The sequence below is a fragment of the Ixodes scapularis genome, unplaced genomic scaffold (assembly GCF_016920785.2).
Source record: "Ixodes scapularis isolate PalLabHiFi unplaced genomic scaffold, ASM1692078v2 PGA_scaffold2__306_contigs__length_199485367, whole genome shotgun sequence".
Classification (NCBI taxonomy): domain Eukaryota; kingdom Metazoa; phylum Arthropoda; class Arachnida; order Ixodida; family Ixodidae; genus Ixodes; species Ixodes scapularis.
The window spans coordinates 123,574,662-123,636,584 of record NW_024609857.1 but is presented as its reverse complement, the minus strand read 5'-3'; the positions used below and the strand labels follow the sequence as shown (position 1 = coordinate 123,636,584).

Here is a 61,923-nt window from a genome sequence, read left to right as displayed (position 1 = left end):
TGTTCATCGAGCTCCATGGTTTAAAGGGAGCGAATCAGTTTATTTTACTATGCTTTTTAAGCCTGTTGCCATGCCGCACATGGCCACAACATGGTTTTTCCTGCATGTGCATTGCATTCATAAGATAAAATTAACAAGCTATATATATATATAAAAGACACCAGATCTATAAAGAAAACAAACACTATAAACTGGAAATTTACTTTAGTTACAATAAATAAAATAATGTGTTTTCCTCACACATGTCCCCTTGAAACATAATTCCAATTATATTCATTACATGGCCAGGTTGCTAGCAAGATACAAAGATACAAAAACATAGGAGCAGCAGTGCCATAACATGAGTGGCTTTACAGCAATAGTAAGCTGCAAGGTGAACCTCAATGTTTTGGTGTAGTTTTCCCTTCATGCTTGGAATGTACAGGAGCACGAATAACTTGTGCCCTGGCATCAAAGTTTCCTGGAGGTGCAATAGTGGGACTGACCCGTGCACACATCTCGCACACAATGTTAGAAATGCAGTAAAGGCAGGTCCAAAGGATACAGAAATGCATCAAGGTTTGGTTCCCTTCGCAGCACTGGTGAGACCCCCGAAAGAGGTTGGGACACTTCGCAACTTGACTCAGTTCGTTGTGTGGTTGCATGGATAAAAGAAAGCTCGACCGGAAGTCTAAAAAGTACCAGTTCTTGTACAAATAAAAAAAGTTCTCTAGAATTGCGTGCCAAGACTTTCTGACATACGCTCATAGCTAATTCTGGCTGCCAAGTTCAGGGAACTTTTTTCACGCAGTCGTAAACATACAGGCGTACAAATTTTGACAACTTCATGCCGAGGCAGTGCTGTGACAGGCCCAAGTTGAATCTTCGGAATGCAGAGCAGATACAGTTGTCTATCCACGAGTGCTGAGAAGCACTCTGTGGTCAAAGCATTATATATGGATACAAAAATATATAAAATTCCCTAAGGGTGCGCGAATAGCGGTTCGAATCAAATAGCGCAGTGCCATCCCCAGCTTCAGCACTGTTAGCAGAACCGGTTGTCGTAGCATTACGCTGCATTGCGAAGGCTATAAACGATGCAGCACTACTTGATTTGAACCACAATTTACACACCCCTGAAATTCCCCCTTTAGTTTAAAAACATGACTAAGGCTCAGGGCCGTACCCAGGGGAAGGGTTTCGAGGTTCGAACCCCCCCCCCCCCCCCCCCCCCCCCCCCCCCAAAATATATTCGAGCCCCCCCTTTTCATTGTCGGCTGGGGAAGGGAGGAGCGATGGGGCGCATTTCGAAAGAGGCCCGGGGTGGCCTCGATTTCGCTAAAGTCACTGGATCGGGAAACACGGTGGGGGACCCGCTGAAGTTCCAGCGATGCTGTTAGGGGTGCACGTGTGCCTGTATATACAACACAGCACTCCTTATTATTACTGCTAACCAGAGGCACGTGAATTCCAGCGCGTCTTCGCCGCACCCCGAAAACCACAACGCACCCGGCCACGACCGGTCTTTTCGGAGCCACTCCGATATCGCCCTCCTGTTTTCCCCCTCTCATCCAAGTGCCTGGGTGCCATCCCCCTCGGCAGAAGATCCCCGGGCGCCTCGCTTCCCCATCCTCATACCACGCTCCGTTCCACCACACAGTGGACCATAGCGAATGCTAGAGATTGTCTTCGCCAATCGAGGGCCGAGAGAATCACATGACCTTGAGCTTCGCATAGCACACCACAGAGGGTAAGGTGACACTCTGAGCTGGATTGGCTGGGATGGCTCGTAGCGCCCCCTTCAGTCCATTATAAAGGTGACACAGAGGAAATGTTCGCTCGAGCAATAAACACATACGTTTGAGGGAAGCTCGTATCGGTTCTCTGTTCGTTAGTCCAACTTCTCAGAACAACGTGAGCCTGCGACGCCTCAGGGGCTTTGGGGGGCCTGCCGGGGGTATGGCCCGTATCGGGTGTTTTGCGCGGTGAAAAGAGGATGGAAAGAGAATGACAAAAATTTGTTCCGAGCTGTGTCTGTAGTCGTAGGGGTTCCGAGTGTCACCGGACCCTGCGGAGGATGCGCGGGGCTGCGGTTACGGAGCTGGGTCAAGTATGGCTGTATATATTTTTCTTTTCTCTTGCCCCCAGTTTCCTCTCACCCAAGTCATGCTTACTGAGTGGAGTTTGGGCCAATAAATAAATTTCGTCGTAAGCTGGAAGTAAGCTTTGAAACAATTCACTCCCGCTGTGATGGTGCATGTGAAACATTTCGTTGCTCGCCATTGTTAATTATAGGTCGATTACATGCTCGTTTTTAAAAAAGTTAATACAAAAACAGCCATTCAAGATGGCCACCGTGTTCCAGAAAAACCCCCCCCAAAGAAATTTTCTGCGTACGGCCCTGCTAAGGCTGTAAAAATCAATGAAAGGCTCAAACAATCCATAGTGATTATTTCTACACTTCACTCACTAAAAAAAAAAAAAAAAAATTAACATGCTGCAAACTCCCTTCCCCCACTTCTAGTGACCGAATTATAACACAGATTTGATGAGCCAAACGTGAAATAAAAAGTTGATTAAAATCTAAAATCACGTGCACCCAAAATATGTCCCCCCCCCCCCCCCCCCCCAATCGTCAAAAGGGTGTCGACGTCGTCGATTAGAGGTCGGCCTGGGCGAGGCTCTCCTCGTGCCTCTCGAAGGAGAGCAGGGAGTACTGGTCGCGCAGCCATTGGTCCCGCAGCCACTGGTGCATCAGGGGGTCTCGCACAGGCCCCGCCTCCTTTGTCGGCGACCTCTCGGGAGCCACGCTGCTCAGGGAGAAGTCGGCCCCGATGAGCGTCGGCTGCTCCACATTGACGAGCTGAGTCTCCTGCGGGTTTTCCACATTGACGGCCTGAATCTCAGAACCCTATGAACAGCACAATTGCTCAAAATAAGTTGCATCGTGGAGTAAGTTGCACCTCTTTGTATGGTCGGCGCAATGAAACTGCATTGATAAGCCCGCATATGCGGGCTTATCAATGAAGCTTAGTGTACGAAAAACATTTTTCTGCTTGTACTCTCACGGTATGCACAGGATAAAGAAATTGTTTGTCCGAGCGTTTACATTCTGGCCAAATATTTCAAAAACCATTGAAAGGCAATAATAGAATATAGACCAATATTGTGGAGCGTCTGGTGCACGCGTGAAGCCGCTATAACTTTAGTTCACAAAAGGCAGGGGCCCGAGTAATCTTGTGCTCTGCACGCGCAGAGCTTCAGCGAGCTTGTCGCACATCCAGAAAGACTAAAATTCCCTCGATGTATCATTGCGGCAATGCAGTTGAACTGGCTGGCGAGATCGGTCTATTAAAGGCACCGTATAACTGCGTGTATGGGCTGTAGTCGTGCAAGGGTTGGAATTGCCCATATTTAAACCAAAATATAATTAAACAATATTTTACAAATTATTTGTTCATCAGTTGTAACCCCAATTCTTTTGAGTGTCGACTGCTTCTGCAGCGTGGCGCGTGCCCCGTGTCTCCGCCGGAGCAATATATAGGGGAAGAGTCTGGACATCTATTGTCCTCCGTGACCTCTCGCCGTACTTTCGCTCCTCCCACAGAACCGACACCAGTCCTAGCAACCACTTAGCAAACCAAACGCCGGGGCAACGGCACGGTCCTGTCAACCATTACCGATCCCGGCACTTCCTGACCTACGCTTGTAGCTAATTAGACCATGTGTCCCTGCATGTGCATGCAGGGACGCATTGTATCCCGTGTACAGACCTTTATTTCAAGGTTTTCTGGTGAGAAAATTGGTGTTTGTTGTGTGACTGAAAGTTTCAAACACAGTCGTCACAGTATTAATTTTTTCTTATAATTCTAAAAGGAAAAAAAAAGAAAGAAATGTCGCCAAATGTAGTTGAATAACATCAAGTGCAACAATTGTGGACGCTCACAGAAGGCTCCAGTCCTTGTGAGGTAAGAATGCTTGTTTCGTCTTGAAACTTAGTTTTCATTTGACGAAAACTAGCGAACTAGTTGCAACACAAAGCTCGCATGCAATGTCGTAAAGTGATAATTGGAGCAAGAAACAGGGACGTTCCACCTGTGAAGCGTTTTTCCCTGCCTTCTTCAAACCGCGAAATTATTATTTGATGTCTTTTAATAAATGTTATTTCTTGTATGAAAAAGCTAGTTTTTTTTCCATCTTCCATTAATTTTAATGTAATGACACAATTATAGATGCTGGGAACTCAGCGCCGTTAGAAATGGCTAATCAATCGAGTTAAATCTATTAAAACGAGCAAGCTTACCATTTGCAAAGAGCCACCTGATGCCGAGTAGCTTTGTTTATTTCGTAGCCTTCCGTTATGAAATAGATGACTCCAACATTACCACAAACGCTAGGGCTGGCACCGCTTTTAATTACAGCAAACTAGCACAACCTTCATTTATTTTCTTTCTTTCTTTCTAACCTTCCGGCTTCCTAGATGTTCGGAGAATATGATCGCTGTTTCTTTGCCGAGATAGTTCAGTGGAGGCACGCAGTAAGCATGCACGGCGTGGTCATCCCACATCAGGAGTAGCAATCGCTTCAATCCAGCCATTTCGTTTGACGCATAGTCAAGCTTGTTGCATAGTCAAGAGGAAATGCAGTTAGGAAGAAACGAAACTTTGGGGAACTCTCGGACGAAAGGCTTTAGCTCACTTTCAAATCTAACAAATATTTTTTTTCGAAAACATGGGCAACGATGGCATTCTCGTATACGTTCGCTTATCAGAACACTGTACGGAAAGCCCCTCAGCTGCAAATTAGGAGCTGTTATCGTAGCGCATTGTTATAATAACAAGAGGAGTTAACTAGAACTGAAAATTGCAAAATTTACGCGAGTGTAATTTGCATGATGCACAGACCGTCCGGGTAGAGTATGAACGGGCTGGTGACACGGCGTTTGGAGGGAGTATAGATGAGGTAACCTGGAACTAACTTAAAGGACCCATGAAATGATTTTCGGACTTCCGGCCAAATAAGATGGCGTTTGGAGATGCCCCTCAACTCATACTATGTTTCCCGGGTCATGTGCGCATGATGCGCTGCGGGGTACGCGGCTACCGGTCTTGTCCTCTCCTTAGCGCTGTGGACGTTGCTACAGCGAGAACAGACTCTCCCCTCTCTCCCCATTAATAGGCTGCTAAGACCGGCCATTTTGACGGTGTGGAATGCACGTTGCAAAAGAACCCTGGAAGCTAGCCATCAGCACGCGCTCAGCAGTCGCGCGCACAGCTATGGCCGCCAGTGAATACTTCCTATGCTCTGTTTCACCTTGTGCTGTACCGCAGGAAAAGCTACAAGTGTGAGCTCCTTGCTTTAGGGCACGTCTCGGCGGCACAAGCTCTCGTGCACCAAGGGCAGCTCCCAACGCTACGAGTTCGCGCTTCTAGCCTTCGCTGCGGTACAACATAAGCTGAAACGAAGTATAGTTGCAGGCAGGCGAACCAGGCGCACGAGAAAGAAACCGAACCAAGCAAGCTGCCGAAACGTGGTTTTTATATCGCGTTGATCACACCGCTCGTCTGGTAGCAGCCAGCCAACATTGCTAGGCAGCGGGGAGGGGATGCTTTGACGTACTCCGGATAGATGGCGCTGCGAAAACTTCGTGTACTGAACAGAAATATAAAACTTTCGATTCACTTGTTTATGACGGAACGAAATCGTTTCTTAACGCTACCATTAAGCTGAGAATATACTTGTTGAGAAGCGATCTCAATAACCGCACCCGCCGTGATGTCACAAAGTTAGTTCCTTTGGCCGCCGTACGTGAAGTCAAGTCAAGAAATAGTTCCTTTTTGTTTTTGCGGTTTCGCAGCGCATTTGCGACATTTCAAGAGAAGTGGTCGTGTTTTATGGTCCTTGTGCTGAAGTTAACAAAAAAAGGGTAATCAGGTGCACATTCTATTGATGTTAAAATCGTTTCATGGGCCCTTTAATATGGCTCCTGAATAAACACGACAAAGCCCAAATACTGCTAGCGGATGACTTAAAACACACTAAACCGTTGTTTGTTGGAGGAAACCGAGCCAAGCATCATGCATAGGTCCCCAGCGTCAATTGGGAAGACGGTGAAACGGGCGTGGCCAGTGCATTCGCGTGGCGTGGCAGTGACGTAGTTAACGAGCTGTCAACGAGGCCATGCCAGCTGGTCAAACACTCCCCTGTATGTAGCTCTGACCTCTGCCACAGCCTACATTGTAAAGAGGGTTCAACTCAAACCGTTGGGAGAGTTTACGGATTATTGGCAAATGTCTTCTGCAGATCCTGATCACAAGTGTGCATGCGATGTGTCGTGGGCTGGTGGTGCGAGGCACCAGACTAAACACACCGGATGTTGTGAAAGGGAGACACTAAGCTTGCTAGCCTGTTCGGCTAAGCAGCCAAGCCAATTCAGTAGTAAGGGGCGGGGCCACTGATCAGTGTTTGGGGTGGGCCGTGAACTCCACATAAATTGCGTGTAACAAAGTAAATATTGCGCAAATATATATACTTTTTTTGTAGAAAAATTGAAAAAAAAGTGTTTGATTTATGTTTTCTAAAATTTTGTTTTCCATTATAGTGTTTTTTAAAAGAAACACTGACACTGCCAAAATTTCTCTTTAAATATTTTTAGGAGATTTAATATGGTGTCAGAAGACTACCGAATGAATATTTTGCTACAGAGGCGTGCACATCTGTAATAAAGCCAAAATAATCAATTGCTCCAAACCAAAGCTTGAGCACAGAAGCTTATGGCCGCGACATGCAGGTGACGTGTGTCGAGGAGGAGGGAGAAATGTAGAGGAGGAGAGAGTTGGCCGGAAGTCACGTAACGACACCCGGCGGTGTTTTTTTTCTTCACTTCTCACAGGCGGTCTCCGCAGACAACGACGAAGTTGCATGCACCATTTGTCATGCTACTCTATGCCACTTGTATCCCTTCTGCACAATGTTCCACACTTAAAGGGACCATGAAATGACTTTACTTTTTCCAGATAACTTTTACATTAAACCGTCAATGTTCACTGAATGCCGAACAGGCATCCGTTTTCGTCTCGGTTTATTAACTTCTACACAAAAAATTAATGAAATATCGACTTTTTCTTGACCGCAAAACAAGCCGTGACGTACGCTGCTTCCGGAACCGGAAGTTCTCTCGGCAGTTGGAGATGGGAGCATTAGCGGCGACGAGTTGGGGTGTGCCGGTAGGTTTTACTGCGCCGATGTCACCAACGTATTTTCTGAATCGGCGCCTCTCATCGCCGCATCACAGCTGAGCGAAATTCAATGAGATACGTTGCGCTACAGCGACAGCATGGGACTAGTCCCATACGCCGTTATGCCTGTTGGGAAGTGCAGCGAGTCTTCCGGTGAAGACTCCAGAAGTTAACCCAACTGTCATTGTTGGTAAAAGGCGGCCAGTGTCAGTCGTTTGCAAAGCGACGTAGATGGAAACAAATTGCCGCGGCGTTTTTCGCGGTCTCGGAGATGCAGGAGCGAGCCGACGTTAAAAAAGATACGTTTGAACTACGAGTGTCAGCAAGAGTCACGTAAATACCTGTTCACACTCGGAGCGGACGCGCGCGTTTGATGGAAGTGCTGTATTCGCGCTGTTGGTAAGCGCTTCGGGACCGATCTTTTACGATGGCAACTCGATACTGACGCGACACTCGGCAAAGAAAGGTTGGACCGGTATTGCGCGTATACCTCCCACGAACTGTTACAGCTCGACAGTGACGTGCAGTCTGTCAGAATAAAAATGGCATACCAATAACAAAGTGTACATACCGTGTTACGAAGGTAATCCATACAGCGTTTATTTCAGCTCTATATCACACAAAACAAGAAGAGAGAATTGACGAGGGTCCCTTTTCGACGAGTGTTCGTCAACCCTGCCTCGGAAAACAAGGGGAAGAGATTGACCTCACCTCTTAACCTAAAATTGAGGTCAGCGATCAAACTATAATACGGGAAGGGTCCACAAGGGTAGCGCGGGCATATTCCATTCAGCACGCCAGCCGGTCGTAGGCAGACAGACGGTCTTGCGACGAAGCAACGCTGCGCCGAGTCGGAGTGCCTGCTAGGCCTATATCCTGAGAGCTTCGTAGGAGCGGGATTCGCGGCTGTTGTCGCTCTTCTCGGGTGTTTGTGGATCCAGCGTTCTTGTTCGTCGTGGTCTGTTTTAAGTACATTTTTTTCTTGCTGCTTGAAGTCGGCACGCGCGAGATGAAGACGTAGAAAAATAAACGTTCAGTCAGTCAGAGTTCTGAGAGGAAGGAAACCAAAGGAAATAACTGTTCTGAACTCGGCCCTGCCCTACTGCGCACGCGCAGTGGTTGCTTCGTTTACCACACGATAGATGGCGCTGGGCTCTCAGCATTATCAAATTTGGCAATTTTCGCCACACATCTCTAATTATGCTACAAAATGTGGATCTGAATATTATTTAACAAAACTTTTAGGAAACATTCGCCGGCTATTTATTGTTTACGATCGCGGTGCTGGTGAGGTAGGCTCTTACCCAATAGGCGACCTGGATTTGGCTGACGTGCTCCATTTCCGCGGATGCATCGTAGTGAACAGGCGAAGGAAGGAAGGCGCAAAAGAGTCCAGTTTTCTTTTAAAAGTTCTATAGCAAATAATTTTTTTTTGGCTCCCTAGTTTTGTGTTTTTGTTTCTTTTCACACCTTTTACGACGTGCGGTGGATGAAATTCGATTTTAAAATCATTTCATGGTCCCTTTAAAGGTCCATTGGCCAGTACCATGAGCGATTGCAACGAGTTACCAAAGATGGCCAGCAGATGAGGAGGCACAGGTAACGTTTACATGCAAAACAGCAAGCTTCAGTTTTACCTGGAATACGCTCGCATTGGTGCTCGTCAATGTGGGTTTATTAAGATTGGGTTTTAGACCTACATACTTTTATTCTTTCCCCTTAAACTCGTATCCTTGGAAACCCATCCTCGCATCACGTTCAGGATTGCTCTATATAGTTATGAAATTCTCCAAAATGAAGTACAGCTGCAACGGAAAATGATTAGCAGAAGTCACCAATGACCAAAACAGCAAAGTCCCGACTCGCGGCGCCATCGTTCCCAAACACACCGATAGCGATAGGGCCAGGTACTCTACCTTGCAAAGTGCGGTGGCCAACAGAAAGCAGCCCATCCTAAAGCCCGCATTTAGAAAAAATCTTACAACTCACTTTTCAGGAGAGCAACGTGACAATGTGTTTACGCACGTAAACCAATTTATATTATTTTTTTTTTTTTTTGCGCAGGTGTTGTGAGCGGCAGTACTTCCTTTGTCACTGTTTTCCCCAAACCGACAACAGACCCCTTTCGAAAGACTACCTTCTGTTGGCAGCTGTGGAACCCCTGCACAATGAAGGATCAAAACTGCAATGCCACGGTACATTCATGCGTTTGGGTGGATTAGAAGGCAAAAACACACACACACGAAGGTGATGAACGCAGTGACGTTGCACTTTCGTTGTCGTTCGATTGGCTCGTCGGCTCCTAATCGCCCAAAACGCCTGCATTAAAAAACAAAAAAATAATAACGGGCTCACGTGTGCAACGACGTTGGCACATCGCTCGGCCGAAAAGTGAGAGATCAGATAGCTTTCGAAATGCGGGCTTTAGGATGGGCTGCTTTCTGCCGGCCACCCCCGCTTTGAAACATGGGACGTACATGGCACTCGCTATCTATGCGGTCGGGAACAATAGCGTCGTGTGTCCCGATTTTGCCGCTTTGGTCCTCGGTCACTTGTGCTGATCGTTTTCCGTTGCAGCTGTACCTCAGCCATCCCAAAATGTAGGCCCCACACGAATCAATTCATTGTCAAACCCCAGGGACGCCTCACAGAGGGAATGAACGCTGCAGCCAGAGGTTCCCCAAAAATGAGGACCGTGTCGTGACACCATTCTTAAGAGGCGAAAACTGCCGTAGGTGTGCTTCGAGCCATCCTATTAGAAAGACTGATAAAAAACTGCCCCTACTCACCTCAAAAGTCGCCTCAGATTGCCTGCAATAAAAGAGACATAAATGATATTGTAACAAAAGCGTGACCAAAACATTGCGATATGGGGAACGTCACAATTTCTGGAACAGGAAGAAAAAGGAGGCCTTTACCACTGCTTTCGCAGAACAGAAAGCACGGCAAGCTTATTTCTACCCAACATCCAGAAAAACTTTTCTTGGTGCAACATTCTGATAAATTTGCTCACAAGATTTAGAAGTGAAGAATTCTGACCTCAACGGTGCTAAAACTGCAATTAATGTTGCACTATGCTGCACTGTGGATCAGTTTTATGGGTACCATAAAAGTATAAAATTTATTTCGTTTCACCTTATACGAGGTTAGGGATATCATTATTCTGGCTACTGGAGTAAGTTTACGTAAAGCCAGTTTATTTCAAATCGAGCCGATTGAATGATGAACAGTGGCTGGCAAAAAAACATTTCCTACAATAAAAAAAAAATAAAAATATTTGGGTAGGTTTTATGTTTTTTTTTTTTCTCTACCAGAGATGGAAGAGGCATTAAACTTCTAACAGGCAAATAGTTATTTTGGAGCAGACGCAAATATATATGTTAGCAGGTCATCGCTAAGCAGTAAGTTTGTCTTTTGATATTAAAGCATATTACTCATTATCTTTTGTAATAGAGTACATAGAAATGGTCACAGAAAGTACAAAATGGATGAGCAAGTTTATTTTTAGAAATAAGGCATACGTCCCAGTAGGTTCCGTTTCAAATATTGAGCAAGAAAAAAAAACAAAAATGGTTAAAAACTGAATTATAGCAACATTTCAGCCAAGATAAAGAGTCTCTCCCACTGCCCCTTTTATGCTCATAATTTAAATAGCCTGCGAATGGCTATATAAGTGGCTACGCAGGCTACGTAATTCATGTAGCCCGTCAATGGCCACAAGTGTCTGCCATGTCCATCTCCCCCTCAGCTGCATTGCCACCGCCCAAACTGCGACAGGCAATGGTGTGACACTTCTGGGACGCCACCGATCAGAAATCAAGAGACCACATTTGGGGACACTGTAAACGCACTAGTCGAAGAAATGCTTCAGGCACAATAGGCGAAACGGAGTACAGTGGTATGGCGAAACACCACTTGATCAAACTCTAGTTAAACAAACTTCCGCAAAAGGCCTGCCCCGCCCATTCGCACGCCGCCGTCTCCCCTCCCGCCCGGCAACCTTTCATTGTATCCAATCGATTCGATTGAGCGAATGTTTACCTATTTATTCAAACTTTTTCTTTAGGTCCTTGGAAGAACGTCCAAGCGATATTTCGCTAAGTTTCTTTTTGAGCCGGGTCATTTCACACTCGCCGAGAGGGCCACCAACACCACCGGAATGCGGCGACGCCAGAACTCACAGCTGTTGACGGGGAGAGTCGCAGGCAGGCTTGGGCAGGGACCGGAGTCCCGACTGGAGCTTGTCCAGCTGATGTTCCACAGTGCTGAAGAGGTGCTCCATGCCGCCGCTGGCCTGGCCCGGGCGAGGCACTGGCACGCAAGCAGCTGCCCTTCCCTGGGACGAAACAAGGTTTTTGGGGCGAGATTACGTCTTGAGCCAACAGAGGGCATTGGATGCCTCCAGAGCAACCGAATAAGGTATGCTTCATCCATGTCGCTTAAAATCATTGCCAGTTACTGTAAACGATTGAAATTTTCGCAAAGACCTAGCTTTTGCAAATTTTGCGAACTGAAAAATATTGCGAACAATTCATCTCGCAAGTACTTCGTCACTTCATCGTAATGGATGCATAGCACGTCGTTCCATATAAAGAAATTTTGTGTCCGCAAAACACTTCTGAAAAGTATGCTTTGCGAAATTCGCGAAACATTGAGCCTGCAAAGACGAGTGGTTCACCGAAATTCGAAATTGCAGTCAACACTTTTCCATCCACAGCAAATGATGTAACATTTCCGGGCTTAGACTTTTTGTCGCAGGCAATGAAAGAGCAATACAGTATAGATCACTTACAACGTAACCGCTTATAGTGCAGGACCGGGTATAACGCAGTTTTTTTAAATCACCGGTTCGCCTCCCATAGAACTCCATGTAATTACCTACCACTTACAAGTGCAGGCGCGCGAAGGGAAATACCGGTTATAGTGCAGTTTCTGGAACAGCCCGCCGACCGCGCCGACAACCGGACCAGCGAGCACGCTTCCCTGTGCGACACAAGATAACGGTGCTGACGGCGCTAGCCGCAAGCGGCACTCGCGGGGCAAGGAGGTTGCTCGAAGAAGCAGGGGGAAGCGAAGAGAGAGGCTTCAGTTACCATAGCGACAAAGGGACGCATGCACGTGTCGTTCATATGCGTGCGTCCCTCCGCTGCGTTGGAAAACAACCGCAACGACAGACCAATTGCAGGTCGAGGAGAAGTGTTCGCGCGCGTTGCATGCCGGTTGCGGGCCGGCTTCTTCTATCCGCGAACATGGCGTCGGTTGTGATCGTCGTCGTAGACGGCGTGGTGGAAGCTCATCGTTCCGCGTAAAAGCGCTATCCTTGACTATGAATTTTCGTCGTGTGTCACTATGTTAACCCAGCACGTACTAGAAGGGAAGATCCACCTACTCGTGCGGCGATGTCGTGGCGGCAGAAACGCCCGTGTCGCTCTCAAGACGGCAGAAACGCCCGTGTCGTCGTGTTTGTTTACTTCGACTACAGTGGTGCTTTCTAAGCATTTGTGTCCTCGAACATCGCCCGGCAGCTTTTACGGCAACACTTGATCTGGGTTTTCTGCTGCCTTTTATTTTTATAGTTGGCGATGGTGTCAGCATGATGAGACAGATTGTCTTTTTGACAAGACAGGCATAAATGAGACATTTGTGAAAAGGGAAATGTTAACAGCAAAGGTAAGGTGATTGATTGAAACACCACAGTTGGGCCATAGCTTAGTTTAAAAAAAATTTAGATCTTTAAGTCGTAAAAAAAAAAGCACACAGACAGATTTATGTTTTGCATGCCACACCGACTGGACATCCAAATTTTTTTTTTCTTGGCTAAAAAGACAAAACTGCCCCTTAACAGTCAAGAAAAAACTTTTTAAAAGAATAAAGACATTATTTATTCATAAAATGATGATGTACTTTTCACAATCAAAGCCAAAAACAAACAAACAAACAAAACGTCGCAATGCTGTTTTTTTTTTTTTTTTCGGTACCCTCGAGTGGAAATAGGCAAAGCCAATGCATTCCAAGGAGTTTTTCTGCTACCAGAGACTGCAAGCTCACCAGGGGCGCTGCGATCAGTTTTTGCCCGCACGCCGCGAGAGTTCCCAGTAATGGTTGTTGAGGTGTCTGGCTAAAGCTATTTATTGCTCGAGCAACAGGTGGGAGACTGGCAGTGCAAAAATGTGGACGATAACCTCTTCATCTGCTTTTTCGCACCGGAACATGATCACACTGGAGCATGGTCACGTCTCCATTGGATCGAACCCTGGCACCTCGGCCAGGATTCGAACCTGCCACTCCGGGATCCGTAGGCCGGCGCTCCGCCTCAAAGCTACTGAGGCAACCAGCACCCCTTAAATTTGCCAAAGTAAGAAAAAAAAAGGCATTTTCTATTAGGATATGCCTAGCTTGCGTGAAAACATTGGATGACGCAAAGGGCTGCTGTGGCATTTATTCTTCATAATGAATAGGATCAAAAGAGAGTCAACTTTATTTTATTTTCCTTCTCTGTCGTAATACGTGCCACAATGCTCCATAACGCTAATTCTTTCATAATAATTTTTTTTCTCGACTCGGGCAAACTCTTATTTCAAATAATAAATTACCGACCTAGGGGAGCTTTACAATCGATTACACAACTGATTCATGTGGTACTTTCAAAGAGCTGTAGTGTCATCAAGTGTTAAATGGGACATTTCCAGACTATAATGTTCATTAGTTAAATTTTGGGCGGCACAGAATAACAGGTACTTGCCGTTTGAAGAGTGTTCATTATGACGAGACTTCATTAATTTTTTTTAACGACGGTTATGTTAGTGATGATTTCTTAATGATGCAATCTACTCTGTGCACAAACAAAGTGGGCATTTTCGAAGGTGCGCCACGCCATAAGGATTTTACGCGCAGACTACGTGGCGGGTGCGGACTCTACACCAGTAGAAAATACCACAATTAGGAAACCGAGACTTCAACGCTGTACCCACCGATTCTGCAGAGCTGCTGGTGCCCGTGGATGAAGACAGGTCCGGGGTCTCCATCTCGGCGATGGTGCTGAGCATGCGTGGCACCAGCACCTCTTGATTGGCCAGCAGGCGAGGGGGAGGGCAGGGGCGTGGCCTCTTCTCCCATTGCTCTTCCACCCACCCGTCGTCCTCCCCCTCCGAGGAGGGAGAGCCCTGCCAACGCTCCGAGGGCTCAGAGTCGCGGCTCGCCGGAGAATCCTCCACCGGACTGCTTCGGATGCCTGCCGATTCCGACGAAAGTGTGCGGGATGCAGTGCGCGGCCGAGTGGAGAGTGCACCGCAGCCTGGCAGCGTGTGCAATAAAAGCCTATAGCCCAGTAAGACAGGCTAATTTAGTGCAGTTCAACCGAGTGCAATGCAGCTCACCGAACGTCACTAGAAATGTTTCACTGCCGCACGGAAAAATTAGAGTCACTTGCAAATGATGGCAATGACGATGGATAGAGTACAATTAGACACGTAAATTGTTACAGTTACCGGAATAACCGAGACATTAATGTCTCGGCCCTACCGATATTTTGTCTATTTAATAAAGACACATTAAAAACAATGTTACATTCATGAATGATCTTTATGCAAATTGGATGATTCTGATCGATCATTGCAAGATAAAGAAGCATTCCGCTTCGTTCCACAGAGGCCTACAACAAGGCCCCAACACTGCCTTATTAGGTTGATTATTGTGTTACCTCGTACAGCTTCATGCTAAAACAAGTGCAGGTTCTATCCTCCCCTGCTAAGCAAGGTATCACTGAAATGACGGACTTTGTCATCGTCTTCTATCGATTCACCGCGGCATTAACCTTAGAACCGATCAGCCTAAACTGTAAGGCTAAGTTCACCCCACAATTCGTTTTGCAATGACACTCTGTCCTTTCTTTTACAAATTTCTAATTCTCTTTAGAACAGAATTTACTCCATATTTTTGCATTCTGTGTTATGTTTTACAGTTGAACAACTGTTATCGAGGCCACACACTCGATCGAGTGAAGAGAGTTCATCAAACTCATTTGGAGCCAAGTGTGTTCTTCAGGAAGAAGTAGTGTGGCACACTACAGAATTGACACTAAAGGCAAAGTGCAGGTGGTTGAAGTGCACTAAATTAGCCTGTTTGACTGGAGTATTAAAGGGGCACAGAAATGCTTTTTGTAGAAGCTTGTTTTTTATGACATTGTTGGACTTTAGACAATAAAAATGAACAGTTCTAGATTGCAAGACAACCTAATAAACACACAAGAATAGATATACACTGGCAATATTTTCTCTCTTGTGGGAATGGGTTGGTAGGGGGGGGGGGGGGGCACCCTTGTGTCCCCACCACCTCTATAAAATTTGACCAATAAAAATAGTTCATTGAGTGGAGATTCTGAACCTTACTTTTATGGCTCTTTCTATGCGTGTTGTGCATTCACCAATTCTTTATGTCTGTGCCTGCTTATAAATAGGTCTGTGTGGATAAAAGTATATGTAGCTATATTCCTATAGCAAATTGCAACTTTGCCTCATCATATATAGATGAATTTCTTATAATCCAAACTTCCGATATTTTAAGCTAAAGTCTGTGGCTTCCTGGAGTTTGAATTAATGAGAGTCGACCACCACAATCTGCAAGCTTAGCCACTAGATCTAGATTCCCTGTGCTCCCTCCTCCTGTCTTACACGTGGTTCCAGGGGAAGCGAGAGGCGATGGAGCAGTCCCTCCCCTCGCCTGCACGATGCTCCGAGTCGCCGCGAACCAAGGAGGAGACGCCCCCCGGATATCGGCACGAAACGGGGTGCCGGCGGCGGCCGCGTCGCACGAACTCGGGTTCTCTGGTTGGCAAACAGAAGATGCAAAGCAATACAGTAAGACCTCCGAGACATCTCTCATGGCTCGATCCCCTCTTTCTCTTAACCCCAAAATGAGGAAAAGGTGGTGAGGTTTCTGTTCTTATCCACACATTCATCAATGGGAGCCAGATGACATGGGCACTAAACCGAGCTGTCGGTACTCGAGGAAGGTACCTTGGACTGCACACTTCTGCCTTAGGCTATCGAGAAGGACTCATCCCCCTTCCCTCTATTACAACTGCAGGAAGGTGACTTACGTCTGGCTTAAACTCGAGCGAGAATCTGTACCGGTGAACCTTTACCACATGGTTTTCTATGCACGGAGACATATCTTACAGCTTGCTTGATTTCTTTCGTAATCGGAGACACGAAGGAACATCAGCTGGTAGTACTCAGTTTTCGTGTGCACCACCAGCTACTGGATGTTAGGACGAGGCAATCCACATGCATGCCTCCAGGCTGCTATGGGAAGTATATAGGTAAATAAGCAAATAAATAAATAAATAAATCTTACAGTCTCGATCATGCTGATAAATGCTGATAAGCACAGAAGGTGCGATAGGCCTTCCAGGAAAGAAGAGAAGGGCATCTGAACGGCCTACCGAAGATTTGCTTTCATTTCTGACACGCCGCGAGATGGTGCTACAAGCCTAAAAAGACAGCAAAACATGCGAGCTCATTTACGTGTGAGCTCATTTACACGCTGCACGAATTGGCTCTTTTGCATGGTCCTTACCGCTGACCCTGGATAGCTGTCAGCAAAGCACTGACTCACAGCCTCGAGGTGGCAAGTTTTTACGTGGTTTCTCATATCAGGGGTTCTCAAACTTTTTGGTCTCACGGAACCCCAGGAAGCCTCAAAAACTGCTGCGGAACCCTCCCCCCCTCCATATTTGCCGACCGAGAAGCAACAGATGCACAATTGTAGGCAATTTTGCTTGTGTTGCTTCCCATATATCCCCCACCATATCAATCGCGATGTCAGTACAAAGTGAGATGAAGGCGCTTTGCATGGTCCTGCCGCGCAGCCTGCGGCGGGGGAGGGGGAGGGGGGATTGGGGGGAGGGGGGGGTGGCACTTTGGGTGTTTGCGGAACCCATGAGACCAGCTCGTGGAACCCAGTTTGAGAACCCCTGCCCTATATGCGTAATGCTTCTCGGTGTCGGTTGCTTGTAACAACCGGCTGCTACAGCCAGACATTAGACCTTTCCAGTAATTGCCTTCTGTATGCTGCCATCTTTGACTACTGGACAATGAAACGTGTGCAGTAGTTCTCTTCCAAGAAAAATAACACATTGTGCGTGATGTGTCTGCGGGCGATGTGTCCGCGGGTGATGTGTCCGTGGGCGATGTGTCTGCGGGTGATGTGTCTGTGTTGAGCTTATGCCAAAGCGCACCCCAAGAACGAGAAAGCGGAGGACGGACGAGCGCACACACAGCTGGTGCACCTCAGGTTACGTTCAGGGTTGTTTTCGCCCTATATTATGCAAGAATAACATCCGCTTCATCCGCTGGCTTTCGAGAATGTGTTCCTCGGGGGATTGGTGCTCGTGAGAATACCTGACACCTGAGGATTGGAGCAGCCCGGAGCCAGACACACGGCGCGCCCTTCTTCCATGTATTTTCTGGCAAATATAATATTGCCTGAATTTATGTATGGTCACTGAACAACATAACGTTGAACATAACAGTGCGTGTGTCCACAGCCAAGTGACTCGGCATCTTTTGCCAGGATGGTAAGTGCTGGAAAGGTCTACAGCCAAACATTACAGAACTCCATGGAAATCGGCCAATAAAACACATTCCGCATTAAAACAACACCCATACCCGTAGTACTATCAGAGTGGGGAGATTAGAGGAGAAAGCCGCCGCAAGCTCACCGAGTTGAGACGTGTCTGGCACAAAGGGCGAGGCCGGTGAGGAAGAGCCCTCCGAGGGTGCCGCCCGCGGCCGGCACACAAGGGGCCGCCACACCTCCTCCCGCTCCAGCCTCAGCTCCTCCAGACGTGCCTCCATGTTGAGGCCGAAAGACTGGCGCATCCGGACCGGGGGCGGCAGCCAGCGCGGGCTCTCCTCCGAGTCGTCCGAAAGCGGCGATACTCGAGCCACCCGCCGCAATGCGTCCACCGCCGCGGGAGACGCTCCGGCTGCGACGGACGACGCCAGAGCCACCGTCTGGAACGTCGCGACGGGCGACGCTGCGACCGTGGCAGATGACGCGTCGGCAACGGTGGGTGACGAGGCGAGGAAAAGGGGCGAGCCCCAGCTTTGGCGCCGTCGCCGTCTCCTGTGGGTGACGTTGGCGAGAGAAGTGGTGTGGACCAGGAAACTGTCCGGGCTCTCGTTCTTGGCGACGCAAGCCGGCTCGCCGGTGTATGTTCTCGGAGCGTCCCCTGCGTGACATGCATCATTTGGCTGTTGTCTCTATGTGTAGTTGGAAAACAAACGAAACACAAACGGCAGAGCATGTGGCTTTCGACACACGCTGCGCTACCTGGAGGCCGACAAAACTGCGGGTGGAGGGAGCTGCGAGGGCTGCGCCATGTTTGCACTGCTTTATTGGTTCTTTTTTACAGTAGACCCCCATTAATTAAACTCGGGGAAGCCACGAGTTTTGTATGAATTGTAAGAAATTCATTTAAATATGAGGCACGATAAAATTATGATTAGGTATATGGATGACTACACATACAAAGCAGATATACAATTATTTCCTCTACACAGGCCTAGGTTATCTCGATTTATGTAAACTTCCTGCACTTATGCGCTCTTAGAAAGCACACAGTGGGGTATCTGAGGTGTACACCCACATGATAAAATCCACCGTCGAAGCCTAATCGAGCCGCGGGTGTTGCCTATAAAATGCGTAGAGGAGCAGTCCACGAAGCACCGGCACGCACTTTCTGCACCATCGTCGGCGACAGGTTTGGAGGCAGAGCTACTACTATACTTGGCACCAATTACTTTGCAGTACGTCGTCGAAGCTAATGCAGCCTCCACATTGCAGCAGCCCCGTAGCAAAAGCATGTGGCTTTGTCTGGAATCTCATTTGCGCCCGCTCTCAAGCAAAAAGGACTTGCTGAAGCACTGCAGAAGTTACGGTAGCCTCGACAACATAGCACGAAATAGTTTACGCTGAGCAAAGGTGCCTAACCTGCCGCAGATTATAGCTCCAACAGTCATGGAAGGAAATCAAACGGACCCATAAAATACTCAAACATGCGGACTCTGAAAGCGCTGTACAAGAGCCCACAGCTGCTCAAGCAATCTACTGTGCTGTTCAACATTGCAGCCTGGGATCCGAATATCGTAACATAGTGCCCGTGCAAATTTGGGTAAGAATCTGGAAAATTGGGATCGAGCATTCTCCAAGATCCCACAGTTTGAGTAACCCTACTTTAGGGTGAATATGCTACGGTGGAAATAAGACTGCGGCAATGATGCCGCCGATTCCTCACCCTGTGCAGGTGGCGACGATGGCAGTGGCACCGCTGCAACCATCTTGGGCAGTGGTGGCGGTCGTGACCACAGCCTGTCTGCACCCACCGCAACGTCAGCTGCCAACGGTTGGTGGTCCGCGGAGCATCCATCTGGCCACGCACAAGAAACAGATCTTAGTCTATCTAGTCCTATCATTTGGCAGCGAGAAGGCTGTGGTTTGGCAGTATAAAGTTGCGCGTCCTAGCTCAATTCATGCGACACTGAGACACCCTTTATTTTGACAAGTTAAGGGCAACTCCGCTTCATTTTTGATATTTAGAAAATTATGCAGCCCTCTTCAGTATCGTACAGGATGACCCTATGTCAAATATTAGAATCTCATTCCGTCTAGTATATATTTATTAAACTGGCCAGCAAACTTTCAAATGAGCCAAGTCGCCGAAATCTGCCAATTCTAGTGTGCGACGTGAGGCGCAATCGTCAGCGCAGTCAATGCGACGGAGTTGGAGCGGCCAACGTTGAATCACTTTCGAATCACTTCACAACGTTGAATCACTTTGACATTCGGGGAATGTCAAAAGACATTCCCCGAATGTAGCGATAAGTGCCTGCGCCACATTCTGACAACGTTGATAGAATGTTCTTACGTAAACCTTCAACATTCCAAGAATGTTGTCTATGTTATTTTGAACATTCCCGGAATGTTCTCAGAACGTTCTCGTGCTACGTGGGATGCGCTTCCCCTAACAGCTAAAGATGGTCCATAAACAATAAAAGAAGAGATATGCCTACAGTATGCCTACTTGAAATCATGAGTCATCATAACAAGAGAACAAAAACTTCCAGGTGAAGAAGGAAGACCAGCGAAGCTGTAGTGTGGTGGGAATGAAGTAATGCTTAGCAGCAAGTCAGCGAGCTAGAACGGAAAGGCTCGAAAGGTTGCCACCGTCACTCATAGATGGCGGTAGCTGTCCAGAGTTTCATGTCATTTGTTTGCTGACAGACACAATACTGGGGAAACTAGCCCTTAACAGCTCTGCTGTAAAACTGAGATAAGCCTAGTTTCAAGATAAGCGAGATATTGAATTTTCATTGCACTGATCACGCATTGTGCGAATTGAACCCTTTCAACAATCGCGCCAACTGACTTGACACTCACAGGCACATGGTGTCACGGAGAGAAAAAAAATCGACTGCAACAAAATTATCAACCTTAAACACTAAAAAAAAAAAAAAAAAGAAAAAAAAAAACTAAAATGATTTTTTAGTTTAAAAAAAGAAGAAATGAAAAAGACAGAGTGGAAGATAATGTTGAGGGCAAGGCAGAGAGAAACAGCGGCACCAGCCACCAAGCTGTGTCAGAGGAGAAATAAAAGTATGATAACAAAGGTGCTTCAGGCGCAGTGATGTGATTGGCCTAAGCCGTTTTGGAGCACCTTTCGGAGCAGCTGAAACAGTGTTTTGGAGTAGCAAAAGTGGCTTTTGGAGCAGCCAAAACAGTGTTTTGTAGAAGTAAACATGGCTTTTGGAGCAGCCAAAACAGTGTTTTGTAGAAGTAAACATGGCTTTTGGAGCAGCCAAAACAGTGTTTTGGAACAGAAAAAAAATGGCTTTTGAAGCAGATATTCTTAAAAAAATAAAAATATGTTTTAAGGGCTGAACAAATAAAATGCACTTTGCTCGCCACAATAAAAAAAAGTATGGTCAAGTTAGACCACCTGGGAGTACATGTTAACTGAAATGCCAATGACATGACATTTGGAATGCTTCAGTTAAGTTATACATATATATGTGCCCACTATAGATAAATAAGAACCAAACTGCACATAAATTTATTTGAATATGACCAGCTTACTAGTAAATATCAAAGCATACAGTTGACTAGTTATATAATAAAATAAGTTGAAGCAGTCTATGACTGATGAAATATGTAACTAGTCCAGTGCAACGTGAAACTGTACACAAGAAAAAGGTGCAGTACGACTAGCGGCTGCTTTTCCATTTGCTTTTCCAAACTTTCTGAAAGGCTGCTGTAAGCCACGCTTTGCCTTCAACAAGTAATGAATGTCCACTTTCAATGTCTCCAAAGAGACATTTAGACATCCCAGAAGTGTACAGTGCTGCCTTCAACAAGTAATGAATGTCCACTTTCAATGTCTCCAAAGAGACATTGAGAAATCATACAAGTGTACAGTGCTGTATGTGTTGCTGAGCAATTCCAAGAAACCACTTGCCACCGCTTTACTGGTTCCCGATGTGCCAGATTTTCATCAAAAGCAAACAAACGTAAAGCGATGGATTGCAAGAGTCTTGGCTGGTGCCTCTGTTATGCAATCATGTTCGCATGCATGTGAGGACAACTTCGGCAGCTTGCAGTTGCACGCACTTCGTCATGCGAACGGAGACGGCTGTTCGGTCGAAACGAAAATCATGCTACTCCGCTCCGCCGCCAACCAATTTCCAAAATTGTATGCAAACTGTAACGGTCCAGCATACAACAAAAAACGGACCAGCAGCGCATGCTTAATAGGCCGGCAGGCGAGGTACTTGCTAAATGCACAGAAAAAAAAAAGCCCCTGAGCCAATCAATGCAAGACATTGTGAGTCAGGGTCAAAAAGTTCTTGGCGTGCTTCGTGCAACGACTGAACTCGAGACAAACAAGCGCGTTGTGCAGTTTCAGCATGCAGACATTGCCTTTTTCCTTTAGCTCACTGCTCTTCACCAACTTTCTTTCGCGGCAAACTTTTCACGTAGCAGGGTCCCTCTCAAAAGAAAGCCCACCGAGAGAAACCTAGGTAATCAGTACTTCGACAAAGCCGTCTTTGAGTTAAAGAAGGATTTTCGTAGCAACGTATGATTTAAACAAGAACAGGAATGTTGGTGACCTTGCGGCAGTCCTTATGTGCAGTGACATGGGGACGGCAACACCCAAATTCATGCAACCACCGTGACTGGTAGGCAGGGACGAAACATGGTTTTCCCACGGCCGTGACTTTCAGGAGCGAGTGCTTCAGATCACAAAGTAACTCCCGCCATGCAAAAATGTGGTTTCATTTCACATCACGACGGTGTGACTGGTACCCGGCACGCTAGCATCGGAGCGTCCATACACGCTTGCACCTATCCATACAAAAATTTTAAAAAAATGACGCGAGACGAGACCCACGAGACGACGAGAGTGTGAGAGACGGCAGGAAAACCCATGCAAGACCAGATGGACGATTGATGCAAGGTACTTTGTGTCGGGCGGCCGTTTGCGCCACCTATCTCACGGTACTCAGTTTAGTTTCAGTTTTGAAAGAAGACTTTGAAAGGTGACTTTGGCGCAGGCTTGGCACAGGTTACCCATATTTTGGCACAATGTAGCAGGATGTATCAGGGTTAGCCCCCAGGCGCAGTTTGGCGCAGCAATCACATCACTGCAGGCATCAATTTTCTCTTCTTGGATGCGTTGCTGCACGCATGATGATGCAGAATTTAATATTCGTTTACCTCTTTTTTCCCGTTTGTTTTTGGATTCCTGTTTCTTCTTTAATCAATGTTTAGGCCATTAGTTAATTGCTTGCTGCGTCCTGCCCGTTTTTTTCGGTAATATTTGTTGTCAAAATTTCGAGATATGGTAGGTCCAAAAAACTTTTCAAGATAAGCAATGAGTAAATGCATTGTGCTAATGGGAGCTCATTCTTTGAGAAGAAATCTTCCTACGTCAAGCATTATTTTGAGATAGCAGAGTTTTAGGTAAAGAGGGATCGCTGTATACTTATTTCAAGAGTTCTCTATCGTTTCCCAGCATCTGCAATCCCCTTATATTTTAAATCTTTTTCATATAAAACAAATGCCAAGTCGTTCGTCACAAGGTAGAAATGGAACCTGTGAAAATCCAGGGGGCAATCGGTAAAGGAAGGAACAAACTTACAAAAAGTGCCACTGGATCCAGCTGCCTTTGACTGCACCTGCACCAAGAATGCACTGCTCAATCCAAAGCATTTCAAGTAATGAAATAGGTTCACGCAGGGAGCAAACAAGTGCACATTTATCAAACAGTTTCATGTCATTCCTGGGCTTGACATTTCAATTAAAGCCCATTCACACATGTAGTGCAGTTCCAAGTTGGTACTGTCATTTTCAACATGACTTTGCACTATATTGGCATTGTATTGGACCTTTGCGACTCGAGCAACCTGATGGGGTCGCCACTCGCGATGACAGTAGCAGCCCACCTGCATTCCATTTGCCAAGATCAAGTTCAAAGTTCAAGTTCATTTTAACAAAACTGTTCTTACGATTCTATTATGTCCAACTAAGAGGATACAAGCCATTTGTTCTGGTACCGAATTTCAGTCTAGTTACCTTTTAAGTTGCTCCAAGTCGGCAGAATAAAATGGAGCGCCGAAAGCTGGAAGGTAATTGGGCTACCTCCAACACCATGGGAATCCCCAAAAATCAATAACTTAAAAATTTTTTTATTTTTTTTTTAAAGTTAGTGTTTTTTGTGGTTGGAGACTCGGAAAATTGTAAATGCGCTGCAGCACAACTGTTGCAATGCTGATATTGTGTAAATTTTGTAAGCGTGAGTGATCGCCAAGTTGAGGCAGCTCCCAACTTTACAAAGATTGTGACACTTGCCAACGTCCTTCAGAATAATCAAAGCCCGAGCACTGGCACTTTGACGCCACCCTGGCGAGACGGAGCGCGGACAGGTTGGGCACAAGCGCCGTGTAAGCACTCGGCTGGGCCCCGCACCCAATCTACGCGTCGGAGGATTCTCGGCGTCTGGCTCCGGTCCAATTGCTGCGTCAGCACGATTTGAGCGCGACGACGTTACGTGGTGGTAGATTATATCGTTTAAAGATTCCAACAATCTAATTGGTCTTGTCCAAGCCCCCCCCCCCCCCCCCCCCCCTTCCCTTCCTTACACCAGCAGCTTGTCCCCGGTAAACATACACAGCTGATACAAAGACTGCTCGGTGGTGCTTCCCCAAAGTAAAATCGTCCCAACTGCCTTAGCATGCTTAAAAAGACTTTTTTTTTTTTTATGAGAAGCAAGGATTAAGGATATAAGCTACCCTAGTGGTTGATGTGGAAGATTAAGACATGCAAAATGCCCTTGTTCAAAAGTCCGATTTGTATGTACCGTATTTACACAAATGTAGGTCGACTCATTTTTCTATTTTTGAAAATCTGAAGTGGGGGGGTCGACTTATCATCGAACCAAAGCATTCCACCGACAACGAAAACTAAAACAATCGCGATATCAAGAACACCTCTGCTTGTTAGGAGTCTAGCCAGCTGTACTTGTAGCATTGCGCTATTCTGTGCACCCATTTCACAAATTATTTCTTTTTTTTATTTGAGCAAACGAGTATTATTGACAGCAATTCGCGAATTAACCTGAATGTACGGCGGTGAACAGCGCACAGCACGCCCGACCACCGGGGGTGGTGGCGCTTCTTTTAAGGGCCACTCCGGAGGCCGCTGGAACAGCCTCACAGCTCACTTCCCGCAGCTTCTTTTCAGTTATTCACACGATTCACGGTCACATGTCATATGATCGAGTGTAGAGATCATGCTGGAGCGCTATGTTTTTTTGTATTGACACACGTGATACGGGCAGTTCAGGTTTTCAGTGCTCATTTATGGCAACTCTTTACCCAGAAGCAACCAACAACTGTGCTGTTGGACGCAAGTTCGACCTGTCGGAACGGGTGATGCTCCAGTGGAGTCTGCAATGGCCCTGGACCTTAACCTGTGACGGCAAACAAAGAAGCTTCCGCTGTCCAAACTCTGAATAGGTGGGCATGCCTTCTGGAGCTGAAGGTCAGGCTCGCAACGTATGCCACAAAAGTGCGCAATCGGTCCCCAACCGTGACGTGCAACGCGATCGCCGAGCAAGCGCGGAAGATGCGGTTGATGCTGTCATTTCTGAAGTGCGAGATTTCGTTGGACTACGCCGCCGACGTGGTTAGAGAGTGTAGCGGTGATGATGACGAGACTGACATCACCAGTGCGGACGAGTCATAGTCTAGTCGCGGACGGAGTGAGAATGACAGGGAGCAGCTTCAGTTGTCCCACCTCCAGCGTGAACTTCCTAGTTTCGATAACGCCTGGGCATCTCATGCACCTCGCGCGTGCATGCGCAGCCGAAGCAGGCCTGAAGTCATTGATCATGTGTTGGAGGCTGGGCTTTCGAAACGGATGCTTTGCCCTTCTCTCGAGTTTGCAGTACAATTGAACCTCGATTCAACGAACTCACTGAACCCGCTAATTTTTTCGTTAAATCAGGAACTTCGTAAAATCGAGGAAGGGAGACCTCGCACATAGGCTGTGTGGAAAATCCGAATTTGTTCGTTAAATTCGTAAAACCGGGTTTCGTAAAATCGAGGTTCAACTGTACAGTGTGCACCAAAATACTTTTTTTTTTGCTGATGTTGACTTACAATGGAGTCGACTTACAATCGTGTGCATGCGGAATGTGGTTGGGCACCGGTTAGGAGCCTGGTAGACTCTTTGCTTTCAACATGCACTCGCTGCCTGTCGTTGTGCCTGCCGTGGGTGTCACGAAGTGTAACCAAAGGCAGGAAGCTCGCAATACAGGTGGGGAATCTACTGGGTCTCTAATGTAGACGCGGTGCAACCATCGCAAACTCTCGTCTTTGTGAGACAAGAAAAAATGTACGGCTCTGACGAGAGCGGCAATGCCATTTTCCCACGCACCTCCTTGAGTGGCGTGCCTGACGTCTGGGTTCCGCAGTCGTCGAGCAGCCTCATGTAGAACTGGAAGGGATGCGAAACAAAGTCAACGGTGCAAGCATCTACTTTTCCTGTCAGCAGTATGCTGCCTGTATGAAGAAAAAGAGTGCGCATTTCGCCGGCTGGCACCACGAAAAATGGGTCAGTTTCGAGCCTCGTTTTGGCGAGGCCAAGCCTTCAAAGGCAGCACAACGTCCCCCCCCCAAAAAAAAGACCAAAGCCGGATTGGAAAGCAGTGACTAATGTAGAGTCGGCTTCGGCGTTGGCTGGCAGTTGGCGCTTGCGACACGGAAGGGCGTTGTTTTTTAATCGCAAGTCGGGTGAACTAGATCTACCAAACGCAGTTTAAGTGGACTGACTGAAAAGTTTTTACAACATTCCAAGCTCCCATTTAGTGGGCAAACATGGTCAAAAGGGGGTGCTTCTCTGTAAAAAAACAAAACAAAAAAACATTGATAGATGAAACTATGCCCACAAATAAAAAAGCGAGCTTTCTCTTTTAACCCCCTGTGCGCCAGATTTCGTGCAGTCAAACGTCCTCGCAATATTGTGCAGGTGGGGAAATTTTTCCACCAAATCTAGTGGCCAATTGTTCCCGCTAAATCTAGCGGAAGAATTTTTCCGACAAATTTAGTGGGAAAATTTTTCCGACAAATTTAGTGGGAAAATTTTCCCGCTAAGGTTGGCGGGGAAATAGTTCCGCCAAATTTAGCAGGGGAACTTACCGGGAAATTGTCCCACAATTTCCCGGTAAATTCCCCTCCGTACCCTTCCCTCCTCCTCCTCAAGAGCTCCGCTCTAATTTGACATTACAAAGAATTGTAAACGCTTCATTTTTTGATGGCATGTAATGTCTTTGTTTAGGCGACTTCTGCTTTGCTGCGTACCTTTGTTGTTGCAGAATGGCAAATCTATGCCGTTTAACCTCACACTTTATTGTGAACACTGAACTCTAGAAATTAGTACTGAACTTGGTATTCGACATTTGAAGACAAGAAAGTTACGCTTCCGAATAAGAAAAGACAGAGTAAGGCCGCTCAAAAGAGTGACCTCGGAGTGCGAGGTCGAGGTGCCACTGCATAGCATGGCATTTCCAAAGAATTCAATACGAGAGATATGTTCTAGGTTGAAGGCACGCAGACACCAATGAACTTTTTGACCATAGTCTGTCTTTTATAAATAAACAATTCTCACAGAGCGTGCTACAGTGTCACCGAAACCAAAACTTCCATTGGCCACGCGGGAAACAAACACCCGGCACTCAAAGGGTTAACGGTGAGAATGTGTTTTTTGAGGGCTTACCTCTCGGAGGCGTGCCTTTCCCTGAGCGGACGTCTTGGCAGAGGCGGGGGTGGGCAGCCGCGGCGACGAGAGCCCGCCCGGGGGTAGCCTCTTGGGTGTGGCAGCCCTGGCCTGCGCAAGATGAAACCACTCCATCTTAGGATTATAACGAGGAACTGCGCTCTCAAAGGAGAACAGCAGTGTATGAACAAGAACAACAAAACATGCTATGCTTGGTCTACGGAGGGACATGGCCTTGGAATTCGAATTTTTCAGGAAAAAAAGCTTCTTTTCATTATGTTCACGTTTATTAAAGGGGCCATGCAACAATATTTGGACTTTGGTCAAATAATTGTGGTAGTCATTAGCTTATATTTAGAAAAACAAAAGCAAAGCAAGTGACGTTTTTGGCGCCTCCAAACCATTCTCAACTCGTACATTGTCTTCCCAAGTCACGTGCGCAGTGATGTGTAATGGGGACAGGGAGGATGCGGCTGGGTTTTCTCTCAAAGTTTCCAGTGCATGCGGCTTCTGCTTGCGATTCACATGGCGACCTTGACGTGGAGGGGGGAAAGAGAGGGTTGGGGGAGAGAGAGCAAAAAGCTTGCCATTCCATAACGAAGTTCGACCGACGTAGCAGCACAATGGGGTGAGGTTAGATAAAGCTCAAGGAAAAAACAGCATTTCTTTTTTTCATCTCGGGCAGGTGGCGCCGTTAAAACTGAATACTATAGTACAACTTTGTCGATGATATGAGGCTCTTGACGCATTTACTCAAGCTGAAACATCAATATTTCTCAAATAATGCATTAGATTAAGCACATAATGGCACATCTTGCCAACTTATTGTATTATACCCATTGTGCGATACACCTTAGTTGCCATGGCCACCACCCTGCGGCTACAAATCGCAAAAGATTCAAGTTGTTTTCTTTGCTATTCCACAGAATCCAGATATTTTCTTTGCTATTACACAGAATCCAGATATATCTCAAAAGAATGAGGCGGTTTTACCATTCCTCTTGGTAAGATAAACAATGTAAAAATTAAAAACTGCAAATTCTTTCGAAGTAAAAATTGTTGCATCGCCTCAAGTTCCAAACAATGGCTTCTAAAAGTTTCATTTAAAAACATGCAGCATTTATCTCGCAAATTATTTTCGGAATGCGAGCAGCCCTCAGTCAGCAGGGAACAAGTCCGTGTTTTTTATATAGGGCTGCTCCATACTCGTTTAACATCGACAAACATTTCGTGGATTGCAATTATGATTTTTTAATATACATTTCCTAATAAAGACAATTTTTTCTGGAGCTTGTTATGCATAGTGAGTTGAAGAATTGGCCTACAAGACTGATACTTTAGATGCCATCACTCCTAGTGGGGTACAATTCACCCTGGAAGTTTGAATCAATTTGAGGAAACTTCAAAAGTTGACCCTCCCAGGCCATGTTCCCCCTTAAAAGCCGACGACCAGACACGAGATTCTGCACGGCAGAAGATCCTCCCCACCATGGAGGAGGAGGAAACAGGCAGCAATGGTGGACAGAGTAGAAGGGGGGAGAGGAGGAAGTGGGGGGAAAGTGGAAAGCACGAACCTAAAGCGACTCCTTTACATTTCCTTAGTACGATCAAAATTAGAGTATGCATCCTCCATTTGACACCCTCACCTTTCTTCACTAACAGACAGTATTGAGGCTGTCCAAAACCGTGCTGCCCGGTTCATTGCATCTGACTACTCACGTTTTTCTAGTGTTACTCGAATGAAATCTGACCTTTCTCTTCCCTTACTTGCTACCCGACGGAAAATGTTTCGCCTGTGCCTATTGCATAAAGTCTATTATTCCCCTCTACTACATCAGACTCTTCTCACTCCGCCAACCTATTCATCCTCTAGACTAGATCATCCGAAAAAAATAGCCCGGCCACGATGTTTTTCCACAGCACATCAAGGCACCCTTCTCCCCGACGCAATTGTGGACTGGAATGGCCTTCCCGGTGACATCGCAGCCATCGAGGATTCCACCACATTTCGCGAAGTGATTCATCAATATTGTATTACCCACTCCCCTCTTTAACGCCTCACGGCCTTGAGGGTATTGTAAATAAATAAATAAATAAATAAAATCTTCAAACCAAGCTTTGTTAACCGCATGCGCTGCATGGCTGTGCTCCCTTCCGTGACTTTTCTGAAAACTGTGCCATGATGTGCATGCCCGTAGCCACGCTTGGCTTGGCCTGGCTTGCCCGCCTGGCGGCTAGTAACGTGCCACGCTCATTCCATTTTTTTGCAGATGGCAAGCAGAGAAGATAAAACCGATGAAAGTGTGCATGGGTGCGACTTCAGCTCGGTCGGCGTAATCGCGAGACTTTTTCATGCTCCCGTAGTTACCGAACTTCTCGAAAACACAAAAATATCCTAAAATTAACCAGTCGTAGAGGCCAAACTTTGAATTGCCGCACACACTTTCCAATTGACTCGAATGTATGACTGCACATCCCTACTTCCAGCCGACCGAAAATTAAGATTAGATGATTTCAAACTACTGGGTATGGACTGCAAGTCCATTCCAGGTTTAAAAAGATAATAAACACAAGGTCACTCACAGGAGTAGGACTGGAGGCGGCAACTCCACGACCAAGATCCTGCTCGGTCTCCCCGAAGAGCTCCCTCTGCTTGAGCGTCATCTCCGACAGAGCTCTCGCCAGGGGGTTGGCAGCAGTGACCGCCGCACAAGACTGAACAAAGCAAGACAAGAACCCATGAGACTCCTCTCGCAAAGACAGTGTACCAGTAGTTTGGGAGAAAAGAGAACAGCGTTTTTGTCATAGATTATGCACCGCACTACGCTCAGTCTTCACTTAACATGTGGCATTGGTGGTCCGAACCAGATACTAAACTTCTGCACTTGCCATTACTATCTAATACGTGTCCCCGAAATGAGTTTTGCAGAAGCTGCTTCATTGGGTTCCGCGAGTACCCACCGGCCATAAGTGTGACTCGACCACGCATTGGATCGCTGTTGCGAGCAAAACAATTCACACTTTTTTCACTAAGATCAATATGTTTTTCATTTTTTTTATCAGTGTAAGAAGCTGTTTTTAATGTAGTGGAACCGGTGGGGGCGTTCGAGATCTTTAAGTTTTCTGGGGTTCCCCAAACCAAACTGTTTGAGAACCCCTGACCCAACTCAAGTTATAACCAACTTTCGGAAATATTAAACGAGGAAATGGCGACAGACTGAGCTCACGAAAGCCTACATGGAAACGAATGGCGACTGCTACCGAAAATGTACCCCACTTTCTGCCAAAAATATTTTCGAAGATCACTTGCTACTTCTGCGTCGCGCAACAGTCATCCCTGGTTCGGACGCCTAGTGCTTTCTTTTGGTGCAGACCGAGCGTTCAGCGATGCATAGTTCATTTCTTGAGGGGAAAACCAAGACTATTCTCTTTTCTCTCAAATATGCCGTAATACAACAAAAGAAAACAGCTCCATTGAACAACTATCCCTTCTTACTGGTGGCTGCCAAAGGACATGAAAATGCAACAGCATTTGGGGTTTCTTGCACCCCAGACATTCGTTGAGCTTTGTGCTCTCAGTCTGCCTCAGCGAGGCGCCACTTTTACACCGGTGTTTTTTCAACTAAATTGGTGTACACATCAATTGAGGTTTTTCTGCTAAATTTAGCGGGGGAATGCTTCCCACTGAATCTAGATGGGGAAATTGAATTGCTGTGTAATTATACGCCAATCTACGTCTTCCCGTTAAATTCAGCTATCAAGCTGTGACAGACACATACACAACATCACGGTATGGTAGCCCTAGAAACGCTGCCACATTTATAAAATATTTATGCGAGAGAAGCGAGAGATATCTTCCAAATTAGGTTCCTAGGAGCTTGGTAGTTCTCCAGAGCACACAAAGGATTTTTTTCTCAAGCACCCAAACTCGCTCAATTATCACTAACCCCAAGTGCAGTGGACTCCCATTTAACAAAACCAGGTTAAACAAAACTGCAGGAAACTGTAGTTGGTTCTTTAGATGACCACAGGGGTGGAACTTGTGAAATGTACTTGGGAGCAGCCACGGGAGCAACTGAAACAGCTGTCTTGGAGCAGGTTGGGAGCAGCTAAGACTACATTCTGGAGCAGGCTAGGAGCAGCTCAGATCAGTTTTCACTGCACTTCAGCTAGTGTCTTAGACAAGCACAGGAGAAACTTCAATTGTGCTTAGCAGCACGGATAACATGAGTGGTTAGGTATTTAGGTAGATGGGAAATCAGTGTAACAGATGCAAAAACACTTTGTAAGCCCTAATGAGAACCAAAAAGCAAGTACCATACATTTCTGAAGACAGTGTCCTCGATTGTTTCTGAGTGGCTTTCAGCTGCTCAAAACTCAAACTAGCACTGCTTATCGCACAACCCACACATGCTCAACATAGTAATTATATGTGCGAACCACGTAACGTGTGTAAGCAACGGACCTGCAGCTGTGCAGAGGAACAGGGCAACAAATTTTGAGTTTATCCTGTTGTGCAACTCAATATCGAAGCAGCAGACTACGATTAACGGAGTTATTGTATTCGAAGCGATAAGCAGGAGCAAGGTTAATGTACGCCGAGGAGATCTACCGCTCGCGTGAGTGCTGCTGGCCGGTAAGGTTTCAAATAGGACCGCGTTTCAGTTCTATCAAACCACGAATTACCTTGCGTGGATGCGGTTCCAACTTCTAACAATGAAGTACTAAAAGGAATCTTTTGCTTATTTGTTTTCACCTGGCTGACGTCCGGATCCCGGGCCGCAGAGCCTCAGGCAGTCTGACGCTTAACGACTTGACCTCACCTCGGCCGACTTGCTTAACCGCTAGAAGAACAACCCAGGCCCAGGTAATGTAGCGCTTGGAATCCGACCCCCAGTTTTTTCGTGCACTTCCGACTCGAGATACACAGGGAGAATAAACAGAGCAAAGGATTGTAAGGCTGACCAAGCTAAATGCGTTCATTGTTGCCAGTCAAGTCGATAGAAACCAAAACCAAGTCAAAATAGAATTTCTTTTTGCGATTTAGTGCATAATGGCACAAGGTATTGGCTGTGGCGCAGTTTCTGCAACAAGGTGCAGGATGGCGCAGATAAATGCGTCTGGCGCAAATTGGCGCAAATGGCGCAGCCGTTCCACCCCTGTGACCAGAACATCTCTCACTGTGATTAAACGGGACTCAAAAACTAAAACTACCGAGACTCTACAGATGCCAGGAATGGTTAGGACAGACTCCCAACAGTGTGAAGTCTCGCAGGGGCGCTGGATTTGCAGATGAGCATGAAAGAATGGGTGATGAGGGCATTACGATCCCAAACAAGAGGGTGTAAGGTTGATGGAGAAGATTAAGAAAAGTGTAAAATTGTGCACATAATTAATGGGTTAGACTGTTTGATAAAAGACAGAGGCTTAGGTTGCAATTTTAAAAGATGAGCAGAAAAATTTCTAGGCTAGGTGGCGCAAGCTACTGTCCGATTCGACGGGGTATAGCCACTAGCATCCGTCCGTCCAAAGTCAAATGTTGCATCTACGTACCGTGCCTTGAGATCTGTCGTCGTTCCCAGCCGCTTTTGTCCATGGCAACGAGGGAGCCGGGGGAACTGCACGTCGGGTGCAAATAATGTTTGGGTATATCAACTTGTCATCAAATCTTTCGGCTCATGTGCCTCAGAAAGACTAATACCGGGTTTGACCTAAAAAAATAAAACCCGGTTTTTCAACTTGCATAAATAAACTATGCAATGCAGAAAGCTAAAACTCTGTCAGAGCATGACGATAGCAGTGGGAAATAAAACTGGGTACCGGTGGCATTTATTTCAATAGAACAATTGTGTCAGCAAGATAGAAAATATTGTTTTTTTTTTCTTGCCGACAAGTTTGGTTTACTGAAATAAATCACACACATCCAAACGAAATAAGCTGAGGTAAACATCAAATCTGAAAAATTTCGCCCTGCCCTTTAATTTTTTGATCCGGGCAACACCACATTTTTAAACTGTTGCATCTCGTCACCGCTGCTAGCACACGCAGCGGTGACGCTGCGTGTGCTAGCAGCAATTCTGACAAACTTTCGGCTTTCTGCAATACATAGTTTATTTATGAGGGGTGAAAATCTGGGTTTTGTTTTCTAGACCAAACCGGGTACAGTGAAACCCGTTTAGAACGAACCCACCCACAGCGAATTATTGCCGATATTGAACTCACGGAAAATTTAAATAAAAACTCATGTAAAAAGTATTTTTTGTAAAAAACAATATATTGGCTATATCGAACGTTTTCCCCTGGGAAGGCTTCCAAAAATTCTCAAACAATCGTCTTCTAACCTGTCCCTTCTCCCTAAAAAGAAGTAGGAAAGAAAGAAAATTTCAAAAGCTCAAGTTGCGAACAAAATTGAGTGAAGAGAAGCGATTCAGATGGGGAGAAAGCTAGAAAATACTCTGCACGCACGCACAGAAAAATATTGATTTCATCCCAAGTCATTTTCTTATGAAGAGAAGTGATTTAAAAGGGAAGATAAATTAAAAAACAAACTGCACACCTGCAAAAAAAAAATTAGTGCTTTGTTACCAGGCGGAAGTGAAGAGATGACAAAGAAAGAGAAGCTCTCGCCTTACAACGAATGCATCACAGAAGTTTGTTGTAAACGGTTTTTGCAATATCGAACTACTTGCTATATCGAACTGATTGTAGCGTTTCCTGCAGTTCGTTATAAACGGGTGTGACTGTAGTTTCTAATACAAATTATTATAGGAATACATGTCTGAGGAGCTCCATAGGCTGCTAACCCTGCCCCACGGTGTAGGAAGGCTCTTTAAATGTGGAGACTCCTCTCCTCGCCCCGTCAGAACGGCAAAAAACATCACGTCCCCTCCTTTCCTATGTTTTCTCCGCCTGCCCCTAGAGGGCGCCAAAATGTTCAGGCCGTCCGGCTGCCAGCCCTTCGCCAGAACATGGGGTCACCCATTGCTTACGCCGCCTCTAGTTTTTTTTTTTTTTTTTCTATGGTGAATGATAGATAAAAGAAGTGAAAAAAACCAAAGATCCGAATTTGGAAATAGCCAAACATTTGAATGAATACGCCGACTGCTCTTCAACCTGGGGAAACAAAGATTTTAGAAAGGGAAAACAACGACGTGAAAATATTAGTGAAAGAAACGATCAGGATAAAGACGTCTGCCGAGTGCATCAGTCACACGCCCGGAGGCTGAAATATTTTTGCGGCTGACTGGTTTGGGAGAAGTCGAGCCGAATCAACGGGAATTTGCAAACCCAAGATATTTTTTTGGAAAAGTCATGTGAACGGTGAAAACATTTCTGTTCCGTATCATCAGTGAACAAGGTTTGTGTTAACCATTCTTTATTTCTATGCAATATTTTTTTTTTTCTTTCGGTCGCACTTAAGGTATTGTTTACCTGCGGTCAGGCGTGTAGCCAGGATTTTGATTCGGGGGGGAGGGGGCGCCCATGACAAAATGCTGTATGAGGGGGAGGAGGGAGAGGAGGTCCCAGCAAAATGGAAGATTTCGGGGGTATGAATGCAAGAAGTATGAACAAGCGTGAGCTCTGCCGTCGTCGCGGCGTCCAAGCTTGTTGCAGCCGAAGCTTTCGCGAACCGCCTGGTTAAAGAGCGACCTGCGGCAGAACAGAGATTGTGATGTACGCGGCGGGACAAAGCGGGAAATCGCAGCAGGAGGCGATGTCTCGGTCCCTTTGTCCCGTCATGTAGCTTGGGATCCCGGGCGTTTGCCGTATTCGCCTCTGCTGCTCTCCCACAGCCCCAGGAATGGCACGACACTTCTATGAAGTTGTCTTCGAGAGGAAGTCAAAGGACCACATTCGAGGACGCGGTAAATGCACCGGTCGGAGACGCGCTCAGGGCATCGTACCGAAGGTGTTGGCCAAGGACAATCCCAATTCCGAAAAAGGACAGTGGGGTCTTACCGTTTTCCACGTCATCTGGGGAACCGAGCACTTTGGCGGAGGAAGGAATCCTTGCAGGCAGCTTGGACATGGTGGAGGCTGCTCCTTGCCCGTCCCGGTTTGTGGTGGGCTGCCAGGACAAAGCCGAGGGCACTGCGGCGGGCTCGCGCCGAGACTGAGCCTCGCAAAAGGATGCCAAAGAAAGGAAGGGCATCGCCTTCGTCGGCACAGACAGCGGACGCAAGCGCCTAATTTTCTGCGGTCCCTCTTTTGCTCATCCTTAGATAAAGTCTGAAGGCGCTGGAAAAGCCATGCAATGAAAGACGAGCTTAAAGGCCGACGTACAACCTCGGTTTTCTGCAGAGAAGATAATCCTGTTAGCGCTCCCCTCTCCTAATCTGTGAGGAATGCCAAGTCGGGGCAAGCTTAAAAGTGGAGAGGATATAGGAAAGGAGGCGGCGGGCAAAAGTGGAAAGCATGAAGTGTACGTCGGCCTTTAAGAGACCTAATTGTAAATGGAAGGTCTGCATTCAATTCACCACTTTCGACACTCCCGGCGTGTACTTGAACTGTCCGCATTCGTTGAAATAGAGTCCGAGTTGCGGAAGTGTTAAACTACTAGATGGGTGCTATATCAATGTAGAGCTAACCTGCCTTACTTAGCACGGGGTTTCTACAGTTGCCTCTTTCGAATTCCCCGACTTTTCTAGGTTTTCCCCGACTATTTCGATCGAACTCTCCGACCTTTACAAAAGAGAATACGGGGAATGGGGTTGTAGCGGCTGTTTGGGCCGTTCCCGTTTAATCCGGTGAATTGGGTGATAGTTTTTGCTGCCTAGTGATGCAATGGGCCACAGTCAGTCGGCGTGAAGGCCATTCACGCCGCCGCACGCCACACCCCCACACTCCATCGCATGTCGCTGCGCAGTCCACATCACCGATTTTCCCCGACTTGGCCAACTTTGACGATTTCCCCGACAATTCACCGACGTTTCCGAATGCTTTCAAATTCACTGACAATTTCTGATTTTCCAGGTTGGTGGACAGCCTGTAGTAAATATGCGGTGTCAGGCCCTGGACGTATTACCCTACACATGCACCGGGTATTAGTCTGAAATATCTAATGTAGTATCGTAGCTGTTCTCCTGTGTACAAAGCCATTTTTGTGCAGATACAGTGTGTTCACGTTCTAAAAGGCTTTTCACGTTTTGGCAAGCATGCTCATGCAGTTTCCACAGCCTACCTAGTTCCTTTTCTCTAGCATGAAACAATGCGGGACTAAACCGTGATGGCATTGTGGACTCACCTGTAAGGCTCGCCGTGAAGCCAGCTGGGACGAGCTGCCTTCGTTCAATTTCTTGGGTGCTTCGAGAGGTGGCTTGCCGGGCTTCTGCAGTATAACACAGAACATCAACGAGTGGTGCACCACATTATGAGCATGTTTTGTCCCTCGCACACTGAAATTACAATGTGCGTCTGCAAAGAGGCGGTTAAGAAGAGTTTCATTGGGGCTACCAACATCCATAAAATCCTACCACAACAGCTTACAGGCCAAAGCGTGGGCAACAGGTGGTGCAATGTGCAAGACAGTCAAGAAAGAGTTCCCACTGCTTGCAGTCTTCCAGGCCTGTAGCTCTAAAGTTTCGTTTCTGCGTCACCACGCTCACCCACAATGACAAATTTATTAACTTAAAGAAAAAAGAAGATAAATCTATTATAGCATTTTGACAGAATGCTGAAAATGCGAGTTACATTGTTCCTTCCCCAATTTGAAAAATTTCCGAGTTCCTTCGAAAGCTTCGTTAGTGTGCGTGAAAAGACGATACGAGATACTGAAAGAGGCTTCTTTACGCCTGCAGATTGTGCATAATTGGATGCCGAGTTACCGCTTAACGCCAGCATTATAGGGTGGCATCTCATGAACGCTTGCCGATCGAGACTATGGCGCCTCCTTTGTGGTCGCGTCTTGCAGACCATCTTGCCCTCACTAGGCCTGTCTCTCGGGGCCAGGGGGCTACAGGGCCCCCTGGCCCAGAGAGACAGGCCTATTGAAGCAAGATGGTGCTACTTTGCAAGATCGGTAGCTCTAGTCAGGGTTGGGTTAAGAGATCGGTAGATACTCCACTTGACAGCAAGTCCTTGAAAAAATGTTAACATATATGCAGCAGAAGCCTGGCAGAAGGCAACAACCACATGCTAGAAGCAGAGCATGTACCCTGTTCTTAAGCTGTTGCCAACTATATATAGTCACTAGATGATTAAAACTTGTTGTTGGCCTAGTTGGTTCATGATGAAGTCTAGAAGTTTTTTGCGCGACACAAGGGACAATCACAAGGGAGTAGACACGGACAAGCGCTTGTTCGTGTCTACTCCCTTGTGATTGTCCCTTGTGTCGCGCAAAAAACTTCTAGACTGAGTCACTAGATGGTTTCCAAAGAATTGAAACTCCCATTTTAGGGCAGTGCACTGCCACCTTCAGGGCGTTTCTGGTCACTGCTGTTTGAGTGAGCCAATCCAAACTTGTGATGGCAGGTTCTTTTATAAAAAGAATTTCTTCGACACCGATATTTTACTGATATCCAAGCGGCAATCACTTTTCATTTATCTCTGACAACGAAACTTGCAAATTAGCTTTTTCCTCTTATTTTATTTATCAATACTGCCAGTCCATTAGGGTCAAAGCAGGAGTGAATGATAGCGGTACAAATAACAATTTTCACTGAAACAAAACAAATAAACTAGTGTATGCAACCTCCTTTTACACACAGCAATAAGATTTTTGTTTTGTCAAAATTTCACAAGGCTTTTGGTTGATTTATACAATTATTAAAGATATTTATATACTCGTTCTCACCTCACGAACCCCAGTAAAAAAAGCCCGTCATCTCAAGATGACGGGCTTTCAGCACAATGACATGCCAGCAGAATTTACGAGCGGTTAATTCAGACTGGGTACGAACTTACAGCATCCAAAATAGAGACCGCGCTGCCAACCAGCACAAAACAAACGAGAAAAATTTTTGGCAAAAAGAAAAGCCATGCAATACTCTGGAATGCTGTTCAGGGACCCTATAGCGGGCTAAGAAAAAAAGGCTCCTCCCACGAAGCCCTCTTTCCACTTCAGCAGAGTGAATGCTCGCATATGACCTAGGAAACAAAGCCACAGTGCTGAATTTCCAGCATCGCCCATGGCAGAAGAGAGGCTCGACACGTCTTCTGCATTTTGCCGAGACTCGTGTTCAGCCTGCGAGAACACAGGTCCTGGCCAAATGCTGACGCTGTGTCCAACCAGAGCTTCCGTGTTGGCATTCTTTAAGTAACATCAAGAAATTCAGGACTGCAGTTTTGATATCTATGGTTGGTGACAAGTTAAGAGATCAGGGGAAAATCCTTCCACCCCTTTCCACTTGAGCAGAGCAAACGCTGGAGCGGAGGCGACCCTCTGCAGCGTTTGCTCGGCTAAAGCGGAAAGAGGCGGGAGGAGCTTCCACTTCACGCTTAAGCTGTCACCGACTATACGTGGGGATGCTGGAGAGTGGAAAGGAGGAAAACCCTAATCATGGCAAGCAGAAAGCTTTCCGAGAGGGGTTTGTCCAGCGATTCTTAACCTGCAAGAGACTCTCCACAGAGATGCCGCCAACAGCAGCGCTTCTTTCACACTTACTCTCCCGAGGAAGCTGGGTCGGGTGCTTACGAGAAGAAAGGGCTCACCTGGGGCAGGTTGGCCACTGTCCTGAGTGCAGCCTCTTTCCTAGCAGCGACACGCTCCCGCACCCTCCTGGCCTCCTCACGAGCTTGGGCCCTCACCTACGAGACGAGTTGCTTGGATTGGCCAAAGAGTTCAGTCTTCAGTATTTACAAAAGTGTAAGCAGACGAGCCAGTGCCGAACGTCACACCGTTGGTGTGTCGATCATTAAGATATGGTGCCTGTAAAGCGTCCCCAACCCGCGATTTTACCACATCCTCAAATACGGTCATTTGATTTTCAACAAACAAAGTTGCGAAAAAGTTGCGCAGTTGCCTGCCGCGATTCCGACGGTGTCGCAGCTGCGAAGGTGGATGTGGCAGACGCCTATTCCGCAGAAGGTCACTCTGCAGCTGGACAGACCGTGGAAGCTTCAGCAGCAGAGAGTTGCGACGACGCTGTCACGACGCCGACACTCGCGTTTGCTCGTATGTTTTGCCAGAACTTCTACGACCAAATACCGGGTTTGTGACATTCGACGGCACGCACAGGCCAGTTCCTGCGACATCCCAGGCATGCATCAGTGTCCCATCAGTGGCCTTATTGGAAAAAGAACTCCACTATATTCACAATTATTCCTGAAGCTCGTACAAGGTATAACTATAATAATGTATAGTTATTCTTTTTGCGGTAACTTCTTTTTTTTATGTTTGGTATCTGAACCATTGGATTACTTATTCTTATTTTTTTTATTTATTTCTCACAGCTAACTCTCAAGAAAAAAAACCCATCTTAGTGTAGGGTGTTTCAATGTTTTTCTATTTAGGGTAATGGAATTTTTTTTGTAGTATTCAATGCTCACAGCGTACGCTGTCGGGTAAAGCCCCTTTACCCTGGGGAAAGTGGCGCCATTCATTGTTGTAGAAATGCTCGAGGCACGTGCCGCGCGCCACTTCTGGGAAATTTATGGCGTCTGAAATCTAGCTCAGTGCTGCGCTGTGCCGCCATGATCTTCCCAAGGGCTGCACGTTACACATGCATCGTGCGTCGACGTACCTTACGCTGCTTTTGAAACATGAAGGGGCTTCAGCGTTGGGCGGCCGCTTGCGGCACCTAGCTCACGCATGCTCAATAATGGTACTCAGTTTAGTTTCGGTTTCGAAAGGCGACCAACATTGGTCCTTCGGCGCAAGCTTCGCGCAGATCACCCATATTTTGGTAAAAAGTAGGAGGATACAGCAGGGTTAGCCCAGAGCCGTATATGTAGAGAGTTTGGCCATTTGTTGGGAAGTATAGGAGACAAATCCGGAGGCACCATTGGCCGAAAGCGGGCTGGGCGTGTTCAAGGGCGTCTTCAGAAATTCGAATGTGACCAACCAGAAGCCGGAAATAATAACCTGGCGGTGGTCGTGAGAAACAAGCCTGATAACTGCAGTGAAGTAACTCTCGATGGCTGAAAATATGGTACACGTGATGTTTCAATCACGCTCATCCAAAATGATGGTGGAAGACTGCGACTAGCGGAACTATCAACATAATCCGTACGCCAAGCGCCGAGGGCCAGGAATCTGCCGTCCGAGCGGTCACACTCTGTCCGCGCAAAACAGAGTTGAGCGGCGCATTCGTTTCTTACATCTTTCTGCATGATCATGATCAAAACAACACGTGCACGCTATTTTCAACCACAAAGAGTTACGACACTTCACTCTTATGAGCTTAATAAAACCATATACGAACATAGACCTTTGATCAGAGCTGTTTTTCGCTACCACCGCTAGGGTTCTTTTCGGCTTCTGGTTGGTCAAGAGAGCATTTCAACCCCTCTTTCCGGGTCTGCCGCACGCCCTTGCTCTGCCCGCGCCTCCCATTGACCAAACTCTCTACATATACGGCTCTGGGTTAGCCCCTTGGCGCAGTTTGGCGCAGCAATCACATCACTGATGGATGAATCCGGCTGAGCCCTTTGGGTCGGGCGGTAGCTTACGCCACCTAGCCATTTTGTTTTACCATTTAAGCTTACGTCACTTCACGGCGGCAGTCTGTGGCGGCTCATTACAATAATGCTAACCCACCTGGGCCCACCCGTACACGTCGCTTCGAGGCGACAGTCAGGGGCGGCGCATTAGAGAAAAAAAGCTAATCTGAGCTGTCGATGGGCCAATGGGGTGCAACTGCCGGTAGACTTTTCAGAAAAATTATTCTGCCGGCTGCCGGCACAGTAGGCAGGATGATAGCGCCAGAGGAACTTTGTTTGTGAGTTCCAGAGTACGATGGTATGGCATTAAGGGAGCGGCTTTCGGCAATCTCGCATACAATTGACCTACAGAAGGATTTGCATAGAAAGAACAAGATGAGGTGTAATTGAACGCGGGAAAATGCGACGTCCGCTTCTGCCTATGAACCAGTTGTGTTTCTGAGAGTCGCCACCTTACCTGCTGCAAACGGAGACCTTGGCGACGCTGCTCCTCTTGTTTAATGCGTGCTAATGCCTTTTCATCCATAAACCAAAGGCACCAAAGGCTGAAAAGAGCCACGCCACACCTCGAATTCCCTTTTAAAAAACGGAGCTCCGTTGGATCAATCTGATCAACCCGCGGCCACCAGAGGCGCAGTTTCGTAGCCTGTACTTCTTTTTGTTTTGTTTTATTAAAAAGATTACCAAAAATAGTTTGAACATAAAAAATTGGTTTTTAGCTGTTCATTTTATTTAAATAAAAGCACGTTATTACAATTGTGTACAAACTGAAAAAAAAACTTTAAATTTACACTGCCGAGATGACTCTAGCCAATATTGTTCTAGTCAACGCTAGTCAAGACAAAAGTGCATTCAGATTGTTTTTGGCGTGTTTGTCTTTTGGAATCGCAGGAGCGCGGTTTGAAGGCCTGAGGCGGTGGCGTAGTGGTTTGTCGTTTGGTTGATTATCTGTACCACCACTGGTACCACATGTGTATTTTCTAGCAGTGCGGCGGTGCCCCGACGTCCCAATGACGAATGCCACGGACCGTACTTAGCAGCGCTGACCGTACAGCATCCGTCAGACTCGGTGACCAGACACGGTGACCAGACACGGTGACGGTTGCCATTGTTTGCCATACTGTTTATGGAACCGCGTGTCAGCTTCATCGTACGCCCTACCGTAGGGCATTTCAAAAGTGCAGAGGGGACGTGCAACGCCTTGATCGGCACTCAACGGCATTGCTGCAGAGTTGTCCCCGAGCACAGGTAATCGGAGGGCTGCGCGCATTTTCGACCTCGGACTTTTAGTGTAAACGAACCTCGCGGCCCGGGCATCGAGTCGACACGTGCACGTAAGCCACACAGTACGGACCATGGAACCAAAAGCGTCATTTCTAACTTGCGTCGCTTGCGTTTTCGCCGATCCTCGCCTGCACGCCTATAGGTGAGTGCACCGTGTTAGACGTGGATGAGCTCAAGAATAAGCGATATTAATTGAAACTCAACGATTTAATGCGGATTAAAATGGATTACAATTCGTCGTGACGACATGACTGCGCGAGTTCTCCCCGCGATGCTTCTCTCCCTCTGCCCCTCCACCGATGGCGCTCGGGGTCCGTTGTTGTTAGAGTTCCTGTATATGCTACCTACGGTAGCAGAGTTGCGCATTCAGCCTCGGCGCGTGGCCGTAGCGCCGGCTTTCCCGCACGAGCTGGATGCTTTGCTCCTCACGCGACTAAATATGGCAAATAGCGGTGCCGCGCATGGAAAACAGGAGAGGAGGAAAAGGAGGCGGAAAGCAGGGAAACATACGCCGGGGCAAGAGAAACGTCGGCGGAGCGACCGTAAAGGTGGCTTTCTTGCACGCCATCGGATGCTTTGCTCCTCACGTGATGGATCTCGGCGAATAGCGGCGTAGCGGCGCGGGGAAAACAAATGCGCAACTCTGGCTCCCGTAGGGAGCCTATACAGGAACTTTAGTTGTTGTGGAGCTCTCTCCGCCAACACGCCCGCACTCAAAATACTGCGTCCTCGCAGTCTGTCACAAAGTCTTTGAGCCATGCGGGGTGTCTACGCTGCCTCTGTGAAGATCTTGTTGGAAAGTTCGATGCCGTCTCGGCTAAAGTAACGTTGGGCTCGGCCATGGTCACTCTGTCCTCGTTGTCGTCCGAGGTGCTAGATCGGACTGTTGCTTCTGCATCCTCATTCGCAGCGTCCTGGTCAGCTGGATCGATCGTGGGTTGATCGTGGAAGCGCTTCAGTTGGCGTGCGGTTGCTGTCCGGGATTTGTTAGATTTTGAGGGTTGCGGGATATGGTGTACGTTTGTTTGTCGGAGTCAATGATCGTGTACGGCCCTTCGTACACAGGTGCGAATTTTCCTTGTCTGATGCCGTTGCTATACCAGACTTTTTCTCCGATATCGCAGGTGGCTGGCGGATGTTTTCTGTCGTGTGTCCGCTTCACGCCTTAAAGGTATTCGGTTAGGTTCTTAAATGCCTCTTGTCGGAGAGCATTTATGTCCGCTTGTTCAATGTCTGGGTCGATAGATAGTTGGTTGTCGATGACTCTTCGCGGCGTAAAGTTGAATAAGAGTTCGAACGGTGACGTTTTCAGTCTGGTGTGAAACTGCGTGTTCACTTCAAAGGTTGCCTTTTGAAGATAGTCGCTCCTGTGATCCATGTCTCCATTCACATTCTTGCGTAGTGGTGGGAGAATCCTGCTGTTGGCTCTTTCGACTAGTCCGTTCGTCTCCGATGTGTATGGTACCGTGGAGATGTGTTTGGTACTGCGTTGTTGGAGGTACTCGTTTGCTGCTCTTGACGTGTATGTGCTATTGCTGTCCGAGATGATAGTCTGTGGAGTTCCGAACTTCGTCACAATGTCTTCCTCTATAAATTTGAGGATGTGTGCGGCAGATTTGTCGGGCACTGCGCGTGTCACAATGAACCTGGTCGCGAGGTCCACAGCTGTTATGAAGTACTTGTTCTCGTCATTGGTGTTGATTGGTCCGACGTGATCGATGGCCACAGAATCAAACGGTGTCGTGGGGATGACCCTGGGATTAAGACTGCCTGGTTGCACGCTTGTCGCGTGATTGTGTTGTTGGCATATCTTGCACCCTCGAACATACTGCGTGATGTCGCGGTCTATGTTGCTCCAATGGTACAGTTGTTCAAGTTTAGACTTCTTTCGAAGTGCGTCACCATGTCCAGCGTCATGATGGCTCCTCAGGATAGCGTTGCGCAGGGACTTGGCACTTCGGTTTGGAGTCTTGTTGTTTTGTTCTTTGTCACATGCATCAAAATGCCGTTGGCATGCTGGAAGTTTCTCTCGAGGCATTTCCGGTGTACCGTGTCCCCCGGTGTCTCGAGCTCTGCGATGATCGCTGCCAGCTCGGGCTCTTCGTCTTGTGCATCACGTAATCGATTATCGTTGGCTTTCAGTACACAAATGGCATTGACCTCGGGTCTCATGCGTGAGAGAGCGTCAGCCACTGTGTTTGTCTTTCTGGATGTGTGGCACACGGTCAAGTGATACTGTGCCAAATCGAGAACGATTCGTGGGAATCTTCGGTTTGGCTTCTTTTTTGACATGATGTGGGCTACGGCCCAGTTGTCCGTGAAGAGTTTGATGTGTTCCAGACCTTGAAGGTATGGGTGAAAGCGATCCGTAATGGGCGAGTGAGTCGCTATTGCTTCTAGCTCGGTCGAGTGCTTGCTGCTGTCGGCGTCAGTTACTTTCTTGCTCGCGTATTCGACGACACGAGTAGAGTTGCCGTGCATTTGAACTAGTACTTCTCCGAATGTGTCGTGAGGCGTCCACATACACCTGTGTTGGTAAGCTTGCATCAAAGTTTGCTAGCACTGGTGCTTCGGTGAGTCGTTGTTTTAGCGTGTCCATGTCAGCAACGCATCTTTTTTCGTTAGCTGGGTTAATGGCTGTGCGATTTTTGTGAAATCCTTGACAAAGTTGCGGTAGTGCGACACGAGTCCGAGAAAGGATCTAATGCCTGTCTTCGATCGTGGGATCCCGTAGTTGGAGATCGCTGCTGTGCGTTGAGGGTCCACAGCTACTCCGTCCCGTGAGACTAGGAATCCGAAAAACGGAATCATCTTTCCTGCGAACATGCACTTCTTAAGGTCGACTCGTAGTCCAAGGTCGTGGAGGGTCCTTAGGACTTGGTCCAGAATCTTGATGTGCGTCTCGACTGTGTCTGTGAACACACACGCAGATCGTCCATGTACACGATGACATGTCCGTCGTTGATTAGTGTTTGAAGGCCTTCGTTCATCACGCTTTGCATCGTCGATGGTGCTGTGCAGAGTCCAAATAGCATCCGTAGTGGTTCGAAGTGACCATCTTCTGTCTCGAATGCTACTTTCTGGATGTCCTCTTCGCGCAAGCGGATGTTTAGAAAGGCTTTTTTGACGTCGAGTTTAGACAGGTAGCGCGATCCTGCGACTCTGGAGTATTGTGCCTACTCTTGGCATTGGGTATGCCCGTTTCACTGTTTTGGCTTTCAAGGAACAATAGTCCACACACAGTCTTTTAGGAGTGGATTCGTGGTAAGGTTGGTCAACGGATTTAAGCAATATTAATTGAAACTCAACGATTTAATGCGGATTAAAATGGATTACAATTCGTCGTGACGACATGACGTGTGCGAGTTCTCCCTGCGATGCCCCTCTTCTCCCTCTGCCCCTCCACCGATGGTGCTCGGTGTCCGTCGTTGTGGAGCTCTCTCCGCCAACAACTGACCCCAGGCAAAGGGGTTCATTTGGTCTCGGTTTGGGGAACCGTGACCTGCGCGACCCGTTGCACGGCGTCCCCAGCGCCATCTTTGATATCCGACAGGCTGGGAGCTTCGTGCGAGCCCAGCGGGGGGCGCTGAAGGGTCATCTCTTGGCTCTTCAGGAGAACAAACGAAGATCAGGAGCCTACTTCACTCTCCCTATTTGCCCCGTGGAGATGCGACCCTCTGGGCTGGGGTGGTTAGTTAGCCACCTCACGGGCATAAAGCTAGAGAGATGGGCACCCTCGCGAAATCGCGAGGCGCCATACTACATGCACATTCTAGCTGAGAAAATGAGGCCATTTGTAGGTCGAGGAGTCTTGAGATTTGTGCGCTTGATGTTACATCACCGGCCACAGTTTTTTCTCGTTTACTTTCAGCTTCATCGCAGATGTGACTGACCTCTTCTAGAGCTTCGCTTTTTTGTGCCGACTCCAATGGATGTGTGATGCGTCAGTAGTAAGTGTGATGCTGCAATCTTTTTCCTATTGTGGTCAACCCAGCTACGTGTGGCACTTGCACGGTGTGGGGAGTCCATGCCGAGCAGAGGAGAGACGACTCGAATGAGGATGGTATATTAAGTATTTAATTGTGCGCATAAAATTGATGTTTAGCACCACTTAATCATTACGCATCGGGCATTTTTGGGACGGGCTGTGTGGACGATCCGTAGCCCAGGTCGTGGTGGCCGTCCCGGGACGGTTGTCTCGGGGCAGTTCTCGCGGTTCATGTTTGGTGGAATGCCGCTGATTATTTTGTTTCGACTAGTTCGCTCGACAATAGGGGAGCTCTCTCTTCTACCCTTGTGCAGTTATCCGCAATCTTCCAGGGTCGCGGAAGGGATCTAGGGTTTCGATTGGTTCGACAGTCTTAGCTAACCTACTTGGGGCACGATACTCGGATACCGAGAGTACAATAGCATTGTCTATTCAATACAGACTCGAAGAAAGCGAGGTCACGGAAAAAATATACAATTAGCAAACAAATTTGCGGTACCCAGCACGACCACAAGTGCTTCGTATCTTTTGGTGCGGTTTGCCCGAACTGCTCGGCACTCCTCTCTACGGGCATTATTATAAATGCCCTTATGAAGACAATTCTTTCTACGGAAATTTTTTGACAGCTCATATATACTGTTTCGCTGGAGTGCGGGTGGTGCCATGAATCCACGCAGAAAGCACGAGCGAACGAGAGTGTCGCTGTCGGGAGGGTCTGGTGGTGCCCATCCTTCTTATCTTATAAAAGTTTTCATTCGTGTCTGTGACTTGCGGCGTCTTGCTAGCTTCCAAACTATCTTCTTTGGGAAAGGCTGCCTCCTAGCGGCGCCGGACTGCCTGCCACTTTTGCTGCTTCAGTTGCTCATTCCCGAGCCACTACAATTTGAAACGGAGGTGTGTGGCTGCTGCAATCACATAGTTGGCGTCCTCCAGGTGCTTTGAGAACCTGGAACAATAGCATGATTGATGGGTGTCAATGCTCGTGGAGCGCATGGGCTTTTTTCAGAAAAATTATTTACGCTTGTTACTCAAGACCACCTAGAATATTGTGAACAATTTTTAATTGAGTCTGCATATGCGATACTGTAGATGTTAATAGACGCGGGGCATGGCAAGCCCCAAACATCTTATTAGCACACCGCAGCCTATGGGATTACAACATTTTCCGATAAAGTCTAAGAACAAATTCCGAAGCAGGAAGTGGGAACATAGTGATCCATACCCCATGTTTCTTAAGCCGTCAGTAACTATAATACCAAAGCCGACAGAATATTTTAACAATGTGAAGGGCGCAGCGATAGTGAGCAAGCATTCAGTGTCTCTGCGCATTTCAAGTGCTTTAATCAAGCCATTCTTTGGTCCTGGTCATTCTCTGAATGCGTTGTGGAGATTGTTGTGGTTGGCCCTTTACATAATGTATGAAAAAGTAAAAGCACATATATTTTTTAGAGTGTAGTAGCACCAAAAGACCACACTTCTTCATTAAATAGTATGACTTATTAACATATTTAAGTGCATCAAGGAGTGGCCTTCAATACTTGAATGCCCTTAGGCTGTGAAGGGAGCGCTGAAGCGACCACCACGTCGGTAGGAGGGTGCCAGTGTATTCCATCCCTGCAGTATATCGAGGGACTTTGCGACGGGCTGTACAATCTGTAGAAAAAAAGGCACTAGGGCAAAGTGTCTTATGACAATTTTTGCAATTATATATTGGACTGCAATAAAAAATTACACAAATTGAACATACCGATGTGCACTCTCGGAGGAAGATGAGGTCGTCTCCCAGGGATCCGTAAAATATTCAAGGCGTCTAAGAGCTTGTTGATGTTGCTTCCTTGCTGATAGATCTGGTCTAGAGTTTTGTGCAAAAAAATTCCCCCTTGTTAGACAAGGCGCCAGCAAAAAGTGTCCCAGGTGCCACTTTACAACCTCCAATGCGATGGAGGAATGCTGTTGCTTGCTCCAAAAGGCCCTGCAAACGGTTAGCACTCTCGTGAAAATATGCTTGTATTGTGCATCCTCCAGAGCTTGTTCCGCGTTGGCTGTAGCCACCAGGTTCAGCCTGTGGGCGGCGCAACACTCATGCCTTGGCAGGCCCACGTCGTCCTCAACTGGGTGAATAAGGTTCTGGGGAGGTTGTAAACGATGGTTCCTTCTCAATGGTATGGAGGAGGATGGCTTGCATTGGACGGTGGTGGTGGTGTAGCAGGTTGGGCCAGACAACTGTTTACGCAGGTACTTTTTCGCAACAGTTTAATAAAGGACAATTTAGCATATGAGTTACAGTAATATGAACATTGACAACCCGAGCCGCAGACATGGCCGCCGTTAGAGAGTTGTTCCTTTCTCTCCAGCTGTACCGAACCAAAGACCTCTCTTCTCGTCTTGGCCATGCTCTTCGCGGCTTCTGTCCGTCCCCCCTCTCCCCGCCTTCCCGCATTGGGTCAATACTGTTCCTGAGCACCAACCTGAGAAATGCGTCCGGCCGGCACCTGGTGACCCACACCTGGCTGCCCTAACTCACAGAGGGCATCCTGACACTGATTGGGAAGTGTGGACAGAGTTAGCACCAATCACTTGACACTCACAGGAAAGAGACAACAAATTTGTCGGCGGGGGAGGCTCATCTGCAGCACAAAGAAAACAACTCTTTTACCGACAGAACACAAGTGGTTACTGCCATTAAACACAACACGCCTGCCACGGCCAACAAAGAAAAGGAGGCTCGCGGGTGGTCGCGCAGACCGCCATCCGTCTCATACGATGCCCCCTTCGCCAGGGGTCCATTTGCGACTCCACGCCCGGGTGAACCCCACACGTCTCCCCCAAAACTGTTGCATGGCTTCTAGACGTGCCAACAGTAAAACAAAAAATATTCTGGAACATCAACTACAACTTGAACATGCACTAGAAAAGTACTCGGGTAAAACCACGTACACATGCACTGTATAATAGAAGGACTGTATGCTACAACAACAGAATGTCTTTCAGAACACAGACCATCCCACCCGTTACAGTGATTTGCCATAACATTCTTTGCTGTTGCACTCACCGGCTGAGTGAGTGGAAGCGTCGTCTGCAGTTGGCGCGTCAGCAAAGTCTCTTGCGGTTTACTCTTTCCAGCATCGATTAGGCAGCCGTGATAGATTGAGAGTGATCCCGCACCTCTCTCTATTCAGGCCTGTAAAAACTGTACTTTATTCAATCCCGCATTTTCTTCGGGCCCAGGTGGCCTCCCCAAAGGGACTCATGCGTGAGCAGCAACACGTTGCCTCTTCTCGACTTTGGGAGCACCAATTGTTTCACACTCGTTCCAGCAATTGAATCCCAATGAAACAGCATGCCGTTTTCAGGGAACATGCCGGCTTTCCCCATGTGCACGTCGTGCCATGCCTTCCCCAGAATGGGGTTGTGCGCCTGTTCGCCCTGAAATTCTTTTTACGTCGGGCTGTCACACTCACCTTTCTCCTCGGAGTCCCCATTTTCTGTGTCGGTCACTCCAGTTTCTTCAGCAGTCGTGCCCGTCATGAAGGCGACGTCCAATGTAACATGCCACACCTCTTATGGCAGCTTGTGCTGCTGGGATTCAGCCGCACTTCCCACAGGTGGGCATGCGGTCACAGCTTTAATCCCTGATAATAGTTCCCAGTCTTCCATCAAAAGGAGGCAGTCTACCTGGGGTGCCGGCCGGCTGATCGGTGAGTACACAAAGCAGGCTCATTCTAGCTAAAGTCCCCTTCAATAAGAGGAATAGTCTCATTATAATCTCGTGCATCATAACTTTACAAGGACTGGCACGAAATGTAAACACAATCACTCTCCGTTTTCTGAGCTTTGTAGCGCTTTACACAGCATGTCACAGATCCTCTGCGGGCATTTGAACGACATTTGTGTGCCAAGAAAACGCAAATCCGTTCGCATCTGCCCGACACTCATGCTCTCCAAGACAAGCTCCCTGCTTGCATTGAATGAGCCCGCAGCAGAACGCTGCCTTTTCTTTTGACTTTCCTGAATAACACCGCCCTGCCTATGGACGACATCTGCTTTAACATATGCTCGGGTGCTCACATCGTTTGAGAAGGTTTCTGTTCGATAGCTAATTTGAGCACTTCAGCAGCCGGGCTCCATTTGTTGGATCTTGCGTGATGCAGTGTTTTCAGCTTGTCATTCTTTTTTTCCAGCCCTTGACTGGAATACCAATTGAGACATTTAAATTGGGTGTATTTTGCGGGAGCGCATGGTGCACATAGATACGAATGTACGGAGCAACCCTGTCCTTACCGTAACCTTTGCGCTTGGTGTTGCCAAGCTGAACAAAAGTGGAGAGGAAAGCTCGCATCTTCTGTACGACGCACATTCCCAGAACATCCCTTTCAAAATGCGTGGGCATGTCTAGGAGCGTCTTCCAAAGAAACATAACAGATGCCTCAGTATCTCCATGCTGCTGACCTGGTTGTTCAGTTTTTCTGGGAGAGTTTGCAACAGCTTGTGGCAGTCAGCCCCTGATAGCGACATGAACAAGCACCCTTTCTTTTCATTCTGCCACTCTTCAAACTTTGCTCCACAGCTGTTTACTAAATCAACATGCACTGGTTTTTAGCGCGAGGGTTTCCGACTTGGAATGGTACTGTCAAAGTCTTCCATTTCTATGATCACATTGTCAAGGAGCACGTGCAGAATCTGCAAGCACATGTGGAGTGTATCTGGCACGACCAAGGCCGGCTCCTTTTGAAAAATAGTCAGATATTGAACTCCGTGGTCCGTGGATAAGCACTTCACACTCCAAATTTAGGTTCGCCACAGTTCTGGCCAAAGGCGGAGAGTTAAAAGGACTACTATTCAGGGACAGGTTGCATCTCTCTTTCGCGTCAGCATAGCAGAATGGACATAGGAATTTTGAAGAGGCAGATTGCCATCCTAATACATCAAGTAAAACTTCAAGTCTTAGCAGAGGCAGATGGTTTTTGCAAAGGTTACACACCTTCAACAACTATTCGCTCTTTCTTTGTCAGAGTGCTTATTTCTTATACAAGGTTCTGAAAAGACTCTCTTCATCACTACAAGCACCAAAAGACGGTGCAGTCTATGCAACTGTAAGCGTTTGTTAGGTTCAATCACTACAAATCTCCTCTTCAAGTTTAATTATCAGAGGTTGAGCACTCAGCTTGCGCAAAGTCACATTTTTTTCCGTCGCCATTGTCTTGATGGTATACTCCACTTCATCTAGAAAAGAGATTTGTGCCTCATGAGCTTTTCTGGGTGTTTTTGTTATTTCAAGTCTAAGATCAATGGTGGACCGGAATCTGTTAATTAAACTCAGAGTCGCCAGGCCTTTTACAGTTCGCGAAAGCTCTTGCCAAAATATGTCACTGCATGCATGATCATCAAGAAGGCAGGCAAGTGATCTTGCGATTTGTTTGTCACTTTGGCAAAGCTCGTGATGTGAAGTGATGCCCATGCCTTGAAACGGGGCTTTCACGCGTGACTGGACACGCCAAACTTCACCATCGTAACAAATTTTGTGTAACAGACCTTTTAAGTCTTGCACAAAGATTTCTTGCAGGTTAAGACCAAAACTGCTCAAGAGCTCATCTTAGAGCCTGCGGCAGTTCTAGCAACAGCCTTAAGCTTCCATTGATCTGTCTTTCCGCTTCCTTCTCCGACCTTTTTTCCTTTGTTATGGTTGCCGAGGCCAGTTAACAAAGCTAAAATTTCGTTGTCATTCTCTATTGTCACTCAGTAGCAGTTCATTTATGATTATCAAAGGTATAACGTTTGTGTACGTATTTTGTGCATTTTATTGTACCCCCTCCTACAATAACCCAAAAGGGTTGGCTGTATTTGAAATAAATAAAATAAAATTGAATTTGCTGTTCAGCTTAGAAACAGTTACATTCAGCTCATATTTTTCGGTCGTTTTTTTATTTATCTTTCTCTGGAGAACGGAAGCCAATGCTTCTGAAGACACACAGTTTCTTGGAGTATTGCTGTTGTCCGCGGTTAGGAAAGACCCCTTTGCGTCGACGTCAATGGTTAAGGTGCGTTACCGCAAGAGAAAACTAGGCTTGTTTTGCCCTTTTACTCTCTTAAACTTGCTCGGTTGATGTACAGAGCGACCGCAACCTCATTTCGAGTGCCTCGCTCACAGGTATTGGGACGACATGCTTTGGAATGTAGGACTGAAGGGTTTCAATTTGCGGCTTACATAACTCTTCCATGACACACTTTTCTTAGCATAAAATTACTACGCATTAGCTTAGGCACATTTGACTCCAATGTGACGCGGACGACACCTTTACAGTTCTCCTCCATTTTTAACATGTGCTCGCCCCCTGAACAACAAAGAAAACATGCAGGGATTCTTAGGGGAATCCACCAACAAACACCCTCGACGACTTCTGACGGCAAAGGACGCTTTTCACACGAAATGAAAACTGGATGGCCACTCCCTCCCAGCTTGCTTTCGCATTCATGCCAGCCAGCTGGCAGCTTCAAACGTTCAAAGTCAGAGTCGTCGCAGAGGAGCAACCCTCCATCAGGCTTTGCACCCTTTTTGTAAAACACCCATCGTAACGTGTAAAGGTCAAATTCAACCCTTACAAGTCCGTTGGAGGTCCTTGGATTTGAGAGCTTCTTTTGCAACTCATAAATGAGTTTCTTCGTGACAGACTCCAGGCGGCTTTGGGCTGGCTCACTGGGATTGCAGAATCCCCTCAGGCATTCCGCGTTCAGATGCTGAAGAGGCTCCAAGGCAGACTGCCACTTCAGAAGCCCTTTTCATTGAATCAGAGAGCCCTTGCTCTGCATAAATGGAGGTACAAACATGTGGGTCCACCTGCATTACACCTCGCATAATTTGCACAAAAAGCTATTTTCATTTGTATAAAGTTCAGGAATGTGGGCGTGATGCAAAATACCTATTTGTCCACTGCCTTATGTCAAATAGTTCTGTATTTAATCCTATAAGCATTTTTCAGCACAGATTTGGCATTAAATGTTATCTCCTGAAATACTGTTGAGTTTAATCTGACGTCGTGATGAAAAACAGCACAAAGGGCAATGGGAGAAAAACACATAAAACCAGAACCAAAAAAAAAAATCATAATCTTTATTAAAAAATTAAATGATTGATATTTGTTTGATTTAAATCAGATTTGTTTTACTTAAATTGGAATTATTTGGTTTATTTGATATTTTCTCTAGACATTTAATTTTTGCCACTGAATGTGTTCTTAAAGGTGCGGTGCAACGATATTCAATTGGAATATTTTTCAATTTACACGAGCTTACTGGCAGTAGTGGGACTCAAGGATACTCGCACGCAACGCCACTGACCAAGGAACTTCTTTGTTGCGCGGTAATTTCGAGAACAAAACCAAGTGTTTTCATTCAATCTCTCCTTCGCAAAACCTGATGACGTAGCTCGGCGGTAGCAGTACCGCCCAGTGACGATATTTGAATGCGGCTCATAAATTGGACCCGAGCATGGCGTGGACACTCGATTTGGGCTCGTGATAATCGATAGCTCGAGAAGCATTCGGGTTGTGTCCTGTGTCCAATCGCCGCAATGACGACAAGAACCGAACCATAACAATGTCTAGAACTCGGCGCGTGTCCTGTGTCTTGCCAACCCCAGCGCGAGGCTATGATCAACATTGGCGCCATCTAATCGGCTCCCAATCACGTGGCCGCTTGTTCTGGCTACGAGTTGAGGGGGTGAACTCTGCTCGTTTTTCTTAATTTTTTTTCTGCGACTTCGATGGCGTGTGGTGAAAAACGAACGGGCATTTCACAGGTCATTAACGTCAGGGATCCGTTCTAAGCGGTATTTGCGCAAAATACAAAAATCGTTGCATCACCCCTTTAAACATTGTATATTATTAAATGCATATACCACATTTAATTGAATAAGCCAAGCATAAAATACCCCTCTCATCTGACAAACACTGCTTAACCCTTTGAGTGTTGTGCCAGAGATACCCGGGCACGCTTCCATGCAACTTCCCACCACTCGACAGCTAAACTCGGGCGGCCAAAATTTCTTTTTTGTCAACATTAATGGGCAATCAACAAAAACAGATTCGTGTTTTGGGGTATATTACCGGCTAACGGTGCCTCCAGTGTGTTAGAGATTGTGTTGCAGACCTTTGAAAGGTGTGCCACAGAGTCAACCACCTCGAGGAAAGTAACTTCCAGCTGATGGACACACCCAAAACATGAATTCGAAGGCACCGGAGGTTACCGAAAAGGCGTTTAGGTATGTTGTTGGCGCTCAACAGGCTGAGGAACTGGTGGGAACCACAAAAGTGTCCCGAGCCTTCATCTGTAAGGAAACGCTCGCACACGCGTTCTGCTACTTAGCTGCCTAGGAAAGATTTCACAACATGACTACTAACATAATAGACAACATTGTCCTCTCCTGTGTCAAGGTTCTCTTCCTCAGCACTAGCAGATGAGAATTGTGACGTCCCTCCATCAGTCTAGCACAGCTGCTTCCTGTAGTGGGAGAACTGACACAGGAAAGCTCCTTAGCTCATCCAAGAGGAAGCTTGCATCCTTTTTGCAGTTTGCTCCTGCACAAAGCTCGGACAGCTTGCCAACCAAAATATGTTTCAACCCAGCAATCAATTGAAACATTGTTGGGTTGTCATTACAACCATGCTGTGGCCTCACAAGCCCAAAAAGGTTTTGTAATGGGTCTTCCTGCAATCTGTGGGTCATGAGGGTATGTAAGCCTGATTCTTGGTGGAGCTTTTCCCAGGGGAAGACTGCAGCCTTTATAGTGACTTGCCATCCTTTGATGGTGTAGGGTTGACATCTACTTTCAGATGTTCTAAACCTCCAGCTTTCGATCCAGGGCAAGCAGTGCTCGAGAAAACAAAGGTGCTCAGACTGCTCTCTGACTGCATTACACATCTTGTCTCCAGCCTGCTTAATTTTGGAGCTGTTTAACCACTCGGAGAGCTTTTTCATTTTCTCAAGGAACTTAGCTGTAGGGTTGGCTGTTGGCTGTACCAGTGGGAATGGGGTCTGTGGCACCTGTCCTGGCTTGAAACAAGGCGATTGGCATGTGGTATCTATGCAGATACTCATCACGAAGAGGACACACTAAGATGTTCACTTCCCCATGTGCATCTCGGTCGGTGTAACCAATTAGCAGATCTTCACTACTGATGGCTGCTATCGGCAGAGTGGACTTCGCGAAGTAGTCAATCTTACCGAGAGCTCTTAGTCTAGCTGCTGAAGCTGCCAGTTTGTTCCCTTGCGGATCATTTTCCATTAGGTCAGGATCAACAGACTTTGAGTATGTGTACTGCTGGTACTGTTCATATTCTTGAGCAATTCTTTTTGCTCGTGCCTTTTTGACCTTGAGGAAGGCAACCTTTTCTTTTTGCCTATGTGATACAGGCTGGTCCGTTAGTGACTTTTGCACTTTGACGGCCCATTGTTTTGCGACTAGCTCTTCTGTCCGAGAAGCAAAGTCAGGCTCAATGAGGCTGCTGGGTCTGTCCATGCGACAGGAGCCATCTGTAAATACTTACATTTGTACTCCCATACGCATTGGCTATCCTCTTCGCCAGGTCTCGAAGTCGACATGGTAGACTTGTTCTGCTACATAAGTGGCCGCTTTGCGCTTGGCGTCAGGGATAGGGATGTAGGTGGCGTAGAAACCACGAAGGTGATAATTCCTTCTAGTCCCGCGGCACCAGTTCAAGCTCGCTTTGGCTGGAGGGTCGGGAAAGACAGTTTCCAACTTAAGAAAGTGTTTGTCGTCTTTCGTTTTCCGTACCTCTTCAGCACCAATGGGCACATTGGGCTTCTTCGGGATGGGTTTCACGGGCTGCACCTGCTTCGGGGACTCCGTCAAGTTCCATGCTGGGGAGGCGCTCAACACCTGAGGTAGAGCTTTAGCCTTCGCACTGCTTTGGGGACGAGAGTCGTGAAGTTTCTCTTCTTTCCTAGGTTGCCGCGACCTTGCCGGTGAGACTGACGCAGGAAAGAGACCGCCCATTTGGGAGTCGGGTGCAATAGGTTTGCACAATCGACACCTCTTAAAGGGCTCGATGTCTATGACGTAGCTTATGTCGCCATAGATGTCGCGTTCTTGCACGCAGTTTTTGATTACCCCTAGCTCTTCTGTGCGCTTGAGGAACAAGTTGTAGAGGGCTAGAACGACTAGCTCAGCCGACTTGTTTTCCATCCAACTACTATCACGGTAACGGGTGTAGATGCGCCAGCAGGTGGAGGACCCTACGGTTGTGACGGTGACTTTTCTGACAGTCAGCACGTCATCGAGGAGCTCGGACCAAGATTCATGGAGGTAGGCGTAGCTGCGTCTTGAAGCTTTGTCGCTTGAGGTATCGGAACCTATACACCTCTTCTCTCTCTTTTCGTAGGAGCGGAAGAACTGCCAATAGGTCAGTTCGTAGTCAACAGCTTCTTGCGTTCTGTTGATATAGTGATCTATACGGGGTAGATCAGGAGGCTTCTTTATTTCACAGGAATTTTCACTGTGTTTTAAGGACTCTTTTGAGTGTGCCATCTCTTTCGTATGAGAAAAAGGGCAATCCCCAGCGGCAAGGAGGGTCAGAATTGCTACATCTGACTGGTTCATCACTTGTGCGTTATATTTGACCTTCATGCCACTGAAAGGCTTCAAATGGATGTGTCTCTCAGTTAATTTTATTTTGCTAGTCTACGTTTGAGGTGGCAATTAAATGCTTCTTTGCTTCCTGCAGCAGTTGCACGCGTTACTTGTACAAGGTTTATTTGTATGTCCAATCAGTAGTGTCGGTTGCAGTATGCAGCTTATATTGACGGAGATTATTTCTCATAGACTTCATCAGATGAGGTGTATCATAAGAAGAGACAATCTTGTTAATTTTTGAGGAATGGTTTTGGAGAAGATACACCCATGAGATGAGCCAAGCTTGCATTGTTCGACCCTTGGTCGCACATCACAGATTTGACAATAATGCTAGAGGCTTGGAGCTGTTGGATTACGGTAACCAAAAAGTTTCGAATGGCATATGCTGTTGTTCGATTTTTTTAGATGGCAAAGGCCAGAGGTTGAATTCAGTTTGTAATACCGGATAGTGTCATCAAAAGTGCTGTCATGCCCACATCTTTTGATCTCTCAGAACAATCATCCTGGAAGCCAATGACAATGTCGCGTTTGACACTGTATTTGCCTTCTTCATGAAATTTTATCAAATGTAAAAGTGCACAATTTTCAGCTGCTTTTTTCAATATGTTGATGAAGGCAGTCATAACTTCAGGTGTCATAGAAATTGATGACAAAAATCTCCTGAGAGATCTCTCTCTGGGCAACTCCATCATTCTTGACAGCCTGCAAGCTGCTTTACATCATCGGGCCACCTTCTTCCCCGTTTGCTTCCAGAACTGTGTTCAACCTGTTCCAATAGCAGTTTATAGAATCTTTTGTGACATAATCCCTGATGTTTTGCAGAGCTTCCTGTTTTGTGACCTTTCTGTGGCTTTTCAATCCTTTTAGCCTGTTGAATGCCTTGCAGTACTTTTCACTTCGACTACAAAGCCGTCCAGCCTTTTTTGGTGTGGCGGCAGAAATTCTCGTGCCTCTGAGAGGGGCCAGGCACTTTGGTGTCAACAGCAGCTGGCTCCGGAAGTGTGTTCTTTGTCTCCTTAGGTTCTGCATAGGAAATATTGCACATTGCTGATTAACATCCTGCAGCTAGAAAACACACACATTGACTTATCACTGAAAAACTTAAGGCATACCGAGGGAAGGTTTGACAGAGACAGTGCTTGGCGCACCGGCACCTCCTCCTGGCTCAACTGGAAGAGTGCCCAAGCCGCAAGTGCCTGCACATATATACAAACAGTATACATATAGCGTGTCTTTAGGATCTGCATCGCATATATTGTAGCTGATTGAGCACCCTGCTGCCAGGAAACACACAAATTGGCTTATGAGTGCCGAGGGAAGGTTCGTTGGAAACCATGCTTGGTGTACATCGGCAACAGTCTGCAGTGGCTCATTACAAAAACGTCAACTCACGTGACCCAGAGCCATATATTGGGAGAGTTTGGCCAATGGGCAGCGGAGCAAAGGCCACCGCCAGCGCCAAATATTCCCCCCGTGGTTAGAGCATAAGCTAAAAGTGCGACACGGCATTGACCAATCAGCAGACCTCAGTGTCACAGTATTGGAAACAACTTTTAAAGAGCGAAATAGAAGTGTTCAATCTCGCAGCAGCAATGATCGCAACTACGTAGTTTGCTCTGGTTTGGAGCACACATTCGTTTATTCTACCATTGAGTATAAATGTGACGAAACCCTCACATGTGCCAATTTTTCAGTCACCAAGAGTTACACCTTTTTATTGTAGAGGTGCTAAAACGGCTTAAATTAGTGGAATCACATTTTTAGAGCTCACGACCACTGCTAGGGGCTGTTTCGCGGCCTGTGGTTGGCCATGAGATGCTCGCCTGTTCAAACCAATGAATTGCCGAACAGTCTCAACCGCGCGTACATGATTGACTCTCACCTTCCCCCCTAGTCCTTACAACGCTTACTACTACTACTTCCAAATACGATATAGCTTCTCTAATACTGGAAACTCATCCGAAAACCTATGGGAGCGGTGGTGAATGCGACAGTAGCGCCTCTAGCAGACTCGGAGTCTATGGAAGCAGACGACGCAATGAAAAAAAGTATAGGCTTTGTGACGTCTTCAATCTTTGCAAACCCTGTTTCGTCACCCCAGCAGCTGAGACAATTCATTACGGTCAGTCCACTTGCAAACAGAATCCACTGATTGCAACTGCAATGACAATCAAATAATAATGTGCACAGAAACAAAGATGGAGCAGTTTATTTAGCGGTCTCAAATGCCACTCAGGGGTTCACACATGTTTGAAGTGCATCTGGGAAGCAGAAAAAAGGCGTTTAGCTGCACAAGCTATGTCGCAAGAGGTTCCTGTTGATCTGTTACAAACTGTGTTGTCACACTTTCTTACCTGAATATGTTATCATTAAAATGTGTGTAAACGCCATGTTAAGATTACCAGAGCAAGTGCACCAGCCGCTGCAGCATTAAAAAAAAAGAAAAAAAAAAAAGGAACGACAAAAATGACCATGCAAACACTTCCCAAAAACTTTGCAGGAAAGATGGGGGCACCATCTTGGATGGTATTAAAAAGAACTAAAAAACAGTCGCAAAAAAAACAAACAAAAACCAATTAGCGGACGATACAACGAAACAAATCCTCCAGCAAAAAACTTCTTCAACAACAGCATACAATGCAGCGCCTATAAAAAAAAAAAAAAAAAAAAAAAAAAAAAAAATGGAAAGCAGCAGCAGTTTGGGCATCTCACGTGCAGGGCGTAGGTAGGAGCATTGAAAATGAGCAGGTGGTCGTCGCCGTCGGTGTTGAGTCCACACCAGACAAAGCGGGAGCAACACAACGAAACTAATCAAAAAAGAAAAGAGCTTCACTTTCTTTTTTTTTTCAGCTGCGTGTTACACGTTTGTTCATTTGCTTTCGCGGCATTGGTAGGAACTAAAAACAAAACAAGGGAAAGAAATAACAGTCCAGCTCGCACTGACCGGTAAATAAGAGTCACACACTGTAATCTGCTAGTGCTAGCAGTGTGTGACGTTTTTTGCTTTTTCACTTCTTTTCCCGGTGTCTTTGGCAGGTTTTCCGTTTGCTTGCTTGATGAAGCAGTTCAAAAGTATGTTAAAGTACTTGTTGACGTACGTGTCCAAGCAATCTTTGCACACCGTGCCTTTGTTTTAAGTGTCGATCACCGGCCTCAAGTCCGCCTTCAGCTAAGCTCTTGTCTGGTGCAATATATCAGTGAAATGTGTGTCAAAGGCACGGCTGGATGTTACCGGCTAGGTGACAAGCTAAGTCGGAAGGTGGTGTCATTTTCGCTTGCGAATATTTCTTGTTCTTCAAAAGAATGTGTTTTGAAGTGTTCCATATGTCTGATTGCAGTTAAACTCCACAAGCATGATGACATAAATGACTGACTGCCCACCTGGCTACAAAGGACTGGGTGTTCATTTGTGCATGTGGTCTGTCCTCCATGAAGTTCTCCGCCATCTCCTTGGAGTTGTCATAATCGTCTGTTGAGGCGTTGGTGGCGATTTTGAAGCCGGGCTTAGATAGCTTTTTCAGTTTAATTTGAATATTGCATGCTTGTTGACCAAGCCGGCGGTTGCTGGAGGTAGGGAGCCAGACACCGTGGGGGGGGGGGGCCATCCACCAGAAGTCGGGGCAGAGAACGCAAAGGGCTGTGACCCACCAGGATTGCCTGACGGCGTAGTTGCAGCAGGAGGGCTTTCATTCTGCGGCGCTCCTGTACGATCGGCTGGTCTTGCTTAGTGAGATCTAAGCGTCCTGGAGTTGCGCTTAGGCGGCATCGGATACCTCCGCACTGAAGAGACTGCAATCTCGATGCCGCAACTGAAACCCTGGATGGAGTGGTGCATCTTCACCAGTTCACGCTCTAGTCCCGACTGCCGGAAGAGGCGGAGTCCTCGGCTTTTATACCGAAGCAACCTCCTCCCCCGCCGGCGCGCCCTCAGCCAATCACAAGAGTGAGAGTGCGGGAGTTCCTCCCCTCTTACCCTTGTGATTAACTGTGTAACTTAATTACACATTTTTTCTGTCTTTGAGAAGAGGAAGGAGCATTTTCCACCACATCGCAAGATCTTGTTTTTGCAGTGGTAGGCAGCACATGGCATGCCTGCCATCTCCAAGTATGCGCTGGTGTACGCTCGAAGGCGGCCGGTTGATCAACGAACGATGACCCATAGCAGATGTGCCCGCGTACACAAACAAAATCCAAATAGAAATGTATAAGAAGCTTAAACTCCTAATATATTTAATATATATTAAAAAAAAAACACATATGAAGGTTTTGGACAAGAAAGTCATTCGAAGGCGAAAATAAGAGGTTATTGCAGACAACAATGGACGGAAACAGCAACAACAAGAAAGTTGTAGACGGCCCTCAAAATGTCTGGCATAGCATAGCAGACAAACCAAACTGGTGGTAGTAAGTGGCGAAGTGAAGGAAAGAGAGTAAAAACTAAGCCAAACAAGGCAAAGCAAAATATGCGATGGTTCCAATGTCAAGTAAACAAAAGAGAGAAAAAAGAAAAACAACAACTGGAGGAAGAAAGAAAGGCAGTGGTGTAGCATCGCCTCAAGCATAAAACGAAAGTAGACTGAAAAATGGAAGAAGTTGCAAGACGATCCGAAGGGTACCGGCCTTTATTGTAGAAAAAGCATAAGACATTAGTCGTCCCGGTGCAAACAATTGGAATTTGTGCACCGTTTATAATGTGACCGAAATCACCTTGTTATGTGCTACGACACTCTCCTCTTTTTTCTCTTGCACACGCAAGGTCTTTTTCCACACGAGGTCTGTTCCAAGGTCTTTTAACTCTGCTTTTATTAATTTCAGCAATAGCCTCAGATTTGTATGTGCACGATTGACTTCTT

General features: G+C 46.9%; 1 protein-coding gene and 1 pseudogene across 1 annotated transcript; both read right to left on the bottom strand.

Moving 5' to 3' along the window:
- Positions 1-2,619: 2,619 nt before the first annotated feature.
- Positions 2,620-41,752, bottom strand: LOC115316841 (nascent polypeptide-associated complex subunit alpha, muscle-specific form). Its single transcript, XM_040219483.3, has 16 exons — positions 41,608-41,752; positions 39,201-39,296; positions 36,796-36,879; positions 35,511-35,619; positions 33,105-33,169; positions 30,135-30,266; positions 27,552-27,662; positions 26,214-26,273; positions 23,416-23,452; positions 19,516-19,647; positions 17,938-18,450; positions 15,887-16,039; positions 14,189-14,448; positions 11,399-11,553; positions 10,007-10,028; positions 2,620-2,851 (listed from the first exon to the last, which is right to left on the bottom strand). The coding sequence occupies exons 1-16, from the start codon at positions 41,674-41,676 to the stop codon at positions 2,639-2,641; spliced, it is 2,211 nt and encodes a 736-aa protein (XP_040075417.2). The 5' UTR covers positions 41,677-41,752; the 3' UTR covers positions 2,620-2,638.
- Positions 41,753-49,311: 7,559 nt separating this feature from the next.
- On the bottom strand, positions 49,312-50,812 carry LOC121836596 (annotated as a pseudogene).
- Positions 50,813-61,923: the final 11,111 nt, after the last annotated feature.

What these genes read in the sequence shown, in the direction of transcription:
- LOC115316841 (XM_040219483.3), bottom strand. Translation starts at nt 41,676, where the DNA reads ATGGATGAAAAGGCATTAGCACGCATTAAACAAGAGGAGCAGCGTCGC. An exon ending in AAGGTCTCCGTTTGCAGCAG is followed by an intron (nt 39,297 to 41,607) that starts GTAAGGTGGCGA and finishes CTCGTCTCGTAG; the next exon opens with GTGAGGGCCCAAGCTCGTGA. An exon ending in GCCAGACACGTCTCAACTCG is followed by an intron (nt 16,040 to 17,937) that starts GTGAGCTTGCGG and finishes TTTGCCAACCAG; the next exon opens with AGAACCCGAGTTCGTGCGAC.